Source organism: Hyposmocoma kahamanoa, unplaced genomic scaffold, assembly GCF_003589595.1.
Source record: "Hyposmocoma kahamanoa isolate Upper Pololo Valley unplaced genomic scaffold, ASM358959v1 100021, whole genome shotgun sequence".
Lineage (NCBI taxonomy): Eukaryota > Metazoa > Arthropoda > Insecta > Lepidoptera > Cosmopterigidae > Hyposmocoma > Hyposmocoma kahamanoa.
Window position 1 is genome coordinate 15,361,918 of NW_020653200.1, and position 67,365 is coordinate 15,429,282.

The 67,365-nt window shown below is 37.6% G+C and overlaps 3 protein-coding genes across 5 annotated transcripts; 1 reads left to right on the forward strand and 2 right to left on the reverse strand.

Moving 5' to 3' along the window:
* Positions 1 to 485: 485 nt before the first annotated feature.
* LOC113231119 (fibrinogen C domain-containing protein 1-A-like) lies at positions 486 to 27,959 on the reverse strand. 2 transcript variants are annotated; one of them, XM_026465331.1, is made up of 9 exons: positions 27,593 to 27,959; positions 27,499 to 27,504; positions 3,327 to 3,480; positions 2,466 to 2,549; positions 1,935 to 2,091; positions 1,590 to 1,854; positions 1,374 to 1,500; positions 1,111 to 1,270; positions 486 to 902 (listed from the first exon to the last, which is right to left on the reverse strand). In XM_026465331.1, exons 1-9 carry the CDS (start codon positions 27,825 to 27,827, stop codon positions 765 to 767), a joined length of 1,326 nt encoding a protein of 441 aa, XP_026321116.1. In that variant the 5' UTR covers positions 27,828 to 27,959; the 3' UTR covers positions 486 to 764. The 2 variants fall into 2 exon arrangements, with proteins under 2 accessions (XP_026321116.1, XP_026321180.1); XM_026465395.1 differs by lacking the exon at positions 27,499 to 27,504.
* Positions 27,960 to 43,414: 15,455 nt separating this feature from the next.
* Positions 43,415 to 44,247, forward strand: LOC113227714 (DPH3 homolog). Its single transcript, XM_026460704.1, has 3 exons — positions 43,415 to 43,592; positions 43,702 to 43,776; positions 43,943 to 44,247. Exons 1-3 carry the CDS (start codon positions 43,488 to 43,490, stop codon positions 44,009 to 44,011), a joined length of 249 nt encoding a protein of 82 aa, XP_026316489.1. The 5' UTR covers positions 43,415 to 43,487; the 3' UTR covers positions 44,012 to 44,247.
* Positions 44,248 to 49,579: 5,332 nt separating this feature from the next.
* On the reverse strand, positions 49,580 to 54,455 carry LOC113227701 (arfaptin-2). 2 transcript variants are annotated; one of them, XM_026460688.1, is made up of 7 exons: positions 54,338 to 54,455; positions 53,764 to 53,894; positions 53,011 to 53,175; positions 52,759 to 52,927; positions 52,522 to 52,674; positions 50,872 to 51,022; positions 49,580 to 50,147 (listed from the first exon to the last, which is right to left on the reverse strand). In XM_026460688.1, the coding sequence occupies exons 1-7, from the start codon at positions 54,355 to 54,357 to the stop codon at positions 49,947 to 49,949; spliced, it is 990 nt and encodes a 329-aa protein (XP_026316473.1). In that variant the 5' UTR covers positions 54,358 to 54,455; the 3' UTR covers positions 49,580 to 49,946. The 2 variants fall into 2 exon arrangements, with proteins under 2 accessions (XP_026316473.1, XP_026316479.1); XM_026460694.1 differs by lacking the exon at positions 54,338 to 54,455 and adding an exon at positions 54,077 to 54,154 and having other exon boundaries at positions 49,581 to 50,147.
* Positions 54,456 to 67,365: the final 12,910 nt, after the last annotated feature.

The following is a 67,365-nucleotide window of genomic DNA, read 5'->3' on the forward strand; positions in this document are numbered from 1 at the left end:
TTACTAACATCAAGTCGCTGAGAACGGTTATTAAGGCAGCTATCAAACCACTATTGCTGATGCAGAAAACCCATAAAATGATAGTTTGGTTAGAGTAGCTGAATATTCATACAATCGAATGCTCGAGAAAAATCGAGCATCATCAAGATCGTTTCTTGCCCGGAGTCTTTGTGTTTCAAGGATACTTGACGTGACGTCTAATAAAGCTGTAGAAGAGCTGCTAATTTTTGAATACCAGACTGTTTATCTCATTATCATATCTGGTAAAATAGGTTGCGTAAATCGATTATAAAGTAAATTGGAACAAAAATCGTATATAAAAAATCGGAACATTCAACCGTATGCCCCTTATGAAAAATTATACAGACAGAAAAATATGCAATAATACTTTTGAAAGTGTCCGTGACATTGAACAACTTCAGTTCGGGAATAACGCTTATTTCCGATGTTTAATTATATCAGTTGTTCGGTGTTGTGAACACTTGTTAATCCTTTGGTAATTATATGTTTTTGTATACCCAAAGGATTTATTACAATAGTCGTACATTATACAATTCTGTTGTAGTCGTTTATCAATTATTTAACAATAGACTTATGTTTTAAAATTACAAACTAGTTGTCTCTGTGCAATGTAACTTTCTGGCGAAAAGTGTTTACGAAACACTTTTTATATATCCAAGAACACAATACTCATTTTGTGTTCTAACATTCTCGTATAATTATTGTCGAATTTTTGGCCTTTCGGTGAGTTTGCCTACTTATTTTCATGCGTAACTTGTGAAAAATTCTTTGCGACCATCACGGTGGAATTTATTTGCGTCGTAGCCGCTATTTGTCTCCTTTGGACGACTAACTTGGGTTTCCGTTGCTTTTGTCCTCTGTTTCGAACTTTCTATAATTTTCTGCAACAACATGAGCTGTTCTTTCTCAGGCTTATGTGCTTTCTTAGGCTTACGTGCTTTCTTAGGTTTACGTGCTTTCTTAGGTTTACGTGTGAAGTAGGAATGTCACGTTGCAATCAGAGTGCGAGTGCGGTTGGAACAGCGTGCGAGAGAAGAGTTGTGTTTAAGTTAAATAGGATCTGTGCAGAACAGCCGGTTCATACTTTACCCTGGATTGTTCAACCAGGTCGTTCGGTCTACTCGCGGGTAATGGCTTGATCATCATCTTTGTTTTTGTAAGTGGGAAATTTGGCCCTTTGAAAGATATCCAATAAATTGATTGTCCCCTGTGCTCGTCCGCTGTAGTCGAATATTTGCCATTGAGATTGCTGAAAATATATTGAAATAATTGATTAATCTGTTAAAAATGTGAAGAGGGCACAGAGGTTAAAGCACTTTCTTGTTCTTAATAATACAAGTATAATAAAATACCTTTTATCACACTCTTTATACCACCAGGCCCCTCCGTGTTCTATTGCACAACCGCCGTCTTTCCACTCATCATTGTCGGAGTCCATCGTTGAAAACTTTTGTCCAGCGTGATACGACAACGAGTCGCCTGCATCAAATAAGTACATGTAAAAAAATACTACCATTGTAATGGGGCCAAGATCAAATATTACGATTATGTAGCGAGAAAATATGTACCTGCAGTGCCGTAATAAGTTCCAAGAGTGCTTATTCTATATCCTTCAAGTTCTGGGCCGACTGTGAATACCGAAAATCCCGCATACGCCTCCTGTCCGTGCTGCGTTTCCATCTCTATCCTCAGTTCGTATAGCTTCTGGTTAGTGAGGTAATTGAGCTTTTCCAGTCCTAACCAAAATTCTCCCGCTAGATTGCCAAAACCATTCTTGTAATCATTCCAGCTTTTGTAGAAATCTTGAGAACCGTCAAAACGGTTTTGCAGTACCTTCGACAAATCAGAGGCGAGGTATATAAAATGAAGTCAAATCGTACAACGGAATATGTATAGGTAAGTGGATTTCTTACAGTCCATCCTCCACCTGCCGTGGTGAGATCGCAAAGCACATAGAAGGGCTCCATGTCGTCTGGCTTGATTTTGTAGATTCCGGAGACGTTGAAGCCCTGCATTTGGATTTCGTGGCAGTCTGTCGGGTACCGCTCAGAGCGATCCACACGACCCGATCTGATACACAAAAGGAAAATGAATAAATTCAGCAATAGCCAACATGTACATAGGTACCTATGTATGTATTTCCAATGTTCAGCTGAATATTATTTAGACCATTACCAACCCGTATACATCACACCGTTAGACACGGTTTTTTTTCGAGGGAGAGGAACAAACATATTGGCTTACGGATTGATATCTCTTCATTTAAGGTAGTGAAGAATCCTGCCACATACTTGCAGTAGTTTCAAAAATGTTTAATATGTACAGCGCCCGATCGTACAGAACTAGTTAAATTATGGTTACACGTTCGCGTACGTAAGTGTTAGTACGCGTACTAACACTTACTGTACAACATATTACGTAGTTAAATATTAGGTCTCACTAACTTGCAGTCACATTTCCTCTTGGACTCGTGCAAAGTTTTCCTGAACTCGTTTATGAGTGTCATGGAATCCAACCCGAGGTCCGACCTGTATAAACACAGTTAATGTCTGTTTATATTAAAAACATTAAATAATATTTAAAAAGTAATATACAACATATTTACATGTATTGACTGAAATCGAGTGTGCAAATATTTTGTACACTCTGAACATGTAGATAAAATTGAGATTTCCCTATATCACTTTGATTCTGACTACGCCTACATAACAAATCAGCATTAACATAACGCTAACATAAAAACCCATAACGTGCGATAACTTTTTGATTTTCAAACACATCTTGATAATTTTTTTACAACAAATTATTCATCATAAATATAAATGTGATTATTACTTTTTGTATTATTTTCTTGATTTTTAATTTTGAATATAATTAAAATTAGCTGAATAATTTGGCATAAGAAATGCAAAGTGTCGATAACAAATCGTACTTGCCTTAAAATTTAATCGTGTACTGAACTTATAAAACAGCTTTAGTTAATTTTGTACAAGGTTTGAGATGAGTTTTGAGATTTCACACAACTTTTTTGTTGTTTATTAAATCAACAAATGATTTATAACAGCTGTTTAACTTTCGCACCTATGAGAACTGCCACTGCGCCCGTCACCCTGAGGCATAAGTTGACAAGTCCCATGTGCCTGTAATTTCCCCAAAATATAGCTATATAGCTGTATAACCTCTGTTGGCCTTGCATTTTGTTGTTAATCGACAGAGAGGTTTTAGGGCGTAGTAAGCCGCGGCGGCCCAATACCAATTATAGACTGTTTAGACTAAACTGTGTTTGTATTATTACATATGCTTACTTGGTAGTGTAAGTTCTTGCGGAATTCCGTGTCTTGACCTCAGAGATGATAGAGACGATAGAGTCGACGCCGGACATAATGTTTTTAATCTGTGTTTCCATCAATGAGAGGCGCGAGTCCAACGTGGCGTCGGCGTGAAAATCACCGCCGTCCACTGAAATCATATCCACTGAAATGGCTTCCAATAATCGGACAAACAACTATTTATATTCTATTCTCGTTGAATTCTTGAAATGTTATTAGTAGAGGCGGGCGTTTAAACGAAAAGCACAAGTTTGCTTTTTAAAATAAGCACATAAGCACGCTTTTAAATTTAAGCGTAAGTGTTAACAATGTGCATATGTTTCAAGTCCCGCCATCTATGTTTCTTATACAAATTAATTCGCCAATGTGAAAAATAACTTTATAAACATTGACTTACAATTATATGGACGTCGGGTCCGCGCTAAAAAGTGTCCGAACTTATAGGGCGTTAAAATCGTATACAGAGCGTCATTCACGCTTTAGTCTTCGTTTGTTCGACTGACAGCGAAGCAAGCAAAATTAGACAGTACTGCGATAACACTACAATTTAAATTCAACGTTTTAGCTTTTTCATACTCCTTTACATGTCACTACGTTTAAATAGGTTGATTTGGGACATTTTTTTCGCTGTTTTTGTATTAGACCCGTCGTCCATTTATTTGTAAGTCAATGTTTATAAACAAAATTAAAATTTGTGTTTTACAAATAAACTTACTTATCTTAAAACCTTTAGTCAGTGAGCATAACAAGTATAATATCACTGCCTTTAGTGGTCTACTCTTGCTTTTCGCTATGAATACAACGTCGCAAGCTTTTTTAACATAAAAGTCTAAACGATTTTGTAAGCTAAAAAGCGTTTAAGTGAAAAGCGTTTAATAGAGGACGCTTTTGTTAAAAAAGCACGTTTAAACGTTTAAAAATATAAGCAGTTTTTCCCATCTCTAGTTATGAGACCCTTGCTTCCGTATGTCTGGGTGCCTCTTTTATTTTTTTGTGTCTCTTATATTGACGAATTGCGTCAGACATTGTTACTCCATAAAATAAGACAGATCAATTACAACGAATAGATTATTACGGATTTTGGGTTAAATCTGTCAGAGAAACGTGCTTGCGTGCCTGCGTGACGGATGCTTTGGTTTGTTAAAATTACAACTTCTCCCCGTTTATGTACCTACATGTAAATTTTTACCTAATGGTATATGAAAATCTATTTTTATCCTTTGTTTGTTACAGAGGACTTAAAACTTTTCACGTTCATTTCAAGAAAACAAACCAATACTTGCGTCAATAGTCATGAATTACTCAATAACATTAAGTAAAATATGATATTTCTAGTTAAAGACCAGCATTGGGCTTCGTCAATCAAAAAGTCAAAAAGGCACTAACATAAAAAAACTGAGATTTTCAAGAGATTTTTAACCTAAAAAACTAATCTAACCTGAAAAAGAAATCCCGCCCTGTATCGTGGCCGGCTCAAAAGTTCTCATTATAATGGCAGCATTGCCTCTCTGGACGGCAATGGACACTTGCTGAACCAACCACGACCCCAGAGCGGTGATCGCAGCCTCTGTCTCTAAATCGGCGACCCAACTCTTTAAATAAGTCCTGAGCTTCCGAACCTCAGGGCCCAACCATCTTGATCGCCACCATCGACGTCGTACATCAGCTCCAAGGCAGAATATTTAGCATGTTTTCGTTTTGCAGCATTTTCAGCCGCGGAACCCGCCAACCGCGAAATTTGTGTAGTTAGTTTGTGTAGTCCCTTAAGTAGGACGCAGCAAAATACTTATAAATTTTCTTGCGTCTCACAGAAGACAACTAACTCCCTTTCCGCCAAGGAACCAACGTCAAACCGTCCGGCTTTTTACCGTCGATTCAGCTCAGACCCGGGGCGTCGACCACGCAAGGGATTAATTCATTTTTGGCTGTGTTAAAGTACTTACGATATTTAGTGACACTACGGACGAGTGGGACTAACACGTGGGACCACGCGATCACATTACAACGAAAACTAAGCTATTTGAGATGACGATTGTGTATATACCAACCTACCACAAATGCCATTACAATTTTTAATCACTAATCTAAATAGTAGTAATTTGTTTAACACAAAATTATTTTTAAACTGTTTCTAACAACTATTATTTACGTAGGAAGGTTTGCTAGTATTATGTTGTTATTGTAAAGTGACAGGCGAATATTATGTAAGGCGTAAATACATGCAATACATCTACAACTACATATCAATGTCCGTTACCGTGACCCGGTTTCTGGGCACCCTCTAATTGAAACTTTATTTGGTATATTTCATTCTTGAGAGCTTCTAATAATGCTTGTGTTTTGTCAGAACGACTGCCGCGAAGTCCTTTTTGGATTTCAGCTAAATGTTTCATTATATTATTTGTTTTTTCATGCACTTCAATATCCAAACGGTTAAGCCTAAAATCTATACTGTCGACTTTTTTTAAGTACTTTTCACTGGAGGTAATAGAATCCATCAATCGTTCAACCACAGCCTCGTTGTCGGAGAGCACTGCGGATTGTTGCACCCTGGTGCTGTTGTCTCGTTTCTTGCTGGTGAGCATTGCGTCCGTCAGCTCGTCTTCATACTCTTTTTTCCACAACGCCTTATCCTCAAACACCCTCTTTTTGATTCTCCTGTCGCGGGCGATGTCGCAGGTGACGGCTGAGACGGCTAGAGCTATGTGAAGTATCTCCAAACTCCGGACCATATTGACTTATGAACCGTGATGATGTTAACGGGCGACTGGTGCGGGGTGTTGCGCGTAACTCGATGCGAGTTTACAAATTGCCTACAGTGACTCAACAAAATCATCGTGTAAAAATACCAGACTTGTGAGTCCTCGACGTCTGTGTCTGCTATTCGTATTGATTTTTCACGCGGTTGTTTATGCATCTTCAGTCTCATGAAAATATTATTATACACTAAATGTTTTGTATAGTTTATAAACAAATAAACCTTCACAGAGTTATGAACATCTATTGTTAAACACAATTTACTCACACAGTTCACACACAGGTCGCATACCTACTTGCGTTCACGATGATCTGTAATTAATTATAATTTATTAAAATTTATATTACATACTTGGGAAGCAAAGCAAAGCACATATCTACATAATATATAAGTGTAGCTAAGAAAAAACCCGGGCAATTGGGAGTAGGACCTTAGTTTTTTCCAACCACTAAGAGTAGGACTCATGCACAAAGGTTTGTGCATGAAATCTTTTTTCTACGGACCAATTACTAACATTTTTTTTATAATATCATTACATTCACAGCTACAAATATGCACACAGCAATTAGCACCTTTTATTTCATAGCATTTTATTTAGCAAATTGAATTTTTTGTCGATTATAACCAGGGATCGGAATAGGTAGAGTTTTTTTACTTAATCTTCGATGAACATAGACAGAAAATGGAGACTGCCTTACGACAATATGACGGAAAATCACATAAGTACATTAAATTATACACTATATTTGGTTTAACTTTGCGACACAGTGAGTCGGATCAGCGATATTGCGGACATAGGATTTTTTTCCACGATACCTCTCAAAAAAAAGGCAATCGAGAGATCCTATTGTCCTAATTAAACATTGTCATATCACATTTTGCCATGAATCGAATAGTTTAGTAGGAAAATATAAAATGTGTATTTTTTGTATGGGACCATAACTTTAGTGCTCCATCGTTATAAAATCTTGTCCATCCACTCTTGGAATCACTACAGACGTATTATATTGCACATTTTCTGACGCGTATAAGTAGTGAAGAGGCAGGTTAGTGTGCAAATCTATAGAAGATAGGTCTAATAATACGTCTGATTATAATATTACCCGTAAATATAAACAAAGTGATGGAATATAAAATAATATTTGCACATTAATAATAAATAAACAATTTTATATAGTTTTGCCATCACTAACGTAGTAGATGGTTTGGTCCATCCATTCAATTTTCAGTGTCCTTGCACAAAACTCAAAGGAGTGTATAATATAGGTCAAAAGCTATTTGGAGAGCACAAAATGTTCACAATAAACCTTTCGGATCTAACGGGAAAAATCCGAAATACCTAAAACCAGACAACGATGGCGTGTCCTGAAAACAGAATCCAACACAAAGTGTCATTTTTCTCAAAATTGCAACCGTATATTAATTTAGACTATTTCACGTCTATTACATTAGATCACAGTACCCATTTATAAGCTAAATTTCACAATAAACCAGACAATAGTTTTATCACAATACCAAGATTGCCACGCTTATACGGAATACGGTGGTAGTTACTAGTCACGGTACACATCACAAGTGAAGTATTTTAGAAGGTTCGCAATTAGTGCGTATTGTTCGCCCATCACGCCTCTGTGGCTGGAGAGTACATCTGGATATTTGTGGCCGATTTCAGGACTTTTTAAGTGTAAATACGTAATTCGGTGGTCTTGATCCAGCAGCTTGATTTTGATTGCCTCTCCCGATCGGAAAGTGCGTTTTTTCCGAGTCGAGGTGTATAATGTTGCGGATGGGCTACCCGATGGGATCAATACAGATTTGATTAAAATCAGGGCCCAGGTTGATTTTTGAATTCGGCGATGTACGATATTTCAAAAACTAAATTTTACGGTCCTATGTAATATTCTTTAAAAATGTGTCGTAACGAATAAAATATAATAACAATTTTTTAATGATTAATCGAACTTACCTGTACGTGAAGTTGTGTCTTATACGAAACAACACTAGAAGTACCGCGTGGCGGCCGCCACTTTCGTGCTATATTGAGGGTAAAATAGGAATTTTTTGACATTAGGTACACCTCGTTTACTTGCTCGATCACGCCATTTCATTTAGTTCAGAGCGTTAATTAATTAGAAATATTTCACGATTAGGGGGCACTAAGCAATTTAATGATGACTAATGTATGACTAGGCAAAATTAAAATGTTAGGCATTAGGCACCAAGCCAGAGTGGGATAGTATTCTCTTCGAAGTAAAGTCAAGGTCAAAGTCAAATAATCATTTATTCCTTATCGTCGATCGCCTTACTTTCTCAAACTCGTATCTTAAAACACAAAGTAACTGAAATGCATAAAATGGATTGTATACATTGACCTTGTATATACAAATTTTGCAGGCTGATTTCAGATCACATTTCCTTCATATTCACACACTGGCTTTTACCTATTCTTAAAGTAAGGCATCCAAATTAATACCCTTGATTAGGTCCTTCAAACGAGGCGTGAAGAGGCATATTGTAGGCAGGCAGGGTGGAGGCGGCTAGTGCAGTGAGGATTCCATCGCTGCACTAGGTTCCTTCGCGTTTGGATACCACTTTCCACTTAACATCAGGTGGAGTGGAGTCATTTGCCTGTCAGGTATATATATATAAAAAAAAAAAAGAAATTCAAAATAAATATAAAGTTTTGTCATCTCCTGAATAACCACTCTTTATAAGATACGAGTGTGAGAAAGTAAGGCATCGTATGTAAAATTTTTACACTTGAAAACGTCATTTTTTAAGCTACTGCTCGTTCACTACGCTGACCTCCCTGAGAAAAACAAGCAAGAAACTCTAGGGATTGCTCTTTTCAAATAAACTTAAATGCTATAGGATACATTTTGAATCATATTTGTGTGGAATCTAGAATCACGTTGTCTTTCCATACATCTTTATCTAACACGTAGTCTACAATTTTGTAATATGACTTTTCAATTAAAGTACTTTTAATGTGTTTTAATGTAAGTTTTAAATTTAGGAAATGGTAAACTATAATATATTCTCCGGAATCTTATAGTAACGCATAAAATCCCATCCCCATAAAAGAATCGTTTACCTTAGTTAAACGAAAACGTGGTACCATGAGTTTGGACTTAGTTCTAAGGTTAATATTATGGATATCTTCTTTCTTAACGAAGTTATGTATATTTTTACGGGCATACAAAATATTTGAGTAAATGTACTGTTAAAGTCATGATACCAGTCTCTCTAAACTTTTCTCTGAGAGAAATCCGAGAACCTAAATGGTACACAGAAACAATCGCTCGTTTTTGCAACACAAATGTGATTTGTATATCTGCCGCTTTACCCCACATGAGAATCCCGTAGGACATTATACTATGGAAGTAACTAAAGTAAACTAGTCTAGCAATAGCAACATCGGTAAGTTCACGTATTCTACGGACTGTTTAGGCAGCAGAGCTTAATCTGCTGACCAAGGAAGATATATGTGGAAACCATTGGAGTTTACTGTCTAAGGTCACTCCCAAAAAGATAGCTTTATTAACAAGGTCTAACTATTCTCCATTTATTTCTATGATTGGGTTAGTCGATTTTACATTACGTAATTCAAATTTAACACACTTTGTCTTCTTGGCATTGAGCAATAAATTCTTAATATTAAACCAATAAACTACCTTTGAAAGGTATCATTAATATTGTCATAGTCAACGTCATGTCTGTCTGTTTTAAAAATCAAGAATGTGTCGTCAGCAAACAATACTATTTCGCAAAGGTCCTTAACAAAGAATGGTAGGTCATTAATATAAATGAGATATAAGAAAGGTCTAAGTATTGAGTTCTGCGGAATACCCATTTTTACCGGAGAACCCAAATAAATAAATCCATTTATATCTACTTTCTGAATTCTACCGTTAAGATATGATGAGACAAGTTCCAACGCCTTGCCACTTACCCCGTAATATTCCAGCTTCCTAATAAGAGTAATATGGTCCACGCAATCAAATGCCTTTGAGAGGTCACAGAAAACTCAAATAGCGTTCTAGGACCTTTCCCAAAAGATCAGAAAAAAGAGCATCAAAGATATGTTTTAGTAGTGCTACCCCCGCACCACTAGTCGATCTACCACTAGTAAACCCGTATTATTCACTATGAAAAATATGATTCCTACCGCAATACGACAGTAGTTGAATCAACATAACCTTTTCGAATATTTTACTTAAAGCTAGTAGAATTGAAGTGGGCCTATAGTTACTAGGATCGACTTTCCTACCGCTTTTATATAAAGGAAATAACCTAACTGTATTTCATCAATTCGGGAAAAATACCTTCGTCAACACACCTATTGAATGCACCAGCTAAATGTGGGGAAATTAGATAAATTACCGAGTCGATAACTTTAGTCGATATGCCCCAGAGATCTTCAGTTTTTTTGACATTTTAAAGCTAATGATGTCTATCATTAGCTTTCAAATGTTTTGTTATTGTTTTGAATCAACGTGATGAAAATTAAATACACTTCGACAAACTTTAATATTTTTCTTTAGGAGATCTATAGCAAGAGATGGAGAGGAAGTTTTCATAGCATATAGCTCATACAAACGAGACCTACTCATATGAATGTTTACTGTTGCCCAGTCATTGAATTTAGTCTCCCTGCGGAAGGTTAGTGTTTTCGATGTAAATACCTTATCAAATTCATTTTTAATGCAATTAAATATCGTGCTATATAAAATATTTGGAACCTCCGTTATATGGGTGAGGGAATTTAAGCTATTGTCGATATTCTTTTGAAATATAATGATTGGTTCTGTGGTAATCGGTCTGCAGAGAAATTAGTCTATCTTCTTGCTCATTTTTCAATTAAAAGTACCCAATTGTGCACTATGGTCTGATCTTAAGTAATTTATTATAGATTCAGATACTGTGCTTGTGTTGCAAAGAATGTTACAAGTAGACGATGAAGCAGTGATGCGAGTTGGTTCCGAGAAAAGATTGATCAAGTTAAAACTTTTAAGTAAATTAATGAGTCTTACAGAAGTAGAACAGTTTTCCAACAGGTTTACATTTAAAACTCCACAAACCATATTGTTTATTAAGTTGGTAAATTCTGTTTTAACTTCCAATTTTAAAATCTTCCATGATTGATTCAAACTCGTTGTAATTAGTAGCCTGTATACAAATAAGATGACAAACTGATCCAATACCACACATGAAATCTCAATAGTCCGTTCAATAGAGAGCTTTGTGATATACTTACGCTCTTTAAATTTCACATTACGCTTAATAATAATCATTGATCTGCCTTTACTTAAGTCTTTCTTGTGAACGAGCTAATTATTACATAATTTTCCACGTTGTTGATTGCTTCGTAGTCTTTCAACATGTGTTCTGTTACACAAAACATGTTAACGGAATTATCGTTTAAAAACAGACTTATTTCTAATGTTTTGTCAGAAAAGCATTGAATGTTTTGATGAACTACATTTAAAAGATTAGACTTTTCTGTTGTCGTGTTTTCTAGTTTAAATGTTGGTTAGTAATAAACTGTTGCTACTTAGAGTAGGAGCATTGTCGTGAGACTGCGTTATATGTTCTATAACCGCGTCCTCGATATTAAAAGCTAGTAAACTAGCAATATGTCTCAGGTACCTTTGGGGTGAACGTATATCCTCAAAAAGTTAGAAATTCCTTACGAACTTATTGATGTCAAAACAAAATATAACGTCACTATGACGGCATGTCAAATTGTAAAAATGTAAATTTAAATTGTATACATACTCATTATGAGTAGTGCCTGGAATTTACACCCACACTTCTCATGTATTCTCAAGAACATTTCAGTGCTACTATTGATTTCTTTTTTGCTAATGTTATTACTATTACCTAGCATAATAATCACAGTGTGTATTTATCAAAGTTGTGACCACTTAATAGTGTAATATTTTGACTAAAAGTAGCTCCTGGATAACAATAATTGAGTACCCTTTGCTGTAAGGGGTTACTTAGATGATGACCAAGCCCTGCACCTATTGTATCAGAAAAAATAACCGTTCTTCTGAATGGCCTGGTGGGAGTTCTGCTAGTCTTAGTGGAATATCGAGGGTGTTGAACTTCAACAGTTGTACTGGAGCAGTTTCGTTTCCTGGCAGCAACACTGGCATACGATACACGTGTTGGTTGAGTTGACGATGTGGGTTGTGGGGATGGAGTCTGCTTTACCTGAACTTGCTTATCCGTTTCACCAACCTTATCCTGTAGAACTTGAGTAAGCTCTCTATACTCAGTACCCAGCTTCAAAAGTTCATAAGTTGCGGCTGAAAGTTCTTCTATTTGTTTTTGAGTAGAATTTAGGTCTTCAGTTCTTGATTGAAGATCCAACTCCAGGTCATTAACTTGTTTGGCCATATTCACCTTTTGTTTGTGTAGATTTAGCTTTGCCGCTTTTAATTTCTTAAGTGCTTTCGATTGTTTTCTTATTTGGTTGTTCAATTTTGAAAATCTTGTGTCCTGCGATTTAGTGGTACATAATTTTTTGCTGCATAAATTCCTGTCTTCTGTCGCTAGTTCCTCACGGAGTGACAAAGTCGTTAGGTGGTCGTAGCTTTCATTTTGTTTATATAATGATGCGATTTCAGCATTAGATTCCCTTAGCTGTCTTTCCATAAATCTGGTGCGGTCTAAACCGTCTTCTTGCTCCAAATGAATTTTTCCAAAACTCTCTATAATTAATTGTTCCGTTTGCATTCTTCACAAAATCGTCGAATTTCATCAAATGTTCTTTCCTTTTATTGTCATATTAGAAGCCTTGAGCGCTTGCATTTCCGTTTCATTTATATCTCATTCTTCAAGATGCCTATCAGTCTGCGCTCTCAGTTTTTTGAGCTCCACTTCCATCTTCTTGTTCTTCTCTTCAGACAAAATTTTCCTGGTCATCATTTTGTACTGGAAATCGCGTCCTTGGAATGTATAAATTTAATGTAAGTGTATAGAACGTTTTTAAGGAGTACTTTATATACCCTTGCCACAGTCCTCTTCCAATTATAAAATTACTATTAGCACAGAATAAGAGCTATTTTCTAATAATTTCTAATCCTTAATACATATAAAAGATATTTTTTATTAACCAGGGTTGTGTGGGTTTTTACGTAAAACATACAAATCCTAATCTGGGTACAAGCTTGAGCACAATTTTGTGCGTTGTGCCGGGGTGTGCGTGTACAGCCAGGAGACTGCCCGCGAGTTTACTTTGGCCTATGGGCTCTCGTAACTGGTTCATTCTCCAACGCGGATTCCAGATGTCGGGAACCATACGAGTTCTTTGTTGAACCTTGGCTGGCCACTCATCCGGATGAGTATTACATCTCTGTGGATGCGCCTCTCGGCTCATCGGACCACTGCCTTGTCCGGACAAAACTTGCTTGCACACAAACCAATCTCTAATGGCCCGCGGAGAAGCGTCGTGTGTGGCACTATAAGTCAGCTGACTGGGATGGACTGCGTGAGTTCTACGCATCGTACCCGTGGAGTCAGCTCTCTTTCGCTTCGGGTGATCCTGATACTTGTGGAGCCACAGTCGCTGACATGATTCTGGCAGGTACGGAAGGTTTTATACCAAACTCGCTAGTAGCTACCGATGTCAAAAAGCGTCTGTGGTTTCATCGATCTTGCAGTGATGCTAAAGTTGCAAAGCAATCTGCTTTTGAGGCTTGGACTACGGCGCTCAAGAATAGGGATCCAAAGCTTCCCGACGCGAAGCGGAAACTAAATGCTGTCTCGAGATCCTGCAAACGAACGATCGCTAGAGCAAAACTCGATTTCGCCGGCAGAAATGGGGAGGGACTTGCAAACCACCCCTTGGGGAGCCGTGCTTTCTGGTCGCTCGCCAATGCTGTCGAGGGTAACTTTTGTCAGTCGACCTTGCCACCACTCCGTAAACCTGACGTTGATCTAGCCTATATCGCTAAAGAGAAAGCCGACTTACTGGGTACTCTCTTTGCTTCGAACTCGACTATGAACGATGGCGCAGCTGCGCCACCTACCACCCCTTGGTGCGGTACCTTCATGCCAGTTATAACGCAATAGCGGGTTCGGCACGAGTTGCTTTCGCTCAATATTCATAAGGCAAGTGGCCCAGACGGTATACCGGCAGTGGTGCTTAAAGTGTGCTCCGGAGCTGTGTCCCATATTAACGCGCCTCTATGCGCTCTCCTACTCGCTATCAAAATTCCCAATATCGTGGAAGACTGCCTATGTATATCCAGTGCCGAAAAAAGGTGACAGACCAGATTCGTCAAATTACAGGCTAGCCAGCCAGCTAAATATAGCCATAACCTCCCTTCTCTCCAAGGTGATGGAGCGTCTAATTAACGCCCAGCTTCTTAGATACCTAAAAGTTCATGACCTAATCAGCGACCGCCAATATGGCTTCCGCCATTGTCGCTCTACTGGTGACCTTTAAGTGTATCTCACTCACCGATGGGCTTCTGCTATTGAGACTCAAGGTGAGGCTTTGGCTAGATATGGCAAAGGCGTTTGACCAGGTCTGGCACAGAAAGTCTTCTTTCGAAGTTACCATCATACGGGCTACCTGTCCTGCAGAAGCAAAAGAGTCGTCGTCGAAGGTAGTTTCTCTGACGGTTTGGACATTAAGGCTAGTGTCTGCTGGCTGGTGTGCAAAGTTCTGTGCTGTCCCCAACTCTGTTTTTGCTACTTATCAATGAAATGCTACTGACGGCATTCACTGTTACGCGGATGACAGCACGGTGGACACCTATTACACTGGCCGTGCTAAGTCCCCTCGGTCTTTCGTAGAGGAGAGCCGTAAACAACTTGTGTCACAAACAGAAGAAACCCTGGAGAAGGTTTCTGATTGGGGACGACTAAACTTAGTTCAATTTAACCCCACCAAGACACAAGTTTGCGCGTTCACCGCGAAGACTCCATTTGCTGCAGACCTTCCAGAACTTAAATATCTCGGAGAGCATAAGGATCCTTGGTGTCGACATCTCTTATGACGTTCAGTTCCGCAGTCACTTAGATGGCAAAGTCAAGCTGGGGACCAAAAAGCTTGGTGTGTTCGCAGGGCTAGTGGTATTTCACTTCGGAGCAAAGTCTGCTACTTTATAAGTCACAAGTCCGTCCTCACATGGAATACGAATCTTTCGGAGGGAGCTCCTGGGTGCCAGCTTGGGCCCTTTGACGCGGTTCAAAGACGTGCTATGAGAATTGTTGATGTGCTTACAGACGATATGGAGGAGAGACTTTGCCTCCCTACGCCTGTTCTATCGCTTGTACAATGACCAATTTTCTGAAGAACTGTTTGACATAATGCCAACAGCAACATTTTATCATCGCACCGCTCGCCACCGACAGGGAGTCCATCCTCACACTGTGGAACCGAGTCGATCTCGTATTGTACGGTTTCAGAGGAGCTATCTCCCACGTACAATTAGGTTGTGGAATGAACTCCCTCGAAGAATATATTATAATAATGACGCAAATATACAAATAAAAAATATTTGATGGAGTGTGTGTGGAAGTATGTGCGTTGTCTCCGCAATTTGTTTGACAAAACTCAAGCAAAAGGAGACAGTTTCAGTATGTTGTTGTATGTTTATGTGGTGTTCTTGGACTCTTATATTACTAAAAATAAAATAAAAGTAAATATAATATTATAAAGGAAAATAAAATGAAAATATTAAAAAAACAAAATAAAAAAATTTTCGAAATAAATACTTTCCTTTGGTAGCACAGATGCGAACCGCAGGCGGTGAGCTCAGAGTCCGCCCACTATGCCCTTTGACCAGTGCGTACACAACTTGTACCGGCGAAATAACAGTATAGATTTCGAAGTCGGTTGTTTATTCGATATAAACAAGTTACGACGAAGTGGGTATTATTAGCAGGATGCTGTTTTAACGGACGGTATCAACCAATCTCCTTGTGAAAAACACTTGTAATCCTGTTGTTACAATTATTTGCACTTCACACACTGATTATACAGGAATAAATTAGGAATAAAAGCCTTCGTATAATTATGATAGAACTTCAAGTACAGGTAAGTTTGTTTAATCATTAATTATACTCGGCTTCGTCCTCAAAACTAGCACTTAAACAACGCTAGTAGACGTTTAGAGATTTTACATGTGGTATACCTTTGTACGTGAGGCTTACTGTAAGTTTCCGGAATGAATAACAAAAATATACTATAAGTGGTCAGAAACGAATTTATTGTTTCTCAAAATATTCTCCGTTAGCGTTAATGCACTTTTTCATATGAATGAACCAATTTTGAAAGCATTTATGCCACTCTTCCGTGACAATCGCTGAAACATATTTTTCATACTCTACGACTACATCTTCAAGTGATGAAAATCGTGAGAACTGGCATTATCGTGATGCAAGATGATACGGCGTTTACGGTTATTTTTACGGAGTTTGTCAATAACTTCCGGCAAACAAATGGTCTTGTACCAATCATTATTCACGGTACAACGATTCTCCACAACAGCAACAATAGCCACGAGTCCAGTTTTATTAAAAAAAGAAGCAATCATCCGCTTAGAGGCACTTTGCACGTGCGCCACTTTGGTTAGTTTCGGCCATCGAGTATATAACCAGAAATAGAGACGAAATAACGGCCATATAATCCTGGTAACACATTGCACTGAAATATAGACAGGCCAACTACTAACCTGTGTGTACGTCTCCGTATATTCCAAAAAATATACTGTATTTATTGTAATAATGATAATATCTCTAATGCCGTGCTGTTCTATTCGGAGGTGTGGGAAAAACAGCAAAACATCTAATTACAAATCAAACGGAATCACATTTCATCGGTAATTAAACATTAAATATGTAATTTTGCAATTTTCGTCCATTATAGCAAAGCTCAATTTAACTGGTCGATTTGAAGTGAAACAGTTGACGGCACTCATTGATGACACCCGTCAGTTGTTTCGAACTCGGGCTAGCCAATCGGAGCGCAGTTGTCACAGTAATGATATGCCAGAATAGTTTTCAAACAAATTAAATGACTTTTCGTCTCTATTTCTGGTTACATACCCGATGGTTTCGGCTCATGTCGAAAGACCCATACGCTCGATTGCTGCTTTGTTTTGAGATCGTAACTATAAATCCATGTTTCGTCACTTGTTGCTAAGTCCCACACCATCTTCGTTGAATCTGGTAAGCATGACATTGCACCAAGTGATGCGATCCGATTTTTGAGCCTCAGTCAAATTGTGTGGGATCCACCGAGAGCACAGCTTTTTCACACCCAAATCTTTGTATAGTATTGATGGTATTTGACTCATGCCTATGCCTAAAGATCCCGATCTATACCCGAATCTCATGGTATGTCACGTGCTTCATTGCCAAAAGCAGTTTGACGCCGAGCCAAGCTCCGCTGAGCTGTTAAATTACACTTAAAGTCGTAGAAAATTATACTACGAAAATTTTCACGAGTTAAATCCATAGTGATGTAGACAACCAATTTCTAAAATGACGTCACAATGTAAAAACCAGTGACAGTCAGATGAAACAAACTATATTCTACAGCCAAAGAGTTCCATTTTCAAATGTTGTAATTACTTTTTAAATATTGTTTATGTAAGTGGCCAGTTTCGGAAACTTATAGTGCGTCCTATGTAAATATGGAATATGAAAAAATATAGAGAATGAAATATTTTCATCAATCATCATCTTCATCTCAAGATTTTATTTATTTTTGATTTGGTACTAATAAAACACATTTAAATAAAAAATTGGTGATCCTTATATTAATCTGTCGGAGTTACTGTTTATATGTATTATAGCAGTATATTTAATAAGAGTTACCTATAATAGCATGAGCGAAAGAACCATTATTCGAGTTATCAATGGTCTGTTGTAAAAACAGAAAAAAGTATTGGAGTTAGAGGACCAGCCAGGATAGTGACAAGGATTAATTGAGGTATAGTTTCTCTAGGAACGTGAGCACCACAGACATATATCTGTGGTCAGCACGATGGGAATGTCGTGTCTTACTTTTTGTGTTGTCGTGTCATGTGCTTTGGTCGCGGAGGTCGTGGAGGTCGCGGAGGTCGCGGAGGTCGCGGAGGTCACTGATAATTAAAGTCAAAGCAGTCTGACACTATATAATTTAGCAAGAAATGAATTATATACGGAATTGTTGTACTATATAAATTGACCCTACTGACAGAAGACAACGGTAGAACCATTTTTTTTTCATTTGATTTTTTGCCTCCACTGAAAAGATAAATATTTTCAGTATTTATCATGGATTTTTACTAAAAATATGCATCTTTAAGATCGATCTTCGCTATGAAAACAGAAGCGAGAAATTATATATCAAGGCTGTACCGAAATCCTCAATCCTCCATACTTCAGAATGTGTTTTTATATTTATCAAATATTTTTAGTTATTACAATGAATCTCATTCTACCATTCGGTTTCCACACCAAAAATATATTAGAGAAAAATTGTTCTTTGCAATGTTGACGCTTTGAGCATATGAGAAAAGAACTTTGCGATCGCGCCAAATAAATGTTTATTGACTTTCTAAAAGTGTGGTATATCCAAATAAGGATAATTCCTAGGTGCTGGCACGTCTGAATTACGGGCCGAAAAGTGAATTTATAACCTTGTATGTACGACAATCATACAGGGCTTCGGATAATAAGTGACCAATGATTAATAATATTTGTAAGCCTGCTAGTTATTTTTCCAGATAAGTTAACGACCGCTGCAAGTGAACTGCTGAGTCTGCGACGACCTGGAGTACTTGGCGCGCTGATCCCTCGTCGATGCAGGCGGCGCGGCGTCGTCGTCGCGGTCTCCTTTGTCTCCTTCGCCGCCATCGCTTGTTAGCGCGGCGGGTTGTTCCGCCAGTTTTTTGACGTGCCTGATGAAAATTTCTTGGCAAGGCTAATTTTAGTAGAAGGGTTACTTTTACTTCTGAACCTGACTTGTGAATAGCTTTAGCTACCTTTTAGGTGTCTGGTAATGTATGAACGAACAGAATAGCAACTTTAGCATTTTGAAGGGATTCCTTCATCTCTTTTTTGATGGAAGAAATAATGTAATTACGCCTAGTTGACGTATCACTGTGTTTGTGTGTGGCACTCATGCAATGGCAAGCAGCATGCGTCCTGTGTCCATAAGTAGACGCAATAAAGGATACAAATTTATTCTCTTCATTATTTGTTCTGTGAGGGCAGCTCTAAGTTCTGGGTTCAAAACTGGGCCGCAGAGGAGCTTACAGTTGTTCGGTATAAAATACAGGTCGAATACCTTGTGTCGTCCTCGTACTATTTGATGATTTTGTATGAACCATGTAATTCCGATGAATTATATAACAGGCACACGACGACGTTTAACGGTTTTATCACGAAGTAATAAAACCGTAAATTAATTCTTCTATTTTTGCATAGAAAATCATAATCTTTTGTATTTTATTTTAGACATGTCGAACAATTTAAAACAGTTATTTTAAACTAAGTCTTGAAGTGGAAAAAAATTGTACTAAGTGGCGAAACACGCGAAAGCACTAACACGCGAATGAAATGACGTGATCGAACAAGTAAACGAGGTGTAATGTCAAAAAATTATTATATTACCTTCAATATAGTGCGAAATGGCGGCCGCTACGCGGTACTACTGGTGTTGTTTAAATGCTAATCTTGAGGACGAAGAAAGCCGAGAATAATTGGTTTTATAAGTACCTACTGTCGTTTACGAGTAATATAAAAAATATATATATTTTCTGAATCCCGTGGCGTTGAATACGGTGAATTTTATGCCACCGAATTGAGAAAAGAAATATGTTCTTTGAAAAGCAATAATTTTATTTTTTTCTTACAAAAGTTTAGTTAATATTATTGATTTCACATTATTTATTTTTATACTTGCTTCCCGCTGAAAATGAACAAGGAAAACCAAAACAGAAAACTAAAAATTAGAAATCAAGATTACGAAGAGACGTGCTAGAAACGCAAAGGTAAAAAACTTTCTAATTATATATGAAAGGTTTAAAGAAAAAGATAGAAAAATGTATGCGAAGAAAAAGCGGAACGAATGATTTTGAATTTGCATGAATTACCTCGTTATGTATAAAAAGTAATGAAACATATTAATCGTGTAAGTTCCAAAAAAGAGAACCGGAAATACTTTGTGTGATTGAAAAAAGCAGAACAACCAAACTGAAAACTGATTTTAATTAACCCATCATGCGTCTCAGATGCACACGATGTCCCAAAACATGTTGGTACTATAGCGACCTAAAGCCATTAAGCCTCTCTAACACGCAGCCAAATGCGTCGTCTTTAGGGTATTCAAACATTTCAATTTCCACAGCAAATACACTCGCATCCAGCGCTCGTGCCAGGTCGGGGACTGTTTCCAGCATCCCAGTACCTACAGTTTCTACTTCATTACGTTCGCCAACGTATTCATGCCACATGGCAGTGTGAGTATTATCGTCTTTCTGACATAAGGTGAAATTTGTTTACGTTGTTTCGCGCACTTTTTATATAAATTTTAGTTTTTAAAGCTTAATTTAAAGGTTAGTCATATTAGTAAATGTTTATGTAGACAATTGAATGTTTTTAATTGCTTTTTGTTAAATTATCCTGATTTCGGTGGTAGCTGAATTCGGTAGATGAAATATGTCATTAACTGTTAAGGTTCTAGTTGCCCAATTAACGGAATCTTATGTAAGTTTTAGTTATTTTTCCTTGTCGCTTAATGTTTTTCCTGAATTATGAAAAAAAATCGACCACTGAAGTCAGAGAACTTAGCCCCTCTTGAAGAAATGAATGTAGTAAATGTTTAGTAGTAAATGGTTCCATCATTAAAATAAGGAATATTTAAACATTAAGCAGGTCAAACATAAATAGTCGTAACAATTGATCGTAATTATTATTTTAGGTTTCCACCCATATGTTGTCGACGAATTAGTTAAAAAATTATAAAGGTCAAAATATGTCGCAAGAACTTTCAAAGCTGAGCCACAGCGTAAGGCTTAATTTAAAATCCGGCGGAACGGAAGCGAAATTCGCCTCACTGGCCGAGATGGGGCGCGCTTTCCCCGCTACGTGGCGGCAATGCTCAAAAAATCCCTTCGAGATTTCCCGATACCGTGCATTGGGCCTGGTAGTAGGTGTTCAGTTGTTCAACTTAAATCTTTTACAAAACAAAGATTGTAGACTTGGATATTGTTTTTATTTAGCTTATTTGTGAAGAAAAAAGGAAGAACAGGAAAAAGATGCCATGAGTCATCGAAAACTTCTGGAGAATACGAAACATTTTACAAAGATTTATATGTCCATCAACATCCATGTTTTTTCTATCACGGTACATATGTGTGTACATACCTATTTCGAAGACGCTTGCGGTCGCAGTGCGGCGGCTGCCTTCGCACCACATTCCGCGTATTTGCCACACATCGCCGACGTCTGTTGTGGGAATTCACGCGAATGTGCGAGCATTCCCGAGAATGCGCCGTTATTCCTGAGCATTCACGAATATGGTTCGGAAGACACGCGACCAGTTTTTTGGCTCGAACAAATCTTAATTTGCACTTTTCACAATTGAATAATTTTCACAATTTTTCATAATTATGCTTTGTACAATAACGTTACACAAAAATTTGTTTCCATTTCGTTCCACCGTAATAATTATAATAATAACACACACACTCATAGCCCCGCACTAGGTAAATCCTGTATCGCGGATGCCATGAACACACACATAGACAACGGCAAATTACACCGAACCTCACGAAAGAAATGAATGTAGGCCATACAAATATTTCTCCCGGCCCACTATGGAAAATCGAGGTCTGTTTCAGATCAAAAATCAATAACTTTTTTATTTGTTAAGATAGACTATTGAATTTTTGCACAAGCATAGAGTATTAAATACTGCTTTAGTTAAAGTTCAGATGCTATACTTTTATAAGAGTATGTTTATTTTTGAAAAAAAAAAATGAAAAAATATATTTCAGAAATAGCTTTTATTTGATTTCCTTAAGGACAACGCTACTTATATTATTAATAAAAATGTATTATTACATTAGTTTTTTTTAAAACAATCATGTTTAAGCTCTTATCTATTTAATTAAGAAATTAAAAGTTATAAGATTACAAACACGTATAGTAAAAAAAGTTACAAAATACTAATTTAAAAGTAAAATAATGTTAGAAATGTATGTATGTCAATGTGTATATTATGTTTTATTATACTTGTTGAACTTCAGGATCCAAAATTAGTTCGTTCACTTTTAAAAGATCCAGGGTATCTTCATCAAGTGCCTTCACACTTTTGCTATATGTTTTTCTAAGACTGGAAATGTACGGATCTGATGTGTAGAGAAGAGTATGAAATACATCCTCATTTGTAGCTGAACGAGAGCACTTCCTGGCATGATGTAGGCGAAATTTTTTATAATCCTTATTACGGGATTCTTGTGCATCTTCGGAAAGTTGACCAATAGGAATTACACCAAAATGCTTAATGACACTTTCACCATGAATCAAAATTTTGTGTACTGAAAATGGCATGTAGTACCTTTCATAATTACTTACATAAATCCTGGCAGTTTCCATGGCATATTTGCCAAATTTTTCTGCATTTATCATTACGCCTGATGAAAGAGCTTGTAAAATAATATACAACCTTTTGATCAAATTCACATCCACTCCGGTGATTTCAGAAGAACAATTTGCGTTGTGAAAGAATCGTCTAGCAGTATTACCGTCATTGGTATTACCACTTCCTTGTCGTGGTTTGTCGATGATCAATCATAGCTCCTCCCGAAAAAGTTTTTGTACTAGGGTTTTCTTTTCTTGCTTTTGTCTTTTCTTTTCTTCACTTGTGGCTGACCATGTCCGAAAAGAAAGATTATATGAGATATGTAATACCATTTCCATACTACGAATCCAGGCATGCAATGTGGAAAGTCCGTATTGATATGCATTTTCATTTTCTGGCCTACTAGTGACTTTAGTCAGATCATTCATTTGCCGTGGAGTAGCTCCACAGATTGTACACGTGGATCCAGATGGTGTATCTGTTAATACTTGAGCTACTTTGCCATCTATCATAGTCAGAAAGAGTTCGTGCTTCACATTCACTCCTTCACCTTCTTTATTAATTAATGATGGCCGCAAGGAAATTATTTGGTTCTTTATTTCATCCATAACAGCTTTAGTTTTTTCAGGAGTTTCTTTACAAATTTCTATCGATATGGGCCGACAAAAACGGACTGACGAAGGCACTGGATTTTGCCAGACAATGTCGCCAGTAAGCTCATTGACTAATTTAATAGGCACTAACGACGTAATAAATAAATTTGCATCAGAAACAAGTTCAGACTCCTCTGGAAGTTTTTGTTTGTACTGACTTTGACCAGATGAACCATCACATCTCCATTTACTGTATAAAACTAAATGACACAATCCATTCTTATACACCGAATCTATGGCCAAAATCCTAGCTACAGTGTGGTCCAATAAATCTTGAAGGTTTAGTACTTTTGCATGTGTATTTGTAATTTCTATTGCTGTAGATGGTGAATAACATGTCTGTTTGATTTCTTGTATTTTATAAAATGGTGGGAATAGAACACAGTCTCGTTCGTTTGTTAAATTCCTTAAGTATATATATTGTGCTTTCGTTAAATCGAAGTCAATGAAAACACTCAATGCTTCTTGATCCATTAGCATTTTGCTTTCACTTGCGTTTTCTATGAGATTCAAATATAGAGACCGTATCATTACGGTCAGCAAACCTTAGTTTTTCCACGAATTTTGCTTCTATTTCTTCTCCTATTGAACGTAAGCCCTGAACATAGGCATTGCAAATGTGTTCAAAGCCATATTCAATAATAGCGCGGTATTTTTTCGTTTTTTGGTTGATTCTGATGAGTCTCCATAAGAGACACAGGGTCTTCCGCGTTTCCCAGAAGAAGTGATGGCGTGATGTTAGGTGTTACTTCTTCAATGCTCGGTAAGGTTACCAAATATTCAGAATCCAACCAATTTTCGTTCTTTTTTAGAAACGAATCCTTTTTCCTGGACGCTTCTGCCCATCGTTTATTAAAGGAAGGAATGAGATTCCTTTGAACATCACTGATAATAAAACACATGTTGTCTTCAGAAACATGATAGTTTTATTTTAAAACTGTTGATAGGGTTTAAAGTTTTATTCCTCCTTCAATGTATGAGAGTAATAATTCACGCTTGGAACACTTGAAAGAATTTGACATTTTGAAATTCAGTGATGATACGTAATAATCAAACGTCTGTTTAGTTTTATTATCAATTTGTAATAGCTTTATTAAATTAATTCACTCTTCTTATATAATTTCATAAATGAGGGTAGTGTGCATTTTGTTGATTAAAGTAGTACCACAAAATAAGTGCAAAATGTAGACAAAACGCCCTGTTATCAATAAATACCTATAATTTATTGAAATATACCGCAAACCTTAGAATAATAACGCATAGAAACCTAGCCCGCACACGCTAAGGCAAATTGTAGGGCGCCCTATGGGCCTACACGAGCGAGCGGGCTGTCAGTGCTCAAGGTCAAGTTGCACCGCGAACAGCTCAAAAACTTTGGCTAAAAATGACGAAATGTGCGGTAATTGGGTTTAAAAATAGATCAGACAAATATAAAATAGACACTAACATCACATTCCACAAGGAAGTAACGCGTTTCAACTTGTATTTTTATGTAAATATTCACTAAAACAGAAAATTAATTTCGTTGCAACAAGATACGAAAATGTTGCAAAGTAACGGGTTTTTTCTCCCCATTTTGCTTTTCTGTTTCAAAATAAATATATGACGTAATTTTTTGAGAATAGGCAATATCGCGACGGTTGCAAAATGTCTACAAATGTACACCGCCGCAACAACATTGTAGGGAATTTACGTTAGCTATTTTTACGAAATATATTTAGTATTTGCCTTCATTAGTTTCATGTGAAAAATCATTATTCTTGTCCCTCATACACTCATTTAAAAAAATTGTCTTGCCCAGACTCAAAAGTTCTTAACTAAAATTATTTCAAGAAACTAACACTGACTAAAAAGTCATCGTCAGTTCTCCAAAATCGTGTATAAATAACTTTCAGGTTCAGGTTCTTTATTGTTATCGTGTACTTTTCATGTAAACGTACCCACAGATAATATCAGGCTATTTACATATTCAAATTCGATAGTCACACTTAAACTCGCTTGTAGGTTTTTGTTCATATATGAGTTAAATAAAAATTGGCTAGTATTTAATAAGGTGCCTACAGATTTGCTCGACATTGTTGATCGACAGTAACGATTGAGAATTATAGACGTTTTCGAGGAGTTTTAGAGTGCTTATTACGAATGTAGCATTAAGTTCTAAATCCAAGATGGTTGACAACAATTTTCAAAAATGTATTTTTGGTAAACCATAAGGAAATGGCATGTATATCTGAATACAAGATGGTGGACAAGACTTCTAATTCTTCTTCTTCTAATTCTTCGCCATCTTGGATTTAGAAATATGTGCTATATTCGGAATGAGCAGCCCCAAATAACTTGAAAACGACACCCAACTTGCCATTATTCGAAAAATCGTGCCCGCCATCTTGGATTTAGAAATTAGTGCCATGTTCTTAATGAGCACCCCCAAATACCTCGAAAACGACACTCAACTTCCTATTATTTGAAAAGTCATGTCCGCCATCTTGGATTTAGAAATAAGTGCCATATTCGTAATGAGCACCCCCAAATACCTCGAAAATGATACCCATATTGCATTTATTTCAAAAGTCGTGTCCGCCATCTTGGATTTAGAAATAAATGCCATATTCGTGATGAGCACCTCGAAAACGATTCCCATATTGCATTTATTTGAAAAGACGTGTCCGCCATCTTGGATTTAGAAATGAGAAAAGTCGTGTCCGCCTTCGTGTATTCAGATATAAATGCCATTTCCATAAGGATTACTAAAAATAAATTTTTGAAAATTCCTGTCACTTGACGTTGTCGATCAACAGTAACGATCAACAAAATCGAGCATATCTGTAGGCACCTTATGATCGACAGTAACGATCGACAAAATCGAGCAAATCTGTAGGCACCTCTAACTTAATGATGAGTTAAGCAAGATACAATTTCCCCACTTTTGAGGGAATTGTTACATGGCATCATTATTTGTATATTTGTGTGCGTGCCGACGAGCGTAAATACAAGTTGTTTACGCCTACATGAATTTGATTTTAGCCTCACTTGTGATAGTTCGTTTTTTATGAAACTATCATTCTATGCGTTATTATTCTAAGTCGCAAACTAATCAATTCAATAGTACAACATAAGAAACATAGTCAATAACGACTTAAGTAAAAACGGTTTTTGATATGCCGTTGTTCTATCATTTTCCATAGTGCGGCCCGGGATTCGAAACCGGAACCTCCGCGTGGCAGACCAGCGTCGTAACCGTTCGGTCGCAGAGGCAATATAAATTGAGTCTAAGTTATGCTCTTGTACTAAAAGGTTCTGGTTCGAGATACTTATTTACATTCCATTCACTTGTGTATTTGGCTAATGAAAAACTACACTACATCCACTGTTAAAAAATCGGGATAACTAATTTAATTAAGAAATGAAACTATTTTTCTGGAATTAAATCGCGTATATTTGTTTTTCCAAACAAACCGACGTTTCGGGCCCTTTACAGGTCCCATGGTCACGGTTGACTGAGGTGGTACAGTTTTCAACCAGTTATGTCTAAAATTGATGCAAGCCACCCTACTTTTTCACTGTAGTTACAATGTTCAAATTTAATGTATAGTGTGTTGCTATGTGGAATATCCTGAATAAATAAATAAATAAAGAAATAGTTATTAATTTGTTTGAAAAAACAAATATACGCGATTTAAATCCGGAAAAATAGTTTCATTTCCTATGTGTAACAATCACGAAAACCTAAGAACTTAATCTAATTAAGATTAGTTATCCCTATATGTCTTCCTCGTGGCTACGCTACGGAGTTTTTTCTGAAGAGAAAACCTAAAGGCAATTATACACAGAAGCTCACCATTATAACTTATGTAACATTTAAATTTTGTGATCAACTTGTCATCCGCTTTTCTTTCATGCGTTTTAGCTTAAAATTGCCGATAAGTTCAACACTTAATAAAATAGGATTTAACTACCAGTATAATCTGTGTATGTACAGTGTACGTGTGAATAAATATTTATAAAACATTCCGATTAAATTAAGCACAAACAATGTTTAAATAATTAACGTAACTATAAAAAAGGTGGTCTCGGCAGCACTCACAGGAAGATATATTGTTCACGAAAGATTAATAATAATAAAATAGTGCAGTAACCTACCGGAATCTGTGGATGAAAGGTGTTCATATAAATAGGTTTACTTTTAAATTATTATTAACGATTGAATTTTTACTCAATAGTGAAATGTAGTTACCACGCATAGTTGGACGCTCCAATCGTTCTGTGACAGACATCTTCAGCTTATCGAGATCCGTCTTTATTGACCGCAAGGTATTCTCCATCAGGTCTCCTGGTCCCGCCTTCATGGTTCGTAACATCTCCGAAACATACTTTAAGATACTATTTGTTCTCTCGTGGAAGGTTGCGTCTAGGTGATTCACTTTCCTCTCAACAGACTCAATCATTTTCAAATATCTCTCACTAGACATTAAAGTTTCCACAAATTTTTCTACTACCACTTCTCCTTTCACAGCCCTAGTCGAAGCGGACGTATTCGGCAAACTGTCAAGATCCTTCCTATTAAAGAATATCGCTTCCTCGGGGTTTTCGTTGTTTTTTTGTTTGTCATGACTGTGTTCATGGCCTCGACCCCGGTTTTTATCGTGACTCTTGTCTCCATTAGTAACCGCGGTAGCCGTTGCTATAAGCGAAAGAAAGAGCAAAGAATTTCTCGACCACATTTTCACTAAACCTTCCGTCGACGAGCACTTTACAAATCATAATGACCGATTTCTGAATGGTGTTTGACTTTAAGCTAACTTATTTTAAAACATTAGTTCCCTGCATTGTTACCGAAGATTACAAAGACACTATCTTGTTTAAACATCGACATTATACATGCCGGTTGTTGTAAAATGATAACTCTTACTGAATATAATGTTATCATATAACGACAATGGCCGTCGTGAAACTTCACGGACACTTATGCAGATTAGTGAAGTTTGCAACACTACGTATAATAAATACCTGCATGCTAGGATCTACCAATGCCAGGTGCATTAGGGCATAAGGTTTTTTTTTATATTATCAAGTGACGGGATGAATAAGTCGTTCGCCTGATGGTATGCTACACGCCTGTCCATAACAGTTGCAGTGTCACTCAGAGCTTCAAATCGCAAAGATCTGAGGGGCACTGCCACTGCACTCGTCAACCTGAGACATAAGTTGACAAGTCCCGTGTGCCAGTAATTTCACCAGCACCGTTACCCTTCAAAACCGGAACACAGTAATGTTAACAATACTGTTTGGCGGGAGAAATAGGTAAGGTGGTAATACTTCCCTGGACGAACTCTTTCACAAGAAGCTCTATTGCTTACAGGGTAGGGTAGGTAGGGGAGACCGGGGCAAATTAGGACATGCGCTAATAATTACTAGATCATTAATTATCAACGAAAACGTACGAGTTTTAGCGCCATTCGGGCGACTTTCACTCGCTTCACATACGAGCCCAGAACCAGTGTTGGGCAAAATTTAATTGTTCTGGCAATTAAAGATTGACAATTGATTAATTGTCAATTGCGAAACAGCAATTAACGATTGATCAATTGTTAGTTGCGAGAACCGCAATTAACAATTAATCAATTGTTAATTGTGGTTCTCGAAACTAACAATTGATCAATCGTTAATCGCAAATATCTACAATTAACAATTAATCAATTTTCAATCTGTTCAATGTTTTTGATTAACAATTAACAATTAAAACTGACAATTATGATAAATTTATAGGGCATATGGTGGTGAGTTAGGGCGTTGGTTGTGGGGGCCTGTTGGGGGCATGCTGGGGGCAGGTTATGGGGCCGGTTGGGGGTCCGGTTGGGGGCCCGGTTGGGGCCCCGGTTGGTGGCCCGGTTGGGGGCCCGGTTGGGGGCCCGATCGGGGGGCTCGGTCGGAGACCCCGGTTGGGGGCACGGTTGGGGGCCCGGTTTGGGACCCCACTTGGGGCCCCGGTTGGTGGCCCGGTTGGGGGCCCGGTTGGGGGGCCCGGTCGGAGGCCCCGGTTGGAGGCCCCGGTTGGTGGCCCGGTTGGGTGCCCGGTTGGGGGCCCGATCGGAGGCCCCGGTTGGCCCCACAAACGGGCCCCCAACGCGACCCCCAACTGGGCCACCAACCAAGCCCCCCAACCGGGCCCCCAACCGGGTCCCCAACCGGGGGTCCCAACCGGGGGCCACAACCGGGGACCCCAACCGGGCCCATAACCGGGCCCCTAACCGGGGGCCCCAACCGGGCCCCCAACCGGAACCCCAACCGGGGACCCCAACTGGGGCCACCAAGCGGGGTTCCCAACCGGGGCCCCTAACCGGCCGGAATTGATTTTAATTGCAAATTTAATTGCAATTAAAATCAATTCAATTGAAATCAATTGCAATTGATTTCAATTGAATTGATTTTTTAATCTGATTGAATTATTGATTGAAATTTAATTGATTAACGCCCAACATTGCCCAGAACGAGCACACGACTATTACTGTTATTGTTTTTTATTGCCGAAAGAAGAAATCTCTTTTCTAGATTTCTTATGAATTTTCCGCTTTTTCGTAGATGTGCACAAAGTACCTACTTCCTTTTTTGAAATATTTTTCCTTTCAATTTGTTATTGTGGTAGTAAACATTGAATCGGATACAAATTCAGTTAATGCAATTTTATAGGTCAGAACTGCTTGTTTTTTCAGAAACATATAATGGGATAGTATCCCGTTACGCTTCGTCACAACATTCAGACTGTTAATTGTATATTTAATGTATCATAGTTATTGTTTTCAGGTAATATGGTGCGCAATTGTAAATGAAAATCTAATCGCGTAAAATGGGAGGAAGTAAATATGATAAGAGCAATAAGTGTTGTTCTTTCCGAAACGATGGGATTTCTTCGAGCTTCATTTGTATATAATGTGCCAAAGTCTTTGTTATGTCCATTGACCTGACCGCTGTATATATTCGACGTGAAAGTTATTTAAGTTTATTCTCGATGAGAAATATTCCTGTTTCCACGAGTGTTTACTTTTTTCTTTATTTCTTGAAATTAGGGAGACGTGAAACCGGTTCCGAAGAATGCGAAATTAAACACTTATTTAATTGTCATTTATTAGGTACTATAGCGTAGTAGTCTTTTTATGTGTAACACAGACTAAATAAATAAGCGATCGCTTTATATAAATAATGTTTATTATTCATGTAATAATACAAAAGTTATACTTAATATAAAACGACACATTTTTTGAGATTATCTGAAGCTAGCCAGCTTACATGCATACATATTTATTATGTTAGTACGTAAACAGTTAGTGTTGTGCCCGCGATTCCCTTTTGCAAACGTTTGTCACATGAGTATCTTAATAATTAATACCTATAAATATAAAAAAGAAACACAATTGTTTGTTGTTACGTACATATTTCTCACAGTACTACTACTTCCTATATAATCTTGTACCTACATACAGCCGTCGGGGAATAATGCAGATTTCTTGAGTTGCTAACACAACGATAGACCTTATGCTTTGTTGATGGTCATAGCGTAACATATAGGTAACATAAAGCCTTTCATCATCAGCCGAAAGACTCCACTGCTGAACATAGGCCTCCCTAAAGATTTACAGACCAGCCGATCGGACGCGACGTGCATCTATCGGTCCATAAAGCCTTTATTGTTGCTTATATATAAAAACTAGGCCCGACGTGTTGCTGCCTTTTTTGTAGATGTACAGATGACTATTATTTTTACACGGCTTCGAAAAAAGGAGGAGGTTCTCAATTCGACTCTATGTTTTTTTTTGTATGTATGTTACGCGATAACTCCGGTATTTCTGAACCGATTTTCATGATTCTTTTTTGTTAGAAAGAGGGTACCTCCATAGTGGTCCCATTTAATATTGAAGAAAATCATCGACCTCTATTCGCTGTTCACGCATGAAGATTCATTTTTATAAATAGCGCCTAAATTTTATTATAAAAGCAATTATTTTAATGGTTGATTTTGCTATTCTCCAATTCAAGGAGGTTTTCTCTCTCAATATGCTTTAGAGTAGAGAGAACCCATTTTTATAATCTCGTATAGTGGCGAACTAGGGGATGAATCCGGGTTTGCGCACTTTTCGGTAACCGATTTCAATAAAACTTGGTGATTATATGTAATTCCACGTACTTTTGAGGTCGGTTTTTTTAGTACTCTGTACTGAGATTATGTATCACACTATTTTCACGTAAATTCACTTCGTTCAGAAATGTGCACGCGTCACGTTGAGCGCCCGCGAAACACTAAATTAACATAATATTATCTTTTTTAGTTTCCAACTGATTTAAATGAAATAATAACTATATAAGAATAACTTTAATAATAATAATAATCTTTTAGGCCTCGGGAAAGGCGAGAGTCTAAAATTGATATATCAATAATAACTATTATTCTTATTATTGCTTTATATTTATCCAAGCTTATCTTGATACATCGCTGAAAGGATCTGAAACTATAAATTGCATATTATAAAGCAGGGCTTCCAAAACTTATTTTGTCTACTGCCCACTTTGAGAACAAATTATTTTTTAGCCCAATTTTTTACCTATTTAAAAACCACTATAACTTCAAATTAAATTAATTATTGGTTGCTATATTAGCGGAGATTAAACATTTATAATAACAAACAAACACGAGACTTTTACTATAACCCGCAAGAGTTAACTTGAGACCTGAGCACAGTAGGTAGTAGGTACACAACGGCGCTCAGGTCACAAGTTCACTCTTACGGGCTGCACCTGCCAATGAGAATGATTATTGAAACGCAACTTTATAGTATTCAGACACAGTATCTTTTATTCAAAATAAAACAAACATAGTCGATTATAATATAAAAACTAATGTGAAGGATAAATCTGATGCTGTTTAATAAGTTTGTTGATATCAGAATTTACTCAAATAACCACGTTCGGTAACATGCAAACGATTTCTCTTTTTAGTAAGCAGCGTTGTCACAGAACTAAAACCACGTTCACACAAATATGACCATGGGATTGCTATCAAGAATCGTTGAACGATTGACCACAATCCAGGGCACAATTGCGGGATCGGTTTTTGTAGCCAAAATTCTTGGTAACCATTTTTGAACTTGATTTTTTCGTTCGTTGTCAATTCTATAAGTTCTTCTTCCAGCTGAGGTGATATTGCTGTGTTGACATTTGAAAACGGATCCAACACCCAGTCTGGTATTTCCAAGTTCAAAATGTCCTGATATCGTTCGATGAAGTCAATGTGGAGGTTTTCCAAATGTTGGCAGTAGGCAAACAAGTCGTTGTTACTGCATGATACTGATAAATTCGGAAAATTGTGAAACTCACGTCTGCCCATATTCTTTTTGTGTAGAAGCAGTTTGGCTGCGAAAGCAGCAACGACATTTTTTTGTTTTAATTAAATTTAGTTCATCGCCTTGCAGTTGGAGATTCACGTCGTTGAACAATTTATACAGGTCTGTCATGTAAGCTATATCATTCTTTGATGTAATGAGCATATTGCGCAATTCTGTATCTTTAGTTGCCAAGAACTCTATCACAGAGTCAAGCAGGTTGTAAAATCGAGTCAGACAATTGCCTCTTGATAGCTAACGAACTTCAGTATGAAACAACAAACGGTTGAAATTCCGTCATTAGTAACACAAAGCTGATGAAATAATCTATCATTCAAAGTGCTGTTACGGATTTTATTGACTGCTTTGATGATATATTGCAGTGATTGAAATAGTCGTTCACTTAAATTTCTAGCAACCAAATGTTGTTTATGAATAACGCAATGTACAGCAAGGACATTTGGAATTTTATTTTTTAAGTAAATGAAGCCTTTATGGCACCCTGTCATAGCCGGAGCGCCATCCGTAGCAACTGATATAATATTTTCCAAGGGAATCTCTTTCTCATCACAAAACTCTTCCAATGTATTGAATATGATTTCGCCTTTTGTATCGGTCTCTAAATTTCAAGCAAACAATAGTTCTTCACATATTTTCTCATCTTTAATAAACCTCACGTAAGACAGCAACAATGCTTCATTAGTTGGTAAAGTGGACTCATCGAGCTGAACTGAGAATTGACTAGTCCTCAGATGATTGCACAATGATTCTTCATGTTTTCAGCCATTTCATCAATTCGTCTTTGCACAGAATTATTACTCAAAGGAATTTTTCGGATAATATCTGCGGCCGGTTGAGGAAGCACAGTAGTTATTACTTCATTTATTGCTGGCAAAATTAACTCTTCTCCGATGTTGTGTGGTTTGCCATTTTGAGCAATTAACAAAGAGATTGTACGAAGCTCGAAGTCCGTCGTCATCTTGCTTAGCAGCCGCCGAAAAGAGTTTTGCTACACTTGGCTGGCTGAGTGTTATGCTTCTTCTCTTGGTCTTGAAAATATGCTACATTCTTGTCTTTCTTATACGGATCCATTTTATTCAAATGATCTTGCTGAGTCTTGAAGGCTTCATCGCTTCATTCGAAAATGTTTTTAGACACAGAAGGCACAAAGGCGACGATGGGTTTGTGGGATTTTCAATGAATCCGAATTTAATATATTCCGCACAGTATTGCCGTCTCTTTTTTTACTTCCGACATTGTTTTATTTAGAGAAATACGTAAGTAAGTGTTAAGTACTGCCTATCTATTACGCGCGAAACCGCAAATTAAAATAAAATAAATATTACGTTGTTTATATAGGATTGCATAAGCAGCACGCACCGACAGGAATAAGACAAACATGCATAAACTCGTTTGTCTCATTCGACGCTCAATCGTACTCTACAAGTAAGAACAAGTATTCTATGAACCAGACGATTGATACAAGAATGCACAAATCGGGCTATTTAACAAAAACTTGTTAAAACATGATTGCCAGCGGTCTATTATCTACGAAAATTACCTATCTAGGAATACTAATAACTATTAAAATGCGAAACTGTGTCTGTTGCCTTTTTATTTGTTTGTTTGTAGACACAAATAGACTTTCATTTCGAAACGGAGCGACCAACTGATATGATTTTTATTTTATTTATTCAATAAAACAGGACAGATATATGAACTACATGGAAAATATCGAACCGAGTTAGTTTGAGCAATCTCTTAATTAATATTAGTCGATGTTCACAAGTTGTAGTCGAGAATCGAGACCTCAGTCGGTGTCTAAGGGTCGTATTCTAGAAATCTACTCAATGCTCAAGTCAGGATTGCACTGGAAACTTAAGCACTCGAAATACGACCCTAATGGCAAGGACTTGAGTATGATTTTCAGTGCTCACTGCAATACTCAAGTCCTGCAATACCCAAGTCAATACTCAAATTGAGTAGAGTTCTGGAATACGACCCTTAGGGTCTTCCTAGATGAAATTGCAAATCTCCCCCTAAGCTTCTACACAACGCCCCCATTCTATTTTTCTGGGTCTCTTAACGCCCCCCTTTAGGCCTGCAGCGCCTAGAAGGGGTTATCGCCCACTTTGGGAAATACTGTTATAAAGTATGTAGAAAAGACGCATTGGTTAGTTTATTTATACGGCACTTAGGGAAACCTAAGGATTCAGATAGTGGGTACCGCGGCTTGTTTACTTTCTTGCCAGTCCTAGGAAATAAAAAGTTGTCTTCTGGCATTTGAGTTTATTTTCGCGTGGTATATGAGTCTATGATATTATGAGAACAACTTTTGAAAATATTATATTTCTTCTTTATTTTATACGTGTGGGAACTCAATAATAAATTTCGTTTGTGTAATGTAAGTGATGTACTAACACTTGTTATGCTTATACTCGTACATGTTCTTATGCTGAAAAATGTATTCTACTGCAGTAATTCACATTATAATGTTACACGTTGGGCGCACTATAAGTTTCCGGAATGAATAAGAAAAAATACTGTAAATGGTCAGAAATGAATTTATTGTTTCTCAAAATATTCTATATATAATAAATATATATAATGAACCAATTTTGACAACATTTATGCCACTGCTCCGTCACAATCTCTGAAACATATTTTTCGTACTCTTCGACAGTCTCTTTAGGTGATGAAAATCGTTGACCGCGTAACTAGTTCTTAATTTTTGGAAATAAATAAAAGTCACAAGGTGCCAGGTCGGGACTGTGCGCGGGATGTCCCATAAGTCAACGTTGTTCACCTTCAAAAATTCATTTGTCTGTCTGGCCGTGTAAGAACTGGCATTATTGTGGTGCACGATGACACGGCGTTTACGGTTATTTTTACGGAGTTTGTCAATAGCTTCCGGCAATCAAATTGTCGTGTACCAATCACTATTCACGGTACAACGATTCTCCAAAGCAACAGTAGCCACGTGTCCAGTTTTATAAAAAAAGAAGCAATCATCCTCTTAGAAGCACTTTGCACGCGTGCCACTTCGGTTGGTTTAGGCTCATCTCGGACCCGGTCGGGATGGCGCAAGCCATCGCAGAGAGGTTGTGTGTGGGGTTCCTCAGGGGTCTGTCCTTGGACCACTCCTTTGGAACCTCGCATACGATGCTGTCTTGAGGGTCGCACTCGCCCCGGGCGTGCATCTGGTGTGTTATGCTGATGACACCCTGGTGCTCGCCGGAGAACCACAGCGACTCAGAAAACTGAGGCGCTGTGGTTCCACAAACTCCCGCGAGGGAGGGAACCGCCCAGCTTCTCGATTCGCGTTGAGGACGTCGACGTCCAGGTGGGGCAGTACTTAAAATACTTGGGCCTTACCCTGGACGGTCGCTGGGATTTCGAGGAGCACTTCCGGCGCCTGGTTCCCCGGATAGGGTGGCGGGTGCATTGCACCGGTTGCTGTCCAACCTGGGGGATGGACGCGCGTATTTACGCGCGCCTCCGCCAGGCGGAGGAAGCTGCGCCGCCGGAAGTGCGGTGGCAGGAGCGCCGACGGGCGTTCGAGAAGTGGCGCGAGAGGCTGGAACAGCCGTGGATCTCGCGCCAGCGCGCCGTCGTCGGCGCGATCCTGCCCAACCTCGAAGTCTGGTTGAGCCAGCGGAAGTGCGTCACCACGTTCCGACTGACATAGATACTCACCGGGCACGGATGCTTCGGTGAGTATCTGAATCGGATCGGACGCGAGTCGACGACGCAGTGCCACCACTGTGGGAGGGGCCAGGATTCCGCCCAGCATACGCTGGAGGAGTGCCCCGCATGGGCCTCCGAGCGGAACATCCTGATTGCCCAGATCGGGCGAGATCTCTCACCGTCAGGCATAGTAGCGGCTATGTTGGCGGATCAAGAGTCCCATGAGGTAGTGGTCTCCTTCTGTGAAGCGGTGATGCTTCAGAAGGAGGTCGCCGAGCGTGATCGGGAGAGGGCCGATCCCGCTCGGCGGCGGCGTACCTTCGCGGCTGCGGGCGATCGGAGCGGGGGCTTCGTTCGCCAGTAAGTTAGGCGGCCGCGAGGAGGACGACGGAGCGGTGTGGCCCGCTTCGTCGTGAGGAGAGGAGGGGGAGGACGTAGCTCCTTAGGTGCTGGGGGGGTTCCGGTGCGCAAAGTCGATCCCGGATCCTTCCCACTAGAGCACCCGAGAAGGCTCATCTCGGAAGACCCATACGCGCGATTGCTTGCGTATCAGGGCAGGTAGGGAGGGTCACTGTAATCAAAACTAACGTAGAAAGATATGGAGCTTGTCACGATGATAAGTAACGCCTCACCTTGGAAAGGATGTCAAGCTTCCTGGCTGCATTTTGGCCATGGATTCAATGTAATATTATAACGTATTAGTTCATTGACTTACAATTATATGGACGTCGGGTCCGCGCTAAAAAGTGTCCGAACTTATAGGGCGTTAAAATCGTATACAGAGCGTCATTCACGCTCTAGTCTTCGTTTGTTCGACTGACAGCGAAGCAAGTAAAATTAGACAGTACTGCGATGACATTACAATTTTCATATTCTTTCATTAGCTTTTGCTTTTTCATATTCCTTGACATGTCACTACGTTTAAATAGGTTGACTTGGGACATTTTTTTCGTGGTTTTTGTATTAGACCCGTCGTCCATTTATTTGTAAGTCATTGTATTAATTGTATTAGTTGTTGTATTGTTGAAAATCCAAAAACATAATCTTCTGTGTATACTTTATATCCTGGTTTTGTCTCTTACTTTCACTATAGGTAAATAGTTAGTTTAGCCACAGCTAAAGGTGAAGAGAGACCCAAAAAAGACTTTTCGACGTATATTGACCACACCTAGTAGGTTATTCGCCGTTAAAAATACGAATCCAGTTTTTAATTGATAATATAAACAGAAGACACCGGTAGCGAATTATTGTTGCCCGAAACACGAGTAACTAAACTTCGCTCGATATAAAAATCACAGTTCACAGTGGAAAAATTAGTTTCATACGATTGTTATTAGAGACATTTCAATTAAATGTTATCGCCCGTGGTCAATAATCATCAGGGGAATAAGAGCTTAATTTACAGTAAGAGAGTAGGTTTATTTCACAGACCACATAAATGTAAATATACATAATATTTTATTTTTATAAGACAAATGTTTAAATATCGCGCAATGAATTTCCCAGCGTCTGCCTCTCACGCTGCAAAACCTACGTAACCAAAACACCATTTTGCTTAAAACATTTATTCTCACGAGAATTACAAATAATTCACATAAATGAGGACACAGCGAAACATACCCATTACAAAATTTACAAAACTATGACAGTGAGTGAGGCGTTGTTTTCTTTTAGATTATAGTTCATGTTCATGATTAGCATTCAGTTCCTTATTGATGACGGTTCCGATCATTGTATTCTGCCTCGCAAATTTATGCTTAAAGGACCAGACAGTTACTCGCTTACTGCCGCAAATGTTTCCGTTATACGTTATACTTATGGTGTACTAAAACAAAAGTTAAACCTGGAATTGCGCAGAGATTTTACCTGGAATTGGTTGTTGTAAATATAGATAAGTCAATCACAGGCGCTGATTTAAGGCTTAACTGATTAAGGGCTTGTTATTGATTGCAGAAATAAGAGACTTGTTGACAGCGTAACAAGTTTGACAACAACAGGACAGTTCAAACACTGCGACCAAATCAGTTTAAATCAATATCGGGCACCACTATCGCGAGTGGTAAAACCACATAAAACACCCAAGTGTTCACTACATGCGAACTACTCTGGGCCAGCCAGCGCTTTGCGGGACACGTCGTTTAGCTCTCGATTAGCTTAACATCGCCAAGGAGCAATTCGAAGAGATGATTCGTGAATACGTAACACGACGCTCGGATTCACCGTGGGCGTCAACGCTACATTTAGTGCCAAAGAAAGGAATGGTTGGCGGTCGTGCGGAGATTACCGCGCGCTCAATTCACGCACTATCCCTGATAGGAAACCGGTCCGACAAAGGACTGCACCCACCGGCTTGCAAGTGCTAAATTTTTTTTTCAAAAATAGGTTTAATCATACATCGCCTACAATCATATATAACTGTGTATGCAGGTGACCTTTGCAAGACGGCTGTAACTACACCTTTCGGAATGTTCGATTTCCCTTTTATGTCATTTGGACTTCGAAATGCTGCCCAAATCTTTCAGAGGTTTTCTAAATGAAGTACTCAGGGATCTAGACTTTATTTACTCCTACATTGATGACGTGCTCATTTACTCCAAAGACTCTGAGCAGTACTAACAGCATCTAAGACAAGTTTTTGACAGATTTCAAGAGTATGATATGCTCATTAACGTGTCAAAGTGAAGTTTTCGACAGAAAGTAGTCACATTTCTCGGATTTACTGTCTCTGAAAAAGGCACACGTCCCATCGACGACAAAGTAAAAACACTGCAGGAGTTTCCACCTCCAAAGACGGTTGGTGGTTAACGCAGATTCCTCGGCAAGCTGAACTTTTATCCAAGATTTGTGCCTCACGTTGCCGATGATCAAGCGACCCTCCAAGGCATGGGCATAAAATCAAAAGCTCCACTCCACTCACTTGGACTGAGCAACTGGGAGCTTAGAGTAATAACGCCAGCGTTGTCGAAATCCCTAAAAATCTCGGTTAAAATCCCCAAATTTGGGGAAAGCAAAGTTCATGTTCCCCAGAAATTCTCCACATCTCGAGTTTTCATTATTTATTACAAATACATCGCTTAAATATAATTATAATAAAGAATTAAGAAACTCAACATGTAATCATCTATTACGTTTGCTGTAAATGTAAACAGAATGTAAAATGTAAAGCAAATTATAAAATTAGATGACCTTAAATCGTTTATTTATTTTAATGAGATTCAACATTAATCAAACTTTGAAAAAAAAATATTTTTTTTTGCCTCACAAAATTATAATCATAACACATATATTTAGAAACATGTTATAATTCCCACATTTTCCCCACATAGTGCCAATCCTCACAAAATCCCCATTCTAGTTGAAATTTCCCGCTATTTGGGGGATTCCCCACAAATTGGCAACCCTGCAAGAGAGGCAAAAATCAAATTCATGTAGGCGTAAGCAACTTGTATTTACGCTCGTCGGCACGCACACAAACATACAAATAATGATGCCATGGAATAACATTTACCTCAAAAGTGGGAAAATTGTCTCTTGCTTAACTTATCATTAAATACTACCCAATTTTTATTCAATTCATATATGAACAAAAACATTTTAAAAAGCGAGTTTAAGTACGACTATCGAATTTTCATGAAAATTTGGATATACAAATAGCCTGATATTATCTCTGGATAAACACACGAAAAGTACATGATGACAATAAGGAACCTGAACCTGAAAGTTATATAATACACTTTGGAGAACTGAAGATGACTTTTTTAGTCAGTGCTAGTTCCCTGAAATAAGTTTAGTTAAGAACTTTTGAGTCTGAGCAAAACAATTTTTTTTAAATGAGTCCTGAATGAGTACAAGGTAAGGATTTTCACATGAAACTAATGAAGGTAATTACTAAATATATTCCATACATAGCTAACGTAAATTCCCTACAATGTTGAAGCGGCATTCTACATTTGTAGAAATTCTGCAACTGTCGCGATATTGCCTATTCACAAAAAATTACGTATTATAATTATTTTTAAACAGAATAGCAAAATGGGGAGAAAAAAATTCGTTGCTTTGCAACATTTTCGTATCTTGTTGCAACAAAATTAATTTTCATTCAGTTTTAGTGAATATTTACATAAAAATACAAATTGAAACGCGTTCTTTCTTGGTGGAATGTGATGTTAGTACCCACTTTGTTTGTCTGACGTATTTTTACTCATTTACCGCAAATTTCGTCATTTTTGGCTAAAATTCTTGAGTCATTACGCTTCCCTGGTGAGTTCTTTCATTCTACTAATTCACACATGCGTTGCTGTGCCGCCTGACGATTTCGCTACAGAATTTAAACGGCAAATAACGGGATACCGGATATCCGTTTCATAGCTATAAGCATTGCACAGGCTAGCGATGGGCAAGTCGAGTTATTTAACTCGAGTAAAGTTATTCCCACCACGAATCAACTCGAGCTACTTTTTTTATGAACTCGAGTTATAGAGAGAGTATGTACTTACTTATAGAGATTCATTCACACAGCGCATCGGTTACTCGTTCTCATTCGTTCGGCAACCTTCGGAGCATGCTCGAGTAGGGACGGACGATTTTTTGCTTTGAATCGATTATTTGGATCGTAATGGGTCATGCCTCTGAGGCGACTTGCGGATTGGATCTTAACCAAAATGAAATGAATGAATGAATTTATCCACTTGAATCGATATCATAAATATCGTTTCAAATTTTGTTATAAATAAAACACTTGACCATGACTTTGCCATAATAATATGCAAATATTTTTTTTGCTTTTCACAGATGCCAATCCTTTACATCTAACTAAACTTTTCAATAACAATGTCATTTAACTTAATGTCCTTCTCTTTATTTTTCGTTTCTGTTCTTGACGAAATTATTAATAAGATGAGACTTTGGTTTAAATTATGAATACGATCAAGACGATACGATTCGCCTTAATTTTGAATCGATTCGCTTAAAATGGCATTGAAATGAATCGATTAAAAAAATCTCTAGGACGCACGCTTTGAACCGATTATCATAAAAATCGAATCGGAATGTGCATTCCTACTCTCGAGCCGCGGTCGGCCGGTCAATAGTGATGAGAGACCGAACTATTGGTTAGATTGAGATCGAATCATCACACGATTCACGTCAACGAATACGATAAGGCTACCAAAGAAGGTTCTCAATTTAGTGCACCGAAAGAAGAACATAAGACTTAATTAATAGTATATTTTTTATTGGGACTAAAATGAGCCAAATGTAGGTAGTTAGACACTCAAGCTTTAGCGAAGGTTTGTATTACTCCGAGGCTTTATAATGGCTTTTATTTAGTCTCGAGGTGAAAACTTTACTTTTTACTTCGATTGCGAGAAAAAGAAATATTTCAATCAAACGAAAAAAAATATTCAAACACAGATACACGAAACGAATTTGCGCGGTAAAATAATATGGCGCCACTATCTGTGCAGAAAAGGTATGGAACTAATACCGAGCTGTTTTTTAGGCTCGGTTTTTTGAAGTAAATTAAAAAATTGGGTACTTTTTACTCCCTAGTTTTAAAAGATGTACTTTACTCCCGGTACATCAGGCTGTATTGATGTATTTTTAGAGCAAGAGAAGTGAATTTTTTTTAAATTGTATTTTAAACTTGATTTTAACTGACTAATGACGATTTTTTAAAATATTTTCTTATAATAAAACAGTCGCTTAGTAGAATTGTGTTTTAACATTTAAATCCATTTATTTGTCTATCTTTATTGGTGTCGATCGAGTTTAACTGTCTTGGCACTCATTCTACGCCTGAAATATAATTTCAATAACACGACTCATACATACTAAGGTCAATCGACTCGACTCGTAAATTGTCACTGTGCGTGCCCAACTCGGTGAATCGTCGGTTCTAGTTAATAGGAATGTATCGATTGCTCTGTCAGACATCGAGTCGAGTCTATTCGAGTCAGTAATCACATCAATCGAGTTGGAAAAAATACATACAATTCGTCCCATCGCCAGCACAGGCCACTGTTGCCAGATTAGTAGACTTGTGTTTGATCGGTCCTTAAAGGGAGCGATCCTAGTTAGTTCAATCGGTCAACTGAACTGGGTCGGTCTTCTAGTTCATTTAGTTTATCTAGTTCCTTAGTTAGTTAGTTAGTTCGTCTTGTCCTTGCTCGGACACTTAACGAACGCTACTAACTAGTCATTCATCATTATTCACATGAACTACTACGGACTTCTCGTATTATGAGGTCAATAGTACACTGTATTAAATATTTAAAAATACAATTTGTATGGAATAGGTACTATTTAATTTTCCTTCATATTTTACATGTTTAAAGACTGTTATTTGAACTAAATATCCTTTTTTTTTAACAAAACAAGAATTTGCAACGAGCTGGCAACGTTCAATCTTGCATCCCACTCCATATTGTACTAAAAGCAGTGAAAGATCGCTATTTGTCCCGCTCGCACCGCTCCTACAGAATAAAAGACAGGTGAACTATCTACGCAGACAGTTCCTAGTTCGTACTGAACTAAAAAGAACGATGAACTGTTAAAACCGTACAAGACGAACTAGTTCATGTCGGTCAGTGTCGGAATGTATTCAAAATAGTTCGTAGTTCATGAACTATACAAGCCTACAGATTAGGCGATTTTTCGCCATGTAGGCTACATTGAGGGGTCGCGCGGCGACTAAAAAAGTCGTCGGCGACTCGGCGATATTTAGGCTGTTTGAAATAGGAAAAGGCGATTTTAGGCTACTTAATAAAATCTCTGGGGAATTACAAATTTTTTGTGGGGAATGGACTCATTTGGGGGGTTTTAAGTATTTCGACGTATGAGGAATTGTTGCCGAACATTGAGGAATATGAATAGTCTTATTTTTCCAATTCCCCAATGTCCGACAACAAACAGAATTGTAAAATTGTTTTTCTTGATTTTTAGGGATTTTATGGCTTGGGCGACATAATATTGGCTACATTGGCGAATTAACTTCACAAAAGTCTGGCAACACTGTGGCAGGCTATCGTTTTTTACTATTCTATGATAACTTGTTTAATTTAGTAATTCAGAATGACTGTATTCGACGAAATAGAAATCGAAGACTTCGAATATGACGACGATGAAGAAACGTACTATTATCCTTGTCCTTGTGGAGATCGATTTGAAATAAGTAAGGTTAGAATTATATTTTGGTTCACAAATCATATTATTTGTAATATAGAATAAAATACTTTAGTTAGACAGGCACAGACTGTTTAGATCAATTATAATGTTTTGTTTCCAGGCAGAATTAATTGACGGCGAAGAATTGGCGACTTGTCCCAGCTGTTCCCTCGTAGTCAAAGTTATCTACGATTTGGTAATAAATATATTATTTATTATACATTTACCCACTACACTTGGTACTTCGGGTAACTGCTGGCTGGTGTCCGCAACTCGACGTCAAGGCGCCTATTTTTATACAATGTATTTCTATTTCACTATGTATTTGTTTTCTTGTCTATCCAGAACTTGTAAATTTTCAGGAAAAGTTCAAGGCAGAGGCCGAAGAAATAAAAAAAGAAGGTGGTGACAAAGAGACATTAAAAATTTAAGATACTGAAAATTAGTTTAGTAGAAGTGATTAACTATGATCAGTAAGTTTGAGAACTAAGAGGAAAGAAGACTAAAGAACTGAAGGACAAAAGGTAGGGCTTAGCCTTGAAAAGTGCTCAGACGACTTTGTCTTGTGATTACAGTGTGTGATACTCATTATTTTGTGATTATTTATAACGTGTTGCTATTATAATAATTAAAAAATAAGTTTTTGTGAAGTCCATATTATAGTTTTTTATCCTATATTTAGATTAGACAAAATTTTAAATTTTCCATATTTATTGATTGGTTTAAAAATTCTAAATTAACAAACATGTCATGTATTGCAAAAGTAATTACAATTATTATTGACAATTAATTAACCACTTTAATGTTAAGCAGAACAATCATAATTATTATTATTATTATAATTAGGGTGGCTTCATTTGGGGCCTATGGGGCCCCTCATCACTTCGACCATAAATGATCTATTGTGATCACCACTAATCACAGCTCGGAGCCAAGACCAACAGCATTAAGGAACTGAAGGACTTTCCTGGCTCCGACAGTCTTTGTCCTCTGGGTGTGGTGTGGCCTGTGCCTACCCGTATGGAACTTCTCACGCCCACGCCCGGGCAGCACTGGGTGAGGAGAAGCACAGGGAGTTTCATCCGCCTCTTGGCAGAGTCTACATTCTCTGTTTTCTCTCTGTCCAATATTTGACACGTACTTATTCAAGCCACAAAGCCTGTTAATGTTCTAGTCAGCATCCTGATGCCATTCCTGTCCAGTGACAGAGCTTCTCTATAGTGTTTGGCACTGAAGGCAGCTATCAGGGCTTTAGAATGCTCAAGATCCTTAGTCTGCAGCCACACGTCTTGGGAAACATGGGAGCTCTCGTTCAGCAAAGTGAGCTTTGCCAGGCTGTGTGCTATTCCTATAAAGGGCTCAAGACCAATGAAGGCCTCCCTAGCACCAGCCTTTGCCAGTTCATCCGCTGCTTCATTACCCTCGATGTCAGAGTGACCAGGAACCCAACGCAGGACTACATTATTCCTTTCCCCGAGAGTATTCAGTATAGTTATGCAGTTCTCTACAATCCTCGAAGTTTGGGTTACTGAGGTTAGTGCATACAGCGCGTCTTGACTATCTGAGTTCATAGACATATAATTGTTAATGTAGCCTCACTTCAGGTTTAGATCCGCACAAGCAATTATGGCGTATATTTCGGCCTGAAAGATAGAGGAGCGAGTCTGGGTCTCACGCCGCCGCCGTGTATACTACAGCCTACGTTGGGTCCCATCTTGGACTCATCGGTATACCAAAGAAGGCTACCATCCTTCCAGGTGAGACTGTAAGTTTCCCAGTCTTCCCTGGTTGGAAATTCTACCTGGTAGAGTTTCTTAAGTTTTGCTTGGAAAGCATGACATCAGAAGTCACTCCCAGAACAGGATGTTCCAGATTTGAGTCCTGGGCCGATCTCAATGTCTGGGAGAGCCATCTAGTCCTTAACCTGGTGGAGAGCCTATACATGCTGTTACCGGCCTCCTGTATGAATACATGCAGGGGAGTCAGATTCAGCAATGCATTTAGAGCCGCCCCAGGTCTAGTGGACATGACTCCCGTTGTTAGCAGGCACGCGACGCGCTGTAGACTGCCCAATGTGACAATAATGGTTGTTTGACTGACTTTGCCACTCCAAACAACAGATGCATATGTTACTATGGGCCTCACAATTGCCTTGTATAACTAGAGAGCCATCTTTGGTTTAAGAACCCAACGCTGTCCTACCATACGACTACAGATACCTAAGGCCATCTTGGCCTTGTTGACCGTGTTAGCTATATGACAGTTCCATCTTGGGGTTTGATCTAGGGCTACCCCTTAATATTTAACTTCTGCTGAAAAACTCACAGCCTTGCCATCAATCGGTTCCACTAGCTTGCCTAGTTTCCGCTTTCTTGTGAAAGGAACAATAGTTGTCTTGTCGGCATTCATAGATAATTCGTTATCTTGACACCACGCGAAAATGGTGTCAAGAGCTCCTTGCATAAGTGATGATATGGTACTTTGGCAGTGCACTGGAACTGTGATACGTCATCCGCATATCCCTGGGCGTCAATGTTCAGTTCAGCCAACCTATACAGGAGCTGATCGACAACAAGAGTCCAAAGGAGAGGAGAAATTACTCCACCTTGCGGGTAACCCCATACTGTGGAGGCCACAAGCCGGTCCTCGTGTAACGAGATACTGGCTCTGCGGCTTAAGAGCATATTTTACACCCATCTCGTAGTAGAAGTGTCTACACCTGAGCAGCTTAGTCCCTTTACCAGAGTACGAATGGGGGTATTGTCAAAAGCACCCTCTATGTCTAGAAAGGCACATAGTGCTATTTGTTTGTCCTCAAACGCTTTTTCAGCCCTGTCCACAAGGTGGAGCAGAGCTGTCTCTGTGGATTTTTCACTTTGATAGGCGCGTTGAGTGTGATGGATAGGTCTATATATTAAGGACGAAGCCCTAATGTGATTGTCAAGTACCTTCTCCATTGCTTTGAGCAAGAATGAGGTTAGGCAGATGGGTCTAAAGGACTTTGCAAGAGAGTAGTCCTTTCTGCCTACCTTTGGTATAAATACAACTTTGCACGTTGTCCATTGTATTGATATGTGTCCCCAAGCAAGACTGGCTCTATATGTTTTGACCAGGTACGGCAAGAGTACACTTATACTCTGCTGCAGTAAGGTGGGAGTACTACTGTCCTCACTTGGGGATTTGTACAATTTAAACCAGCTAATAGCCCAAGCCACTTTTCGAGGTCTAATAATGTTGGCGGCATTGTTCCAGTCCTCGTTGCGAGGTGTATGTACAATCATAATAGTCCTGCCCATGTTATGTAGTGGGGATATGAGTACTATCAAAATCCTACTGGACCCACTAGCGGAACCAAGAGTGGATCCGAAAGGGAACAAAATAACATTTGATCTATAAGGAAGATGCTCTTACATCTGAAGTTTAAGGAACTCTTGGTAGTCACCACAATGCCAAATTGATAGCGTGGCCCACTTGTCACATAAGTCACTTGTATTAGTATGGTTTCGTTTTAGTGACACTAATAAATGCCCATATTCTCTGTGTTCATATTTGTGTCACTAAAAAACTCTATGCCCCATCTCCTTAACTATGTTTAAAGGATTTTTGCAAGTTTTTATTTGATGTGTATTATTTGAAGTGATGAGTAATATTTCTCGAGTTGAAATATTGATTTCAGAATCAGTGAAGGTATAGACAGATCTAGCCTTCAAATTGGGAGTGATCAATTAAATATCCATCCAACACGCAGAACAAAGGTGCAAGTAATTACATCTACACTGTTCTCTCTACACTATTAATATAAATAAATACCATAAAATACAATGTCATCTCATCTATATTTTAAACCAGATTAAATATCTTATAACTAGAAGTTGAAATAATATTAAAAAATTATGTTATCAATTATCATACAGATGTCGATTTTGTTAGACACTTTATGCAAACCAGGCCATTGACATTTCACGTAACAATATTTTCACTGAATAACCTTTACGTAAATTAATAAAGCCTACGTTAGATTATTCTGGACCCGGATCTGCGGCGGCTGGTGAGGTATAATTCACAGGTATTCAGACGTAATAATTTGCGCAACAGAATCGACATCATTAGTTGAATATATAAAAGTCACTATTAATACCTTATTGATATAACAAACTGGCTAGCTAAGAGTACACAGTTATCTCTTTCTAAAACATCACACTAATACCTTTGTTCGTCAACTAGAATCTGATGACAAACAGTTTGTTTTTCATTACAGTACCTACATGTACTTCATTATACTAATTTTATTAGATTCCGAGAACCTAACTAACTATACACGATATTACAGGATTGAAATTTAAAGAATAAAGGTCATGTCTAAGAAAACAGTAAGAATATTGTAGTAATACAGATCTGTTAAAAGTCCGTGCTTAATTTATAGCAAAGAGAAAATAAATAAGATTTTCGAGGAACGACTAGACATCGTATAATTTATAAAGGAGAGGCTATTTATGCACCTATTATAAAACAAAACCGTCACTGAATTCATATCAGAGTTCTTAGGTTTTCGCGATTGTTAGGTATACATAGGAAATGAAACTATTTTTCCGGATTTCAATCACGTATATTTGTTTTTTACAAACAAGCCGACGTTTCGGGCCCTTTATGGGTCGCATGGCACCTTACCGTGACCATGATGTGTGTAAGGGGCCCAAAATGTTGTTTTCTTTGAAATATAGTTTCGTTTCCTACGTCACTGAATTATTACACCATTACGTGCGCTCTCATATATGTACACAGGATATTATGAAACGCGCGATATGTAATGATGATATATGCGTAATGCACTTTCGGTACACGTATTATTATTTAATTAATATAGTATTGGCTTCTATATGAAAGTGGAATTCCATTAACTATTCATTGATAAATTTAGTCTCATCCAACTTATCCCATTGTTTTCCTACAAAAAATATTGTGGCAGCTGTTAATTGCTTATTTGATCATAATATAACAAAGTAATTGTAGTGCTACAGTGTTCACATTAGTAGTATTAGTAAATTAGAGGAATGTGGAGGTGGATAATCTCAGATTCCTCACTGATCTAATTTCAATGGAATAATGGGATCTTGGACATTCAATATATATAGCAAGCCCGCTTACATCAAAACTATATCAATAAAAAAAATTAAACCTATTAAAACCGTTAATAAAGTAATTTTATATTCTTATAATTACTATTCCTATTGTTTGTTACAATTTAACAGAGATCTTGATTATGATTGTTACTTAGTATATGTATGTAGATTGAATTAGCCCATGTAGCAGTGATATCATTTGGAAGGACTAATTTGAGCTATCAAATGAAATCTAGATTATACAAACTAACACCTTTTTATCTTAAAAGTTTACATCTACTACATACTACATTAGCCGTAATGAAGCAATTTATATGTATAACAATTTTGTGTAGGTACAATTTACCTAGAAATGCATAATAATTTTCTAATAATATTGTGTAATAGTAAAAAAACTATATCTAATATAAAAGTTAATTACAAACTGGTACTTGGTAAACATGTACTTAATAGTGTTTTAGTAATACGATTTTTTTAATAGTTTATACAAGGCCAGGTACATGCTACTGGACGTGTTAAAGCAACAAGTTGCCCATTGTAAGAAATGTCCCACGCAAAGCAAACGTTTATTAAAAATTTCAATATAATCAATCACACCCAATCATACCAGTACAGTTACATTTTGGTGTGCAATGTAATTCGCTAAGCATAAATCGCAACTAGCATTTAACATAAAAAATAATATTTTATATCCATTACATCCATAAATAATTTTTAATGATGTGCATCACAGGTAAATAGTTTATCCTTCATTGCTAGTGTTCAGGCCTTATTACTATACTTATCTAAAAAAAAATACTTTATAAAGCCAAATCTCTTTTGTCTAATGTCTCTAAAGGTTTTTCTAAAAGTTATTTTTTCATTTTTTAATAATATTTGTAACATAAAACGTGTTTCGATGTCAAATTGGTCACGCTACAGTTTGATTTAAGGCTATCAATATTGCTTGGCTTGAAACACTGTGTATTAACAATAATTAGGTCTTGATCACTAGAACAGCACACCAATAGTGAAACTATTGTTGTTATGGCATGGCCATACACAGCTTTGCAATCACAAGTTTATTGTACTGAGAATGGCACTGTTGTCTATGTGCACCTCCTAACATGTTATTTTTATTATAAAATTACATTTTATATCACATACTCTGTCATTCTGGCAGCATGCCTTGCAATAAGTCTTCCTGCATATAAATCCTGTGACCAAGATCTAACCCTCTAGACATATTACTCTCATTTAGGCTCTTCTACACGGTTCTGGGTGGAACATTTGGAGCTGCAGGCTGAAGTGGTGTTGTCGGAGATGCCACTAAGGAAGGTGGTGGCGACAGACTAGGCGTAAGTATATTGAAGTGACGTACCGCGGCCTCCAGAGCCACATTGTTTCCACTAAAGTACGCTGAGACGGCATTGTGGAAGAGGAGTAATTGTTTGTTCATTACTTTCACCTGTTAACAGAAAAAATAAACAAGTCCTGCTGTAAAAAACCCTGATGCACTTTCTGACAAAGTATGTGAAACTATGCTAACCCAAAATTTATATAAAAAATAGCTGTAGCAAATCGCAACAGTCTTTACTAATCTTTTTGTACATATATTTTATATAATCTTTTTAGCAGTGTAGTTTTAGATTGAAATGAAATTTAAATGTATTTGTTTTTGGCACCTATTTCTTAGTTATTGTCATTGTTTGCTCTGTTTCGTTCATGTAAGTTCATTTCCTTTAGTCTTGCTCACTCTTCATTAGTACCCAAATCACATTGAAAGTCCGCTACTGCAGCACTAGCAAGAAACCAATGTTTCAGAGTTTCATATGAATGTCTAGCTCATATGTTCCCAAACTTTTTAGCTCACCGCCCACTTTTGGGTAAGACAAAAAAATTTCAAGGCCCACCACCACAAAAAATTATTAAAAGACTTATTTTTATATTAACTTAACACAAAAAATTTGAAGGAACAAACAAAAAATATATATGTAGTGTAGTTTCCATAGATAATTCAGGTTTTTTTTAATCAAATGTGGTAGTACCTCCTCGACAGCATCAACGCCCGCCCTCCAGTTGCTTCTGAGGAGCGTCCACTGGGAGGCGGTAGGGACCTCTTTGGGAAACTATGGTCTAACTAATTGACTTGGGAAACTATGGGCTAACTGGTGGCTGTAAAATCTACTTACTCTATTTTCATGTAGTAATTTCAGTTTGACAGCAGAGTCGTCACGTAAGCGTTCGTAATGTCGGCGGTGTCTCTCAATGTTAGCAAGCAATATTTCAGGGGGATTCCCTCCACTACCTTCTAACTCACTGCGATATGCATCATACTCTACCCTGTAAAAATACATGTATGAAATCAAGTATCTACTACTACTATCTTTATCTAAGTAACAGTAGTCATGTTAAATTGTTCATGGACAGATAATTTTATGCAATTTTAGTACTATGTGAGGCGCATTATAAGTTTCCGGAATGTATAAGAAAAAAATACTATAACAGGTGAGAAATTAATTTAGTGTTTTTAAAATATTCTCCATTAGCAGTAATACACTTTTACATATGAATGAACCAATTTTGAAAACATTTATGCCACTCCTCCGTGACAATCTCTGAAACATATTTTTCATAATCTTCGACAGCCTCTTCAGGTGATGAAAATCGTTCACCGCGTAACTGGTTCTTAATTTTTGGAAATAAATAAAAGTCACAAGGTGCAGGGTCGGGCTTGTACGCGGGATGGCTCATATGGTCAACGTTGTTCACCTTCAAAATTCATTTGTTTGTCTGGCCGTGTGAGAACTGGCATTGCCGTGGTGCAAGATGATACGGTGTTTACGGTTATTTTTACGGAGTTTGTCAATAACTTCCGGCAAACAAATGGTCGTGTACCAATCATTATTCACGGTACAACGATTCTCCAAAGCAACAGTAGCCACGTGTCCAGTTTTATTAAAAAAATAAGCAATCATCCGCTTAGAGGCACTTTGCACGCGCGCCACTTTGGTTGGTTTCGGCTCATCTCGAAAGACCCATACGCTCGATTGCTGCTATGTTTTGGGATCGTGATTATAAATCCATATTTCGTCACCTGTTACGTTGTCCCACACCAAATTTGACGCCCCTTCGTTGAATCTGGTAAGCATGGCATTGCACCAAGTGACGAGATCCGTTTTTTGAGCCTCATTCCAATTGTGGGATCCACCAAGAGCACAGCTTTTTCACACCCAAATGTTTGTGTAGTATTGATTGTATTTGACTCATGCCTATGCCTAAAGATGCCTGAATCTCATGGTATCTGACATGCCTGCCTGTTTTGATCATACGGCGCACAGCGTCGATATTTTTGTTGTTCACAGCAGTCGACGGGCGACTATCACGAAATTCGTCACCGAGATTCACACAACCGCGTTTGAATTCTGCAAACCAGCTGTAAATAGTCGTCTTGCATGGTGCTTCATTACCAAAAGCAGTTTGAAGCCGAGTGAAGCTCCGCTGAGCTGTTAAATTTCACTAAAAGTCGTAGAAAATCATACTACGAAAATTTTCACGAGTTAAATCCATGGTGATGGCGACAACCAATTTCTAAAATGTCGCCACAAAGTAAAAACAAGTGACAGTCAGATGAAACAGACTGTATTCTACAGCCAAAGAGTTCCATTTCAAATGTTGTAATTAAATTTTAAATATTGTTTATGTAAGTGGCCACTTCCAGAAACTTATAGTGCACCCAATGTAGCTGTAATATTCCGCATGTAGGCTCACCAGTAAAAGATTAAGATTTCTCACTACTCACCATCAATGCAGCAATGTTAAACTAAGGCCTAATGACTCACCTTGCAGCCTCATACTGTCTTATAGTAAGTAGTGTATCTTCAATAGTCTTGTTAGTAAGAGTGTTAAGAGAGTTGTTAAAAAAATGCAGTGCAGCAAGAAGAGTCTCTCCATTACGTGTCAAAGACCGTTGTGTATCAGCATTGTAGAGAAATCTGTGAAGAAGATTGTTATCATAATAATTTATTGCACTATAGATGTGAGTACTAATAACCATCCAAAAGATTTAAAACACTAACTGGTTTTGTAATTCAGGTGACTTTTGAGCCAGTTCAGCAAATGCTTCTCCAAGTGCTCTCTGTGACGCTCCTGCAGCAGCTAGCTGAGCAGTTAACTGAGAGCTCAGACGGAGCAATCCATTGTATTTGCGCTGAGTTTCACGTAATATCTCTATTTGAGCCTCCAATTCTGCATGAAAAATTTTAAAATACGAAATACTAGTTATCATGTTAAAAATGTGGTACAAATAAATTGAATATCATAATTCTTACCAGTGTCCACAGTCCTTGAACTTTTCCCAAGCTTTTCATATAATATCTGTTTAGTACATTTGTAAGTAGATACACCCCAATTCCTCAGAGTCTCCAGTTTGGTGGAGCCAGTGCGAAGCAAGGTACTTGATCCTGCTGCACCATTCTGTGACACGTCAGGAGGAGCTGTAAAAATCAACAATAATTACAATGACAAAAGGATACAACATTTTAAGTACTTACTTATTAAGTGACTTTTACAATATAAGCTGTTTCAAAGCTAGAAATTAGTGTGTGAGAAGCTTCACACATTTCAGTCACACAACATAAAATAACACTAATGTTTCAATGTCCATTACATTAGTTGGATAGTCCAGCAAAATTTCGTAAAATTCAAGCTTTTGAGGTGTGCGACTTTTATGGGAGTCAAAATTGCTTTGTTGACCTATTTTATATTAACATATTGACATTCTAATTTTCCTGTTTGTCACTTTGTTGCTGCAATTACCCAATAAACTTTTATGAAGTGTATATACGTTGTTTGTTATTGGTTACAAGCTTCAGTTAGGGTAATGCAATGACATTCTATATAATTTATGAATTATAAAATGTCTTTGTTGAGAATAAATTTGCATTAATATTTTTTACTTTTGCTTAATAAACTAATTTCAAGTGATAAGCATATCAACTATACTCATTATATTCGCCTGTTGCGTAAAACACGAATAACTCCAAAGCTACGATGTCTGGAAATTGTACTGAATGTATACTCGCCATATGCAGGTGGAAAAGGCATCGAACGTGAAGTGGGGAATTTAGGTTCAGTTCCTGAGGTAATAGAGTCGCTTGACTCGCGCAGAGGTGGCGTGTCTTTTAACATTTCGTGGATACTTCGCTCTGATTGCCTGACAACAATTCACAGAATCAATAATTATAACATTCACCGGTTACGGCGGAAGTTCACTTTGCAATCATTTTCGGTCATCAAATTACAACAGTCACAAGTTAATAGATTGATTTTTCAAACACAAAACCTAAACTCTAGAGAAATAAGTTTAATAATTTAACGTTCAACGATGTAACGCACCACTTTGACATTACGCCGGAAAATGTTAGTTATTTTAGGTAAAATGTTAAGTAACACTTAGGGTTTTTCATCAAATACAATCAATGGAAAGAAAAAGCTAACATTTATTGAAGAAAATGAAGATATTGCGAAGAAGGTTCTCCGTTATATCAACGAGTTTCATTGACTTTGACTATATATTTTGACGTTTACCAAAGACCAAAAAAGACTATTCCAAAGAGTACTTTTTAATTATAATTAGACCTACAAGTTACGACTCACTGATTAGAATTATAACGCATACAATTATTACTTTCCGGTATGACGAAAATAGTTATTTGTTATGCAAAGCTACAAAGTTGTTGATTGACGCGGGTGCTTGTATTGAAACCAGCAGGCATTCCATAAGTTTGTGGCTTTGCGTAACGGAAACACACGGCGACTTTTAGCAGCGATGCAGTAGCTGATCGTCTATCTCTTTAAGGTGGATTCACATTGCACAAATTCTGGCAATATAATGCCGCAATTTATCGCGTTGCGCGACATGACTTTGAGTTGACCAATCAGGTGCTGCGACCTTAGCTCCTAAACGCGATGCAAACACGCAACTGAAAATAGCTTATTACATCACAAGTGTAGCGATGCAATCGCGTGTTTGTATTGATGCAATTGCGAGTTTGTATCGATGCAGCCGCGCGTTTGCAAAATTGAAAAAGTTTGTTGCACAACAGTTCATCGTCAAGTTAGAATTTCAAAAAAATTTTTCCACGCAAACGTGGAAAGTCTTTCTGCTCTAGCGAGCTGAAAAGGATATTTTACATATCGAATTCTTAGGTTTTCGCGATTGTTACACATAGGAAATAAAACTATTTTTCCGGATTTACATTTTTCAAACAAACCGGCGCCGACGTTTAGGGCCCTTTACAGGTCCCATGGTTACGGTTTACTGTGGTGGTACAGTCTTCAACCAGTTATGTCTAATATTAATGCAAACCACCCTATTTTTTCACTATAGTTACAATAGATAGTAATTAAATACCTTATTTTTAATTTTACAAATAAAACATTCCAAATTACGCTATATTAAGTTTTACAAATTATTTTATTGAATGAATTTTTATTAAGTTCAATTTATTAGTAATTAATAATAGAAATTAGAATTAACTAAAACACATTAATTAGTACTGCAGTCTTATGTCTGTTTGGGATTTTTCATCAGAGGAAATACTGGATCCCAAACTCTCGCAGCATCCTCTATCATAAATCGGTATAGCAATGGGCTCTCCGGTATCTCCCGTTGTTGCCGATATTTTTATGGAAGACTTCGAGGAGCTAGTTTTACCCATGGCCCCAGCTAGGCCGAAGTTTTCAAACGGTACGTTGATAATACTTTCACAATATTACCTAAAGATAGCATACCTTCTTTCTTGGACCATCTTAATTATTTTAGTACTAAGATCCAATTTACTATGGAACAAGAGAATTGTGGTACTTTAGCTTTCTTAGATGTTTTAATTAAAAGAAATCCTAATGACACCGTAGGCCATACTGAATTTCGAAAGAAAACCCATACAGATAGGTATCTCAATGGTAATTCCCATCACCATCCTAGCCAGTTAGCTACCGTGGGCAACTCTTTGTTTCAGAGAGCACATGGTGTCAGCGACAGTAATCATCTGCTAGGTGAACTTCAGCATATAAAGTAAGTCCTACACGCATTGACTTACAATTATATGGACGTCGGGTCCGCGCTAAAAAGTGTACGAACTTATAGGACGTATTAAAATCGTATACAGAGCGTCATTCACGCTTTAGTCTTCGTTTGTTCGACTGACAGCGAAGCAAGCAAAATTAGACAGTACTGCGATGACATTACAATTTCAATTCAACGTTTTAGCTTTTTCATATTCCTTTACATGTCACTACGTTTAAATAGGTTGACTTGGGACATTTTTTTCGTGGCTTTTATATTAGACCCGTCGTCCATTTATTTGTAAGTCAATGCCTACATGCGAATAAGTTGAAGATTCCACGCCAATACCGCAGGCCCCGTGTGAAAGCACCAACAGTCGAGCGAAGACCTGCCATTTTACCTTATGTGAGAGGTGTTACAGACAAGATCGGAAGAGTCCTCTGGCGTGTATAATTAATAACTATTGTAACTATAGTGAAAAAATATTAGACATAATTGGTGGAAGATGTACCACCTAAGTCAACCGGGGCCCAAAACGTCGTTTTGTTTGAAAAAACAAATATACGCGATTGAAATCCGGAAAAATAGTTTCATTTCCTAGGATATTTTACACTAAGTAATATCATATGTTATTAGGTATCTTCCCACTTACTTATAAATATTTATATTGGTCTTCTTAGCCTCTGTTCCAGCGGTGTTTGAAGTAAATGGATGGTTATTCTCACGTGAATCAGCGCTCTCTGTTCGGCGAATCGAGCCTCGTAAACTATTTCCCCATAAGCAATGAATATTGGGCAATCTTCATTGTCCGCACCACAGGAGGATTCCACTACAATTACATTATTAGTTGTATTCACTACACTATTCTCTGCACTATTAGTCTGTACTTCTCGATGTTCAACAGTGATAGCTAATTGATATGTTGACGGAGATACGGCCGGCAACCGAGGCGTCACATGGAGCCCCCAGCGCAGCCGCGCTGCAAGAGAGGTGGCTGCGTCGGAGAATAGATGGAGTCTCGCGCTCGGTGCCGTGTGAGCCCTCGTTATAATGACAACAAATTTCAAGTTGTATAGTAATAACAGTCTCATAAACTCTAAAATAAATGTAAAACATTCGAATGCCTATACTTTTTTTACAATTCCTATGATCCAATGTTTTTCCCAGTAATCTTTTATATGTTTTTACAGGGTTTTCTGCTTGACTCAATTATATATATATAAAGCTACAAGTTTAGACTCACTGATAGAAATAGAACGCGTACTTCCCGATATGGTGGCAAAAACAAATTTATATCGTTGTACGTGGATACGTACTTTTGCTTTTTGCTTTGGAAGCAAAGAAAAAATTTGAGAGGACCTGAATGTGGAAAATATAAAGAGTGATCAACGGCCTGCAAAAACTATATATAATATATGGCGGGAATATTTGTGCATTTTTATGAGGTACACCCTGGACAATTTACGCCGGAATGAAAAAATGTTCGAAATTCAAATAGACAATATGGCCGCCATACAAAATTCAAAGTCGTTTATCACGGAGACTATTCGAGATAGATAGGAGGTGCTCGAAGGAATGTCATAGAAGGTAACACTGGTCAATTGCCTGGGTTAAAAAAATTCAAAATGGCGAATTCAAAATAGCGGCCGACGAAAAACTTGGTTCGATCCGGCTGAAAATCGGTATGATTAAGGACTCCTAAACATCCCCGGTTTAGGAGTCCTTAGTCATAATTTGGGGTCAAAAGTTTGTTTTCGCCATTTTTGAATATGGCTGCTATGTATAAGCGTTTTGTTTCATCGAAAATAGCTGCTGAAGGAGATCTGAGTATGAGCTCTGAGGATGAGATCAGAGGAGGAGCTCTGATTCGGCTTAAAATTGGTATGCCTAGGTCTCTAGAAGTGCCGAACAAAATTTGTTTTTACGAGTACAAGATCTCACAATTGTAAAAATGTAAGGCATACTTCCCGAGGTAGTGGAAGTAAGATACTTATAATAGCGTTCTTGTATCTCCACGGTCTCTCTGTTACATTCCTTTTTTTTAAGCTATGCCAAAGAGAAGTATTTAGGAGGAGAAAAAATGCCAAACTTCTGCCGAATGTCTTGTACTATGAATACCAGAATAACGATAAATCTGAGAGCAATACCCAGAATACTCAGACCAAAACCAACTTAGAGAAGTTAGTTTCTTAAATTGGTCCAAATCGGGAAACCTCCTCATCAAGCACCCCATGGCACTAACCGCTGTGCCACCGTAGAGCATGAGCACACCCCATAATCTGAACCCGACCACGCGCCGCAGGACGAGCCCGACCCCACCGTAGGTGGGGTACAGGTCTCGTATAATATATTGATCTCAATATAATTACTAGGTCTTTCATTGACACTATTCCGCCTAGTAATTTTTTGATGATGATCCTTATTTGTCGGGTCGGTTTAGCAGTAATATCTTTACTTTTCCCAACTTTACCCCTAAAGAGATAAATCTTTTTTTAAACTATCCTCTAATGCTGGTATTCTCTAATGTTTGGGTAATAAGATGGTTCTGAAGGAGTCTCATTGACAATGAGACCTTACGCTACCGTAGGTACTGCCTGGACGCTTGTACATTACAGCTATCAAAACAAGTCACTTAAAAACTGGTAAATTTCCCACACATTGGAAAACTGCTTTGTTAAACCATAACCGTTGAGGTGCCCGGGGCGACTAGCGCCGAGAAGGCCGACACCCTGGCGGCTATGCTGGAGGAGGTGATCGGGGGGCTGGCGACTGTAACGCGGCCTACCAAAACCGCCGATCTAAGGGTCACCGGTTTTGACGAGTCGGTGACCCCGGAGAAGATCCAGGCGGTGGTGGCCGCGAAAGGCCAATGTCCCCAGTCCGCCGTGAGCGTGGGAGCCGTCAGGCTTGCCCCCAACGGGAGGGGGTCAGCCATCGTCCGCTGCCTGGTGACGGCAGCCCAACGGGTGGCGGCTGCCGGCCGCATGTTGGTGGGGTGGTCCTCCGCCGGGGTCCATGTGATGGAGCCCCTCCCCATGCGCTGCTTCAGGTGCATGGGGATTGGCCACACCAGAGCCCTCTGCCCGGCCAGTGTGGATAGGAGCGGGCTCTGCTTCAGGTGTGGCCAGGTGGGACACTCGGCCTCCGGGTGCACGGCAACCCCGCGGTGCTCGGTATGCACCGCGGCTCGCCGTCCAGCGGACCACGTAACGCACTCCCCCTCCCACCAAAGGCAAGCCGGCGGGGACCTCAGGACCCCCCTATTTAGGGACAAAGTATGGAGCAGTAATGCCAGCACGCCACCATATTATACTGCAGGGCAACCTCAACCACTGCGCCAGGGCACAGGACCTATTGGTCCAGGCCATGGCGGAGTGGGGGGTGCGGTTGCTGCTGTGGCGGAGCCATACTTTGTCCCCCCGCGGGGGAATTGGGCGGGGGATCGGGAGGAGACGGTGGCCATAGTGGCGTCGACTGCCGGAAACTCCCCCCCTCTAGTGGTGAAGGAACGCGGGTCAGGGTTCGTGGCGGCGAGGTGGGGAGAAGTCATCCTAATTGGGGTGTACTTCTTTCCAAACCGCTCCCTGGCCCAATTCCAAGCATTCCTGGAGACCCTAGAGAGGGCGGTGAGGAGGGCAGCTCCGACGCCGGTGTTGGTGTTGGGAGACCTCAACGCCAAGAGCGCGGCGTGGGGTTCTCTGGTCACCAATGCCAGAGGGCCAGAGTTGGAGGGTTTCAAGTTTTTTTCCTCCTTCAATGTATGAGAGTAATAATTCACGCTTGGAACACTTGAAAGAATTTGACATTTTGAAATTCAGTGATTATACGTAACAATCAAACGCCTATGTTTAGTTTTATTATCAATTTGTAATAGCTTTATTAAATTAATTCACTCTTCTCATATAATTTCATATTGATAACAGGGCGTTTTGTCTACATTTTGCACTTATTTTGTGGTACTACTTTAATCAACAAAATGCACACTACATTTTGTTGATTAAAGTAGTACCACAAAATAAGTGCAAAATGTAGACAAAACGCCTTGTTATCAATAAATATCTATAATTTATTGAAATATACCGCAAACTAATCATTTCAATAGTACAACATAAGAAACCACAATAGATAGCGATTTCCGTTTCTTGACTTATATCGTAGTTTTCGCGATAACTTCTAAAACCGCACGTATTCGCAGCTGATTTTTATAAATGTTATTTATGAATATCTGAGCTATAAAACAGCACCAAATGTAAAGCACCAGGAGACATCGGTAACTGTCAAAAGTCTCGATGAATTTCAAATACGTACCTTTTTTTTCCTCACATTTTGTATTTTTTTTTATAGAAAAATAACCAAACAATCCACAACATTATAATTGCTTTAAAATCTATATACTATGGGCTTTTTAGAAATGCATAATACTTTATATATATTCGCACAAGTTTTTGAAAGAAATGTATTTTAAAGTATTGAAGCGAACAGACCTGAAATAGACAATCTTACGAATTACAATTTCTCACATTTAAAAATATGTATTCCAAATGCAATTCACGCAAAATTACTACATTATATTAAAGTACCACTCTAACACAATAAAAAAAAAATTAAAGTGCGTCAATAACGACTTAAGTAAAAACGATTTTTGATATGCCGTTGTTCTATCATTTTCCATAGTGCGCCTCTCCGTTGGCGCGGGAGCCCTGGCGTAAGCTAGGGCGGCCGGGCGGCGTCGCCGCGTCGTGGTGAATGTTCACTGATCCCACGGCGCCGACTCAACCGGCGAGAGGGAAACCCGGGGGGGTTTTAGTGGGGTAGGCCCTCCAGTCTGGAGGGAGAGTCCCCACATAACCCCTGAGTCTCCCTGGGCTCAGGGGTATCCATAAAGATTTCCCCCCGTCGAAAAAAAAAGGGACTTAAGTATGATTTCGAGTGTTTTAAACCATACTCAAATCCTGACTTGAGCATTGAGAAGAGTTCTAGAATACGACCCTGAATTGGTTAAAAGAAACAATCAAACATTTTAGTCACATATTTTATTTAATATCGAATTGATACTAAGAAAATAAATCATTTTCATTGTTTTATAGTAATGATGGTAATGCAATAATTTCTGTATTCATATTTTTTATGTGCGTTTCGACAAAAGTTGTTGTATGTACCTGTAGTACTTGGTTACCTAGATAATCTTTCCTTTATTTCAACTTCTAGAAGTTGGAATAAAGGAAAGAAAAATAATCTAAAGAAGTAGTAGTAGAATCTAGAGATTGTATTGTAGACAATGTATACAGAAATATTATACTTATCTAGGTACTATATTTCCACTGCAGTTTAGATATCTTCCTCTCCAATTTAATCTGATTTCCAATCAAACTGAATTAACCATACGTATATTAACTTACACTTTAATAATACCCAATAATACCTACGCATTATATTTATACGCATATTTGCACATACTTATTATACAATTAAATTGGTATAGCTTTAATAACGATATCAGTACGAAACTGGTAACTTTTTTACTATTACTTAATAGATACAAAGGCGTGCATTAACATTTACCTATCCTATCAATATTTATAATTTTGCGACTAGAGTAAACTACTTTTAAAGGATCTACAGTTACTTAGACATGCTGATAAACGAGTAAACTCTTACGCCTACTATTGCTGAAGAAGGATTCACACTCCTTGAGTGAATTGGACTCTGTTTGTTATAATAAGAGTAAAAACAAAACAGAATTTAGTTTTTTTAAGGGACTCAAAATAGCGTTCTATGGGACTGGACATTTGGTGGCAACGACTTTTTGGCTCTTATAGGTACAATGAAGACATAACAACACATTTTGGTTTCATTACAATGCGTTTTGGTGGATCTTCAGTTAATTATATGAATCTGTGGCCAGACTTTAGTCAGTGAGCGTCAGTTGCTAAATATCAGTTTTTACAAGTACCTATTATTGCAGGCTTAAATACTAGTAATTCAAATACAATTCAGTATTTTAATCAATTAGTAATTCATTGTAACATACCTACGTACTTAGAATAATAACGCATAGAATGATAGTTTCATATCAAACGAACTGTCACAAGTGAGGCAAAAACCAAATTCATGTAGGCGTAAGCAACTTGTAACTACGCTCGTCGGCACGCACACAAATATACAAATAATGATGCCATGGAATAACATTTCCCTCAAAAGTGAGGAAATTGTATCTTGCTTAACTCATCATTAAGTTAAAGGTGCCTACAGGTTTGCCCGACATTGTCGATCAGGTGCCTACAGATGTGCTCGATTTTGTCGATCGACAATGTCGATCAGGTGCCTACAGATATGCTCGGTTTTGTCAAAGAAAAACGAATATAGCACTTATTTGTAAATCCAAGGTGGCGGACACGATTTTTCAAAATATGCTATATGGGTATCCTTTTCGAGGTATTTGGGGATGCTCATTACGAATATGGCACTCATTTCTAAATCCAAGATGGCGGACACGAGTTTTCAAATAAATGCAATATGGGTATCATTTTCGAGGTACTTGGGGGTGCTCATTACGAATATGGCACTCATTTCTAAATCCAAGATGGCGGGCACGAGTTTTCAAAAAAATGCAATATGGGTATCATTTTCGAGGTACTTGGGGGTGCTCATTACGAATATGGCACTCATTTCTAAATCCAAGATGGCGGGCACGAGTTTTCAAAAAAATGCTATATGGGTATCATTTTCGAGGTATTTGGGGATGCTCATTACGAATATGGCACTATTTGTAAATGCAAGATGGCGGGCACGATTTTTCAAATAATGGCAAGTTGGGTATCGTTTTCGAGGTATTTGGGGGTGCTCATTACGAATATTGCTTTTGTTTGAACTGTCGTGTTTGCCATCTTGGATTTAGAAATGAGTGCCATATTTGTATTGAACATTCCCAAACATCTCGAAAACGATACCCAACTTGCCATTATTCGAAAAATGGCGCCCGCCATCTTGGATTTAGAAATAAGTTCCATATTCGAAACCTAAAGCCGAAAATGCCATAAGCAAACATTAAAGAAAATAACTGTTAAAATAGATTAAAAAATCGCTTAAGAATGCTCCCCTTTTAAGAAAATAAAATATTTCAATATAAAATATTTCGCTTGAGTTACGAAAAGAAAGACATATAATAAGCTATCAAAGTTGTACTGGTGGTGCCAACACTATAGTAGAAACAAATGTATACTGTAAATTTGTTGCAATATATGCTCCTATTCAAATAAAATTAAAAGAAATAATTATTCAATAAAGCATGAACGCAGAGCCGTTAAAAGTATTATAAAATAATTAAGTGTCCCAATCACTTTCATCACAAGTTAACGAAAACATTTAATGTTTATTCAAGTAAATATTATTGTTCAAGATGCGCAAATAAATCGAAATTACAGGCACCACTAAAATTTACGTAATATAATTATTTTGAAACAGAATAGCAAAATGGGGAGAAAAAAATTCGTTACTTTGCAACACTTTCGTATCTTGTTGCCGCGAAATTATTTTTCTGTTTTAGTGAATATTTACATAAAAATATGAGTTGAAACGCATTACTTACTTGTGGAATGCGATGTTAGTGTCTATTTTATGTTTGTCTGTTGTATTTTTACACCCATTTACCGCACATTTCGTCATTTTTAGCAAAAAATTTTGGAGCTGTTCGCGGTGCAATATGACCTTGAGCACTAACAGCCCGCGCGCTCCTGGGTGCGCGTTTGGAACCCTCTAACTTGCCTCACTTAGCGTGTGCGGGCTAGGTTTCTATGCGTTATTATTGTAAGCCTACGTATTATAAATATAAATTAATAATTGTACAGTCAATTCGGGTAACTTTGAATCGTGGTGTAACTTTGAACGTAGGTGCGTAAAAGATTTAAAAATTTATTTTATGTATAGCAATCTTTTATTTTTAGTATTGAAACTGTGTAAATCGGAACAAAATTGTTAAACGAAAGTTATGAAAGAAAAAAGTAATGTTAAATTGTATTTTTTAAACTTTCGCGGTTTTTTCTTGGCGAAAGTAGTTTGGTGTGATTTGTTGCTCAGTTTTAGAATCGGAATTAAATATATAAATCTGAATATTGACTGGTAAGTTTTGGTTTCCACACTTAAGTAGAGGTTTATATATCGCTTTTTTAAAGAATAATTTAATTTGGTTTTGTATTTACGCGTAAAACGAATTAGATTTTGACGACGTTACCAAACAGAGAAATTTGGGTAACTTTGAATGTGTTTGACTGTGTTTTTAGAGAAGAGGGTAGTCTCTTTCCAGGGAGAGTTCTAAAAGTTACTCCTTTGGAAATTACTGTCTCAGTGCTCCAAAAATGCTTTTTAGGAGGTTGGTCTCGGCCCTCTAACGTTGAGACATGTCAAGCTAATAAAGCCGATATTGTGAATATTATAAAAGAGCAACAGCTATCTAGAAAAGGCGGCCGTATTTATATTGATAACGACATTTTATTCAAGGAGTGGGGTGAATAGATTTTTGTTATGTATTTACTTTGCCTAAAATAATTGTTATAGGTGATTCATTTTGATATCGTTTGATAGCTAAATAAGCGTAGAATTTATTATTAAACAGAAAATTTTCATTTTTATTCGCATTAATTAAAAAATCTAAAAAAACAAGTTTTTCATTTCAACTAAATTAGTTTGTCTCGTTTTATTATGGCAATACCAAGTCAAATGTCGTTTTTGAACGCACTGTCAGGAATATTTGGACAGATTCAGATCTAAAAAATATGAATATGTCGTATAATCTTACACAAACTGTAAAATATCTAGAAAATATACGGTTTCCATATCGAAGGCTAATCTTATTCAAAGTTACCCAAAATTCAAGGCAACTTTGAATGTGACTTTTGGAGCAAATCTAGAACAGTTTTGTTGAATAATTACTAAATTACTTCTATAAGAACGAAAAAAGGGCTTAAAAGAACACTATTCAGTTAATGAAGTAATTGTTAAGAAACATAATTAAATTTGAAATTATTAGAAAAACGCAAAAAATGTTCAAAGTTACCCGAATTGACTGTAACTTTTTTATAAAAAAAAACCGACCTCAAAAGTTTGTGGAATTACATCTACTTACTTGGCATGTTTTATTGAAATCGGTTACCGGAATGTGTGCGAAACCGCATTCATCTCCTAGGTCCACCCTTAGAGGTGGAATATTTTCTTCAAATTTAAATGGGACCAATACTGAAGTACTTTCTTTTCAACAAAAAAGAATCATCGAAATCGGCTCACAATTGGTGTTAAAAAATAATAAAAAAAAACCTGATTTTTCAGTAATTGACAAAAACATGCTTAGCACTTAAAAATATATTTTAAATTCTTTTTCAATACCACAAAATAATTGTGGCCGGATTTTGTTAATGATTTGAATACTTTGTATTCTAAATAAATGAGGTCAAAATACCCTATTTTGTGTTTTATGTTTTCAATACATTTCATAAAAGTATTTTGTATTTAGTTACTTAAATACATATCATAAGAAAGTAATTTGTAATTTATTTCAATTAAAACAGGAGGTATTTTGCCCAGCTCTGATTATATGTCATGGTATATTTAGTATGAGTAATGATGTATAATCTCGCTCCATAGATTAAAAATATATATTATAAATAAGTACTTAGTGGTGGGTAAAATTTCAAATAGTACATTTTTTTAAATATTGGAAAAATATTAAAAAAGTGTAAGTATAAAATATTCCGAAAAATATTTAATACCTTTTCAACGTTTTGTCAATATAGATTTTTCCTTGATCCAACTACAAAAAGTTCACAGGAGTAAGTACTGCAGACTTTCTTTATGTATCTAGGTGTCTTATTAAATACGTGTCTTAAAAATACTAGGTTATATATACTAGGTAAACCAAGTTCTACACAACTTCTATAGGTAACTGTAGGTACACCAAAGGTGTAACACAACTAAAATTTGTTTAGCTTTATAAAATATATATTTTTTTGATTATAATTAAGTAATAAAATTATATGCTACTTAATTTTATTGGTTAATTTTTATTTCGAATTTAAAAAACTTGAGTTGTCGAAAAAAAAATTAACTACTTACCTTACATTATTTAAACTTCGTAATTGTTTTCCTCGAGGATACCTGTTAATTGGATGTGTAGTGCAAGTGGCTACGCTACGCATCTAATTCAAAGACATAATACATGGATGCATTCAATGATTTTCCTGAGTAGTACCAAATAGTACACAATTTATGATTAAAAGGATCGCTGAAAAGTGGAATGCGTATACCTGGAAGTCTTACTCCATGTACTTAACTTAATTCCGACTTTAAAATAAATGAGATGGAATGAACTGAAGTCATATTATTAATTGCTTAACTGTAGTTACTTACTACGGAAATACGTATAATGTATTACATAATAATTCTTTCCTTACTATTATTATCAAAATTGCAGACGGATATACGCACATTTCTTTATTAAATTTCGCTGATAGCAAAAGCTCCCAATTGTCGTTGTAGTTGGCGAGTGCACGAGGATTTTGGTCGATGCGTAGGCGTTTGTCAGTCATCGATCTTGAGTATAGTTGCGCAGTCAGGGGAAGGAGGTAGGGCCCGGAGTGGACGCATCTCCGCACCTGAACTGTCGCTCACCATCAGGGTCTCTTGAGGACAGCATGACGTCTTCATCGATTCCGTTGATGTTTTGTGGTTCTATAAAAAAAATATGTATTTTTGTATAAAATGCTACGGTGCTTTTCCATACAGAAAAAGAAAACAGATATATTGGTGGTCGTATAATTAGAAACACTACAAACGGTCCTTGACATTATGTAAGAAACTTCACCGCAATCGTCTTTATTTTGAATTTAAACAATAAATAGGACAACAATAGGTTCAACGATTTATTATTTATTAGAAAAACAATATAAATCCCACTACACAAGTGCAGTGTCAATATTACATTACGGACAAACACTTAAATCAGTTTTAAGGTATAAACAATAATGGACAACTAATTAGAAACAACAACAAAAAAGTGTAAAAAAACAACATTTTTTTAATTATTAGCAATTAGTATTTTTATTTACGAAATAGCTACTATCCACAGCCTACCAATATTTATAATTAATATTTAGTGGCGTATCCCTTATTTTCAATAACAGCTCTGCAACTACGCGACGTGACAATCAATGTCATACCTACATTTTTCTAGGGGGATTGAATTCCATGCTTCAACAAATGTTTCATATACACACATCAAAAGTGTCTAGGGGATCAAGTGAATATTTTTGAAATAAAAATTATTTAAGCAATATTTACCAAATCCAGTCTTCCAGGACGACTTCTTACTTTAATGCTTATGTTTTATTTAACCGCTTACCCCTATATTTAATTAAAATAAACTAAAATTGATGTTTTTGCAAATTGTGGGAAAAAACTCAAATTAACAGCGTCAATTAAATGACAAAAAAATGGCGAAAATAATGATTTTGCTCATTTTTATTGTAAAGATAAGAAAATAAATAATCTGTATTTCCACCATTAACACGAATCACACAATTACAGCGATTTGGCATGCTTAAGATGAGTTCATCAAAATCACTTTGAG

Bases quoted from the DNA above. Each gene is read 5' to 3' on its own strand.
- LOC113231119 (XM_026465331.1), bottom strand. From the start codon at position 27,827: ATGTCTAGTGAGAGATATTTGAAAATGATTGAGTCTGTTGAGAGGAAA. The intron at 2,550-3,326 runs GTAAGCATATGT...GTGTTTATACAG, and splicing joins GCAAGAACTTACACTACCAA to GTCGGACCTCGGGTTGGATT. The intron at 1,271-1,373 runs GTATTTTATTAT...ATATATTTTCAG, and splicing joins TATAAAGAGTGTGATAAAAG to CAATCTCAATGGCAAATATT.
- LOC113227714 (XM_026460704.1), top strand. From the start codon at position 43,488: ATGACTGTATTCGACGAAATAGAAATCGAAGACTTCGAATATGACGAC. The intron at 43,593-43,701 runs GTTAGAATTATA...TTTTGTTTCCAG, and splicing joins ATCGATTTGAAATAAGTAAG to GCAGAATTAATTGACGGCGA. The intron at 43,777-43,942 runs GTAATAAATATA...GTAAATTTTCAG, and splicing joins TCAAAGTTATCTACGATTTG to GAAAAGTTCAAGGCAGAGGC.
- LOC113227701 (XM_026460688.1), bottom strand. From the start codon at position 54,357: ATGCGTTATAATTCTAATCA. The intron at 53,895-54,337 runs GTGAGTCGTAAC...AATTGTTGTCAG, and splicing joins ATGCGTTATAATTCTAATCA to GCAATCAGAGCGAAGTATCC. The intron at 52,675-52,758 runs GTTAGTGTTTTA...TCTTCTTCACAG, and splicing joins TCACCTGAATTACAAAACCA to ATTTCTCTACAATGCTGATA.